Below are 72089 nucleotides of genomic sequence, written 5' to 3' on the forward strand. Positions count from 1 at the left end.
CGATGCTATTACAATGAGTCAAACTAAATTGATTTAAAGTAACTGGTTCATTTCTCTCAGTTCCTAATTGGTATTAACACATTCCATACTTATAAGCTAATACTTGTGATCCCTGTTAACTAAGCATAAATATCTCATAGATACTATTGAAGCTTTGCTGAGTTTGGAAATGCAGTACTATAGAAACCATGACTAAAAGAGCACTGAACTTCTATAAAATTTATAACTTACACAGAAGGAACTCCTCAAATGGTCAAAAAACAGAAAGGGCTACATTAACATTGTTTTTAGGGAAAACAAAGAGGGGTGGCCGCATCAGACCACATTCATGCTGCTGTATGAAAAGTACACGGAAAGAGGCAAAGTGGGAGGTGGTGTGAAAAGGAGTAGGAATCAAGCTGAGACTCTGGAGCCCACTGTTAAGAATAAAGCTCATTCAGTGAGTAAGCATGAAACTGAGAACAATCATGAGACTCAATAATATTTGCATGTTTAAATGGCATGATTAGACAGAAAAAAGGATCTAAGGCAAAAACCTTGTTCTGAAGAACATTATGGGAAAACACATTCACACACACACACACACACACACACACCCAACAACCCAACAACCCAGCAATATTGGTTCTGCTTAGTTCGCAACTCTCTTTAGGGTTTTCTTCAGAGCAAGTTTGACATCCTTATTCCTTAGACTATAGATGAGAGGGTTCAACATTGGGACTATATTCGTATAAAATACTGAGAAGAACTTCCCCTGGCCCACAGAACCATCAGAAAAGGTCTTGAGATGTGTAAACAACCCAGAACCATAGAAGAGGGCAAACAGTTATTATGTGGGAGCCACAAGTACTGAGGGCTTTGGACCAACCCTGAGCTGATGAGATGTGGAGGATACTGGAGAGGATCAAAGCATAAGAAACAAGAATAATGAAGCTACATATTATTACAACTGTGCTCACAATAATGGAATCCACCAGCTCACTGGCATCAGTGCTGCTGCAGGACAGCTGGAGGAGGGAGAAGATGTTACACATGTAATGGTTGATGATGCTGGAATCACAAAAGGATAATCTGACCATGTGCCCTGTGTGGGCCATGGCACCGGCAAACGCCATTACATATGAGCCAAACATCAGCAAAGAAGAGACCTGAGGGGACATGGTGACTGTGTACAAAAGGGGCTTACAGATGGACACATAGCGATCATAGGCCATGGCTGTCAACACATAGCATTCAGAATGGACAAAGAAACAGAAAAGAAAAACCCAGCAGAGTCATGCATCCTGAAAAGGAGATGATTTTCTCTGACACAAAGCTCATCAGCCGTTTAGGCGTAATGACCAAGGAGTGGCAGAGATCTATGAAGGATAGGTTGAAGACCAAAAAATACATGGGAGTGTGAAGATGAAAGTTCAGGCATATCTGATTAATTAAGCTCAAATTCCCTACCACAGTGACCATACAGTTCAATAAGAAGAGGAAGAAGAGGGGTATGTGGAGTTGACTTTGGTCTGTAAGTCCTACCAGGATGAACTGAGTCATTTTCCACAGACATTATCGGCAGGGGTGTGATCTGAGAGGAAAGGAGAAAACAATGTCACAGCAAGAAGAGACTGAAATCCTTTCTTTCTAGACTGAGGACTTGTTCCATGGGGGCTCAAGTGTGACTGTTGGGACAGCACTCTAGAAGAGCCAGAGTGACAACTCCGTATCTTTCAACTTTCTTCTCTCATCTCCTTTCCTTCCATGTTTTCAAATCTCAGCTGCAACTCCTCACCTCCCTTGGGCTGACACGATCCAGGATAAAGTCTTTCAGCAGGGGTCCAAAGTGATGTCCACATCTGAGAGATAAGGAAACCATATCTTGAAGAGATGAGTAGGCTGACCAAGGCCATACAGCAAGAGAGCAAAGGAGTCCAGAGTAGTACCTGGGACTCCTTCCTGTGGAATTTCCTGAAGCCTGGGACAGTGAGGTCACTGTGATCCCCACTCTGCCCACTGCTCAACCTATTCTCTTCCTCCTACCTTTCAGAAACTCAGCACCAGGCTTAGCAAAAGTACTGACAGTGTCCCCTACGATCCTGCATTCCTCCCACCCATTCCCTTTATCCAATCTTACCTCAAAATCACAATGGATTGTTTAAGAAGGGCAGGTGGCCTCCCACATCTCTCCACTGCTGTAGCGGTGGGAATGAAAACAGCAGAACAGAGAAGACTCGCCCCCCAACTTCCTTCGACCTGGAGACTTCACTACTACCAGGCCTTATGTGCTCTTTTCCCTTCACTGGCCGGAAGGAGACAGAGGTTTTGACAAAGGAGGAGGCAACATCCCTTCTGTCTGTAGATTCGCATATGTCTTCAGGGCAAGGCAAATGCATCAGCTTTATGTCTCCAAACCATCAGCGGGCTAATAGTGTGAATGCATCTTATTCTCTGTGGATCTCAGCAACTTGTTTGGAAGCTTGGAAAATGAGCCTCATTTAGGATCACAGTTTGATCAGGCTCCTTAGGGAAGAAATTACTGAGCCTGTGTTTACATCTTTTGTTAGTAAGTTGATATTGGTACATTTGGGACTCAATGTTCTCCAACTATCAGTTCACATTAAGAATGTATTGATGTGTAATAAATTATCATAAACTTAGTGGCTTAAAAGAACACCCACTTATTAGTCATAGTTCTGTAAATTAGAAGTCTGGTATGGAATGACATGGCTGGATTCTCTGCCCAGGCCGAAAGCAGGGTGTGGGCAGGGCTGCATTCCCTTCTGGAGGCTCTGGGGGAAGAATCTCTTTCCAATCTCATTCAGGTTGTTGGAAGAACTCAGTTCCTGTAGTTGTAGAACTGAGAGCTCCATTCCCTTGCTGGCTGTCAGCTGGGGGTCACTCTCAGCTTCTAGAGGTTGCCTGCATTCCTCATCATGTGGCCCTCTTGTCTTCAACCTGGCGGTAAATGCAGAATGCTTGCTGTGCTTTGAATCTCTCCGACTTCCCCTTCTGCCACTAGCTTGAGAAAAACTCTCTGGTTTTAATATGCTCATGTGATTACATTAGGCCTGCCCTGATAATCTCCCTAAGTTAAGGTCAACTGTACCATATAACATGCATAATCCCTAAAGTGATATATCGTTATATATATGGTTCCTTCCACATTCAAATAAGAGGGGATTATACAAGAGGAAAAGACATTGGGGGGCGGGTCATGTTTCAGAATTTTGCCTGCTACATCTATCTTCTCTGGAAATCTATTCTTCACACATTTTATATGGAATTACTTGTGAAAATGCTGTATTCCCTTGTTTAGCTTCTCTCTCAACACAGGTGCCAATTCCTCAGAGCCTTCTAGGGTCTGCTCCCCAAATTTGGTGTCCACAGCCTTTTCTCCCACGTGTCTACTTCTTGAATTTTACTCTCTAGTAGTACTTCTCACGCATTTTGATGATTTCTTGGCTTCACGTCATTTCATTTGCCTGAAATGCCTTCTCCCTTGTTCTCACTTGGATACCGCTTACTCATTCTCCGAGACTTGTTCTGTCATCATTTCTGATAGAACATCTATTCTGACCTCTTCTCCTGTCTCTACTCCCGGAACCTAAAGTGCCTTCTCTGTGTGCTGCTGAAGCATCTTCTGCATTTATCTTCTCCCATTTATATACAGTGAATTTACATGGGTACCTTCATTTAAACTGTAAACTCCTAGAGGGCAAGAAGTCAATCTTATTTATTTTTATTCATGCTGCTATTAACAGGTCTTTCTATTTTTTCTTTTTTTGTTTTGGTCTCTATATTTCTAAATAACATGTGGCTGTTTCTTGATTTTTCACTACTATGTCTTGTCAATTGACTTTAAGTCTGGGAAACTAAATCTAGCCAATTTTCACCTTCTACCACCACAAATGTACTTCCTAATGTCTTCATCTTCCCAGCACAGTTAATTTTGAAAGTTCCATTAATATTCAGTGTTTACATGATTATGAGGATATAAATGCTTTGCACATCTAAGGAGTAAAATACGCTGATTACTTTTCCTTCACAACCCTGTTTTCTCTAGAGTAAATAATGGTCTTGATGGATTTAAGCTGCAAGGTACTCTGAATACAAAAAGGAATAAGATGTAGATCCTGCCCCTTGGTTCTCTCATTCTAATTAGAGAAGCAACGAAAGAAAGTGAGAACTGCACAATTTATAGATATCTGGCTCTAGCTACAATACTAAACTCTTTCATTAACTTATCCTTTATAATCTTCAGAACTATCTGAGAAAAGTATTTCTGTTTTACATATGAAGAAACGAAAGCTGATGTTAAAAAAAATTTGCCAAAGACATAACAACTAATGGCAGAGCCAGGATTTAAACACAGATCTTTCATAATATAAAATTAATTTCTCTTACAATGCAGAAAAAAGGGAGTAATTACTATCATAGAAATTTGTACAAGGTACAGTAGTGACATGTATTAATTAAAAACCTTTTCATTATCATAAATAATTACTTTTCATTGTAAGTGAAATGATACTGAGACAAACAAAAAAGTTCACTTAACTGGCAAGTCCAGGGATGCATTTTGCTTCAGATTTGAATGGATCCAAGGAATCCAGAGGGTTGTGTCTCTTTCTTTCAATTACTTGAATATGCTTGGTTCTACCTGGCTTTTTTCTCAGACAGACGTTCTCCTTGTGTAGACCAGAAGACTCTACTCTGTTCCTCATGAATATGTATCTCCACCTTTATTACTCTGACTCACACAATGAAAAGATCACTCCTTTGCTTGATCTTATTTGAGCTGAAATTTCAAAATGGACCTTACTAAGAGTTGGGGTATAACTCAAGGGGAAAATGGCTTACCATGAGACCATATAGGACTAGCTTGTTCTGTGGGGCTCCACCGCCCTTTTCCATATACTCACATCACATGAAACTGAGTAGCTCTTATCTAGGTACCTACTTTTGTAACTTCCAGTGTCAACATGTGGCAGGCATCAACATTATCACCCTTCACCCAAGACTACCCAACAGGTATTTTGAGCTTTTATAGTCCAAAATGAGGAGAAGAAATAAAGAGAAAGGAAAAGACTCAATATATGCTGCTCAATGCCTGTACTTTTAATTTCAGTATTCCGTATTCAGTATTCTTTCAAACATGACTGATGCCAAGAAAATGATCTCACCCTCAATTGCTTAACTCTGGGTGAGATTTCAAGAGAATAACATTCTCAGGAAGGGACTGGAGAGAGACCAACCCAGTGAAGAATCTCACTCCTTGCTTGATTTTGCCTATTTATCTTCTTTTCCTTGCTGTAGTCCTTAAGATTTTATTTTTAAAACCATTACAACACAAATTTTATTCTGTATTTGACCTCTCTGCTATTAGTATCTATTATTTCTTTACTCTACACATAGTACTTTTATAATTTTAATTTTTTTTCTTCTCTCAAGGTACCAAGAGGTGACACTTCAAATTGCATATCCTTTCCCTTCCCTTCCTGTATATCTCACTCTCATCTCTCAAGACAGATTCTTCTTTTTCACATTTAGTGTGAACTTAACTCTTTCTGACCGTGGTTTTGGATTAAATTAGATCCATCACAATCACAACTCTTCTCTCTTACCTAAGCTTTTTCCACCTGCTCTTGCTCATTGCAAAAGCCTGAGGTCTCTAGAGCAGGAGTGAGAGAGATTGCTTCCTGGGATTTGGAGTTTTTCTTTCTTAATTTATAGTTATTTTGAAGTTTGGGCATTTTTTTGTCTTTGGATTATGCTGTGGATATTGTTTCTACGGATTTTTATTTGTTCATCTTATTCTTCTGTATTGCTTTTACCAGAAGTATTGGGAGGTGCATATATAGGCAGCTGTCATTTTTTATGGCTTCCTGAAAGTCTTCTCAAAAATAACACCTGGGGCATATATCCAGAGAAAACCATAATTCGAAAAAATACATGCACCCCAATGCTCACTGCAACACTATTTACAACAGCCAAGACATGGAAGCAACCTAAATGTCCACTGACAGCGGAATGGATAAAGAAGATGTGGTACATATATACAATGGAATTTTACTCAGCCATGAAAGGAAATGAAATTGAGTTATTTGTAGTGAGGTGGATGGACCTAGAGTCTGTCATACGGAGTGAAGTAAGTCAGAAAGAGAAAAACAAATACCATATGCTAACACATATATACGTAATCTAAGGGGAAAAAAAAGTCATGAAGAACCTTGGGGCAAGACAGGAATAAAGACACAAACCTACTTGAGAATGGACTTGAGGATATGGGGAGCGAGAAGGGTAAGCTGTGACAAAGTGAGAGAGTGGCATGGACATAAAAACACTACCAAACGTAAAATAGATAGCTAGTGGGAAGCAGCCGCATAGCACAGGGAGATCAGCTCGGTGCTTTGTGACCACCTAGAGGGGTGGGATAGGGAGGGTGGGAGGGAGGAAGACGCAAGAGGGAAGAGATATGGGAACATATGTATATGTATAACTGATTCACTTTGTTATAAAGCAGAAACTAACACACCATTGTAAAGCAATTATACTCCAATAAAGATGTTAAAAAAAGGACATTAGGTAAATACTAAGGAAATCTGTATAAAGTATGGATTTTAGTTATTGATAACATAACAATAATGGTTTATTAATTGTAACAAATGTACTGTAAGATGTTAACAATACGGGAAACAGAATGTGGGGTATACGGTAATTCTCTGTACCGTGTTCTCAAAACAGGTTCAGGCTGTACATTCAGGTGAATATGAATGAGGAGAAGAACAAAAACTTATCAGACTCTATGTTCCAGGCAGTGTTCTAACATTTTACATGTAGTAAGTCATTTAAGCCAAAAGACAATTATTCTCATCTCACAGATGAGGATACCAAGGGTGAAAGAGGTCACATAAATTGTCTAAAATTTCACAATTAGAAAGTGGAGAATCCATCTGGGTTTAAATTTCAGAAAGTCTGACGTGACGGCCCGTTCCCTTAAACGCTTTGCCGCAAGTCAAAACCTCACACTAGCAGAATCACTGACCTGCTCCGCTCTCCGGACACTGAGAGAATGACATATCCACAACGACACTACATGATGCGGGTGTTGCCAACTGCTCAGAATTGGCTGAGCATCCTTTGTCAGTGGTACCACAGCTGCCAGTCTTTCGGGCCTGCCCCACCCTTGCAGAACCTCTGTCTACCAAGCTGTCTATAAGATGCCTTACAGATGCGGATACCTGCCACATCTGCCTGTTCTCCAACCCTGGTTTTAGAACTTCAAACCAATGGTCTGAATTCCCAATCTTCTTTATATTAACTCTTTTCTATTTAAAAGAGATAGAGTCATTTTTTCTAGTTTTATTGAGGTATAATTGACACACAGCACTGAATTAGAGTCACTTTCTATTGTTTGTGCACATAAACCCTGATACAATATTTCTCCCCCACATGTATCAGCCAAAGTATGATCTAACTGGCAAAACACGTATCTGTCAAATGGGTTAAATTCTAAGTTAGAAATATGAATAAACTTTGCAGTACAAGATTTCAGGGTGCTTTAATTCTCAGTTAATCATTGAAATTTGTGTAATCTTTGTACCTCACTTCTCAAAAGAGAATATTCTAGCTACTTCTTTGGCAAACAATGTCACTATTGGTTTTCCCAATAAGTCCTGTTTCATGTAACATAAACTCATTTGCTACAACTTAGGATTTTTCCACCAAAAATTATTAGAGTAAGTTACAAACATAGTTTATATTTCCTGAAAAAAATATGGGTAAGTCAAATCAAAAGGACCTTCTTCAGTGGAACTTATGGTTGAGTGAAGTCAGCAAATCTTCTCCACAAGAACATCCATAAACTTGGCCAAAACTGACAAACACAATGATTTCAACACTCTGGAAATCAACCAACGCACACAACAATCTGAGAAATGTTGATGCTTCAGAAAGTGTTGAAGTTTATGTAAGAACAATGGGAGTCTGTGATATTTTACACAGGACTCCTCCCAAGGCCAAATTCTGACTGGCTCTTCGAACTGTGTATAAACACTGTACTCTAGTTGCTGAATTTGTTTCTCACAGGGCTATGTGTTTCCAACTCTGAAACCCTACTCCATGTATATTGGGGTTGACGGAATAATAAATCGTAGATAAAAGAAATTCTGTTATACTCAAATGCCTTTTCCCGGCTGATTTGCTTATGAAGAATAATAATGATCTGGGGAGCGAGCGGCACAGCAGCGAGAGCAGCCGGCTCCACCCGCGCGACCCCTCCCACAGCCGCCGCCGCCGCCGCCGCGGCTTTACCGCCGCCGCTCGACGCGACGCGCGGGGCATGGTTAGCTCCACCGCAGCCTCCCGAAGCCCAGGGGCAGCCCGGAGGCCCTGTGCCCTGTGCCCCAGCGCAGGCGCAGCCTCACTCTTACCTTCTCCGGAGAGTCTCTGACGACCCGGCGGGCGCAAGAGGCGGGTAGCGGCCCCTACGAGGTCCTGCGCGAAGGCTCCCTGGTTTCCGGCATCTGCTGGGTCCCGAAGTACGCGGCCGCTAGAGAACGGGCAGCCTGAGAGCCCCGGGCGGCCGGCTGGGCCTGGGTGACCGCACGGAGGTTGCCACGGGAGACGAGTGGGGCCTGCGGGCACGCGTGGCCTGGGCCACCGCCAAGGCCTCCTACGGCAGCAACCGCGAGATGGACGGCACGGAAGCCACCCTGGGGCAAATCTGCGGCTAGCACCAGAAGCGCCGTGCAGCCCACGCCCCGGCCCACTGCAGCCCTCAGTTAGGCCGCCCACCAGCTGCCCGTGGCCTGGCCCCTGACGGCCCCACAAAGACAAAACTTCGTCCGTCTTCTGCTCTGCAGCATGGGGACCCCTGGCCCGCCAAGCTGCACACCCGCCTCGGAGGAGCCGGCGGCTGTTGCGCCGTGTAAGGAGCATGCGCACGAAGAGCGCGCCCGCTGCCGCCTGGGGTCTGACGCAAAATGGAGGCGCAAGGCCCTAGGGGGCGGGCAGACCAGGGCCTGGCCCAGAAGGACACCAGGGGCTGCAAGCTGAGTAGGTTCCCGTCCATAACCCTGGGTATGTTCTAAAACAAGAAGTGCGTCTCCCGGCCAGCCGCTCAGGCCGGGGTTCCCGCGTCACTGCCGCCCGTCAGACGGGGCACCTGGCCCTCGTGCCGAAGCAGCCTGGAAGCCGCTGAACACGGCGGAGCGCGGCTCCCCTTGGGGCCCACCGGTGGATGCCCTGCCTCTCGCCCGTTGGCCTCTCCGGTCTTGGGGCTCTGGGCCTCACAGCCCCAGGCCTTGCTCCCCCAACTCCCATCTCTCTCACACCTCAGTGTCTGGGCTCTCAGCCTCCCCTTCTTACGCATCTGCCTCCACCGTCTCTTTGGGCTTCAGGCCCCCTTTGGGCCCTCATTCACTTCAGGGTCCCATCGCTTTGTGCCTCAGTCCCCCATTTGTAGGGGTCACCTTTTTGTATTTCAGTTCCCGATTCTCTTGAGGCCTCCTGTCTTGGGCCTTCCGTGTTCTTGGGGTTCCCCTCTGCTCACGACTTCCCGACTTTGCAGCTTCCTCACTCTGCTGCTGCTTTGCTGTCTCTGGCAGCCCCCATCCTCTCTGTCGTCCTCAGACCCTTTCTCTCCCACCTGCATCTCAGGCAGCTGGGGGCTCACTTCCTGTCCTGCTTGAATTCCGGTTTCTTCACTGCCTCCCTCCCTGCCTCCGGACACCTTTATTGATGGCCCATCCTTTTGCTGTGAGGAAGCGAGCTGGTTGCAGGCAGTTTGGAAGGGAGGGGTGGAGCCAGCTTCAAAAAATGCCTTTCTTGGCAAGTGCGATAGGACAAGCCCTTGAAGCAGACCTGGCCTCCTCCTCCAGCAAGGCTGTGGCCAGCATCTGGTGGAGTGAGAGCACTAGGCTTTGCGCACGATAAAACCTGGTCTGGATGGATGATGCCCCAGCCTCATGAAGAGTCCCTGGCATGCCCCACAGACACGTGTTCACAGGCACCATCCCCAGCTATGCCAGGAAAGGGGCTGAATGTGGAGCGCTTGTTCTTGAACAGGTGAAGGCAGAGTATGGTAGCTGCTGAGACCCAACCAACTGCTCTGGAGGGGTCCTGGCACCCCATGGGGTGGGAATGGTCCTTGCTCTACAGGTGTCCAGCAGAACCCATCTCTACCCTGTTTTGGGAGCCTTTCCTCTTTGTTACCAACCTGCAAAATCTGTCCTCTTAACTTTCTTGTATTTTTTCACCTCCAGAGAGTAACTTTGATTTGGAATGATACCTTTTGGTACCAAAAGCCAATTCCCCCCTCAACATGTAGGTGTTAGCACTATGAAATTAGTGTTTCTGCTATTTCATTACAAATAGGTTTTTTTGTTGTTGTTTTGTTTCTGTTTTTAAGTCTAAGAAATCCCAAGTGAGAAAGAGTTTAAGAAACAAGGCCACTGAGCAAAGGCAGCAGTTCTGACTCCCAGCATGGAGAAGAGAGGATGGTGGGGCTTGGGGGACACTGTCACTTTCACTCCCTTTTAGCTCTCTGTCCACCAAAGCCACTGCCCAGCAAGTGGTGACATCAGGGACTTTTGTTCAGGTGGAAAAGGTCACTGGGGAGCTGGATGAACTTGAGCATTTCTTGGCCTTAATATGCTTGCTCCTTAGTTTGTTTTCATGTGGCCTGGTGTGTCACTGTTCTGAGTAGACCATTCCAGGCCTGTTGCTAAGGGAAAACCCTAACAGGCATTCTGCCCATGGAGAGGCCAAAGACTGGGACCCCAGCCAAGACTCTAAGAGCCTCCTGTCTGTATCCTCCCACACCATGCTGCATAAGACGTCTCCTAAAGTGAGATTCTGCACATTTTGTTGTTGACAATAAAACACAATACATTACACAAACGCAGGCACATAATGATGATGTTGTGAATTTTCACAAAGAGTTAGTAGTGGGACATACCCTGTCTTTGACTGATTATAAAACCAACTCAAATTCTGGCCCAACTGTGCAGGCCTGGGAGAAACCACAAACTTGAGCATGCAGCACCACCCTAGGGAAAGCAAAAAGGAGGCTATCAGTAACTAAACTAGTTTTGCAGCGTTGAAAGAAGGCATACAAGCATAAGAACTCTGCTGTAAGTTGAAACAAGAAGTGTGGAGCACCACAGAAAAGATCTGAGAAAGCCTCAGAATTACTAGCAGGACTGACAGAAGGTAATTCTCTCCTGAAGCCTGTCAGAAAGACCAGAGGAGGTGACTGCTTCTCCAGATTTCAAGACAGTAGCAAAGTCTTCAAGGAATTTGAAAAAATCAGTGTAGCATGACATCACCAAAGGAGCACACTAATTTTCCAGAATAAGAGCCAAAAAAAATGGAGATCTGCAGTTTGCCTGATAAAGAATTCAAACTAACGGTTTTAAGGAAGCTCAGTGAGCTACGAGAAAACAAAGAAAGACAATTCAATGAAATCATGAAAAACAAAATGAGAAATAATAGACAGAATCCTAAAAAAGAACGAAATAGAAATCCTGGAGCTGAATAATACAATGAATGAAATTTTAAAATGTGATAAGAACAGCACAAGCAGATTAGATCAAGCAAAAGGACAATTCTATGAAGTAGAAGACAGGACATTTGAAATTACGCAGTCAGTAGAGAGCAAAGAAAAAAAAAATGAAAAAGCGAAGAGGGCTTCCCTAGTGGCGCAGTGGTTGAGAGTCCACCTGCGGATGCAGGGGACACGGGTTCGTGCCCCGATCCGGGAGGATCCCACATGCCGCGGAGCGGCTGGGCCCGTGAGCCATGGCCGCGGAGCCTGCGCGCCTGGAGCCTGTGCTCCGCAACGGGAGAGGCCACAGCAGTGAGAGGCCCATGTACTACAAAAAAAAAAAAAAAAAGAGCGAAGAAAGCCTATATGAACTGTGGGATACCATTAAGAGAAACATTGTAGACACTGTTGGAGTCCCAGAAGGAGAAGGATGGAGAAAGGGGCGGAAAGCGTGTTTAAAGGAATAATGGCTAAGAACTTCCCAAATCTGGGGAGATATCTGGACATCCAACTTCATAAAGTTAATAGGTCACCCCAATATTTCAACTCAAAATGATCTTCTCCAAGACACATTATAATTAAACTGTCTAAAATCAAAAATTTAAGATCATCCAGAGGAAAAATAATACTCAAATACAAGGGAACCCCCATTAAACTATCAGTAGATTTCTCAGGAGAAAGCTTGCAGCCCAGGAGAGAGTGAGATAATATTCTCAAAGTGTTGAAAGAAAAAACTGCCCTGCCAATCAAGAATACTTTACCCAGCAAAGGTGTCTTTAAGGGCTTCCCTGGTGGCGCAGTGGTTGAGAGTCCGCCTGCCGATGCAGGGGACACGGGTTCGTGCTCCGGTCCGGGAGGATCCCACATGCCGCGGAGCGGCTGGGCCCGTGAGCCATGGCCGTTGAGCCTGCGCGTCCGGAGCCTGTGCTCCGCAATGGGAGAGGCCACAACAGTGAGAGGCCCACATACCTCAAAAAAAAAAAAAAAAAAAAAAAAAAAAAAAAAGGTGTCTTTAAAAATGAAGGTGAGATAAAGTCTTTCCCAAACAAACAAAAGCTGAGAGAATTAATCAGCATTAGACCTGCTTTAAGAGATGCTGAACGGATTTCTTCAAGCCGAAACAAAAGAACACTAATTAGTAACATGAAACATAAAAAGTATACAGTACACTGGTAAGTATATAGTCACATTCAGATTATAATACTATAAGACGGTGGTGTGTTAACCAGTCAACTCTAGTAAAGGTTGTTAAAACTAAAGAACAAAACTATTAAAAATAACTATAACTTCAATAACTTGCTGATGGATGCACAATATTAAAAGAGGTAAATTGTGACATCAAAAACATAAAATGTGGGAGGGGAGTAAAAGGGTAGTGTTTTTGTGTGTTATCAAAGTTAAGTTGTTATCACCTTAAAATAGAGTTATATCTATAAGATATTTTTTGTAAGTCTCATGGTAATCACAAAGCAAAAGCCTACATTAATATAAAAAGATAAAGAGAAGGGAAATAGAAACATACCATTATAGAAAATCATTAAATCACAAAAGAAGACAGCAAGAGATGAAGAAAAGAACATGGGAATTACAAAACAGCTAGAGCACAATTAGTATGGAATTAGTAAGTCCTTACCCATCATTCATTATTTTAAGTGTAAATGATATAAATTCTCCAGTCAAAAAGAAAAGAGTGGCTGAATGGATTAAAACAAAACAAAACAAAAAACAAGACCCAATTATATGCTGTCCATAAGAGACCTACCTCAGCTTTAAGGACACACACAGACTGAAAGTGAGGAGCTAAAAAAAGGTGTCCCATGCAAGTGGAAACCGAAAAACAGCAGTGGTAAATATACTTATATCAGACAAGATAAACTTTAACAGCTGTAACAAGAGACAAAGACGGCAGTAATATCATGATGAAGAGGAAACATTACAACTGATATCACAATAATACAAAAGATCATAAGAGACTACTATGACCAATTATACACAAATAAATTGAATACTGTAGAACACATGGATAAATTCTTAGAAACAAACAATCTACCAAGACTGAATTATGTAGAAACAGAAAAAACAGATCAATAACGGGTAAGGAGATTGAATCAATAATCAGAAACCTCCCAACAAAGAAAAGCCCAGGACCAAAAACTAGATTGTTTCACTGGTGAATTCTACTAAACATTTAAACAAGAATAAATGCCAAAACTTCTTAAACTCTTCCAAAAATGGAAGAAAGAACAGCTTTCAAACTCATTTTACAACCAGAATTACCTTCACACCAATGTCAGGTAAAGACAGTATAAGAAAAGAAAACTACAGGCCAATGTCTCTGATGACTATAGATGCAAAAATTCTCAACAGAATTCTAGCAAACCAATTCAACAGCACATTAAAAGATCACACACCATGATCAAGCGAGATTTAAACATGGGATGCAAGGATGGTTCAACATACACTAATCAATAAATGTGCTACACCAGATTAATAGAATGAAAGATAAAAATCATATGATTATTTCACTAGATGCAGAGAAAGCATTTGACAAATTTCAACATCCTTTCATGATTAAAAAAAGGGGGTGGATTGCAAAGGGAGATGAATATACTTTTGGGGGTGAGGGGAATGCTCTAGCTCTTGACCATGGTGGTCTTTATATGACTGTATTATTTTTGAAAGTCACTGAACTATACTCTTAAAATGAGAGCATGTTACTGTATCCAGATTATGCCACAATAAAACTGATTAAAAAGATAATATTATAAGCAGAGCCAGTCTGAACTGTTATCTTATATCCCCTGCCCCTTAAACATTTTCCATAAATAAAACAGATTTAGTTTTGCATTAAACAAGAACCTAGTAGTTTTAAAATTACTACAGAAGTTTGAATAAGTGTGGGTTGTATAAAATGGAATGCAGTTCAGCAATAAAAGGAGCAGACTGTTGATACATGCAACAACTGGGATGGACTTAAGGGCATCATGCTTAGTGAAAAAAGCCAATTTCAGAAGTTATATATTGTATAGTTTCATCCGTTGTCTTCCGAATGACCCAACTATAGAGATGGAGAACAGGTTAGTGGTTGCTGCAAGACAGATGAAGGTGGGAGGGGATAGGTGTCACTATATAGAGGTAGTGTAAGGGAGTTCCTTTATGTTAGTGGAAGAGTTCTGTATCACGATGGTGGTAGTTACATGAACCTACACAAGTGATCACATTACATACATCCACACACACACACACATGACAGAAACACATACTGCATATAAAATTGCTCAAAGCTGAATAATGTCTGTAGTTTTGCTATTATACTACAGTTGTCAAAGATGTCACCATGGTAGGAAGCTGGGTAGATTTCAGGGGACTCTATCCATTATTTTTGAAATTTCCTGGGAATATATAATAATTTAAAATTTTTTTTAAACTTAGATTTTTTTCTCATAAGCATGATCATAAGCTAATACATACATAGGAATTTTAAACTCATATTTCCTTGTAATAGAAGCTTATTTACAGTGATTTTTCTTATAGATTTGATTTTAATCTATTAAAAGCATATTGAATCAGAACAACTCAAGGTAATTAAATTTCCATGGAATCATTTTTATAGTAAATAGTGTTTTATTAAACAATAATCTCTGAAATCAATTAAAAAGATCCTTTGGTTTATATCTATAAAATTTGCATAAACACTGATTATTTAAAGAGACTCAACTATTATAAAGGGCCACAATAAACTTTTCTGAAATGGTCATATATCTTTATGAACTTAAATTCTTGAAACTAATGTTACCTAGAATTATAATTAGTGAATTTTCAATGACATTAATTATTTGCATCTTTATAAGAGACAGCAGAGGATGCTTTCTCCTATGCTCTGGGGAATGTATAATCCCTGCTGGGAAATGAACATTTACTGTAACAATTAGGGTGTAAGCACAGACACATTTCTCCCCTGCAGAGCGTATCATGATGGGAAAGTCCTGGGGAGCCCCTATACCTGAATTTCTAATCAGGTCCAAAAGAATTATAAGCCTTAAGCAAATGCTGTGTGCTCTATGACACTGTGTCTCAGATGTGAAGCCTGTGGTTTCCCTTCATGATCTCTTAGTAAATTTATAACCATAAGTTTGATCTAAATCATAGACTGACTCTTTGAACATTCATACTGTGAGATCTATGCTATGACTCTTTTCCAGGGAAGGAGGAAGATTCTGTGACTACATCTGCTCAGCTTTGATATCTCCAAGGCCAGTTCTTCTTTCAGGACAGCGGAGGTAAAACACGTATAAAGCGTCAGCACTGACTTCCCTCAATGGATGGAGAGTGAGTTAACCAAGTTTCTATATTTGCTCACTCCCTCTGTTGCTGAAAAATGACAAGTATTTATATTGAATAACAAGAAACTCTAAAGTCTGGAGCTCTGAGTCTACTGCCTGTATTGTTCACAGCATACACTCTGTGTTGACTCCATCTTCATTCTGGGAGCAGGAGAACTGTAGCAGTTCCAAGTGACAAATCCAGACAGCAACATCAGAAGAGATTTGTGGTTTTTTCTAGAATTTTTTAATTGAAATGTATAAACAGAGGAAAGTTTATATATCATAATAAGTATACAGCTTGAAATATTTTCACAAACTTAATAACTAACTTAATCAGCACTCAAATTAATATTTCTCATTCATGCCATCCTACAAAACCTAGGAAAGCACATCCGCCTTCCTTTATTCATTCGCTGTCCAGCTAGGATAGCGCAGAGGAGGAGAATGTGTGGAAACACTGGAATATATGGTTAAGTATAAAACTTAGGTTACCAAGGTTCACCTCAATACCTGTTATCAATTATTAACTTCCTGGATTCTTATAGTAAAGTATCTGAAAATCTTAGAGACTATGAGAGACTTCTTGGTAGCAGAATATCTGTATGTTGTCTTCCCTGTAGGGATCCTTTCTTTCTTGATGGTCAAAACAGGGGACCTGAGGTACCTAGTGGGTAATGGAAACAAGAGTAGGAACTAGGAAGTGATGAATCAGATGAATAGGGGGGAGAAATGGGGATACATTCCCACCACTGAAGCCCATCAGCAAGTAGGCTTGTTCCTCAGCTACCCATCCCTCTATCTTCTAGTAAGATAGAGCAGTTGTTTGTCACATGCAGTTCATGCAATGAAAGACAGTGATTGAAATGTTGAAGGGTGTGTACCTTCAGACCTTATGAAGCAAAGGAGGACTTATGTGATTTCTGCCAGTCTGAGTCTCTTTCTCATAAAGCTCATATAAAAGAGAGTTTGTAAGAACAGAGCTGGGTTCCCTATTCATGGAGTTTTCTTCTATTCTCACAGATTTCCGAAGTTGAGAATGCTGGCTAGAAATGACTCCTTAGTGCCTGAATTTATTCTTGCTGGATTAACAGACCATCCAGAGCTCCAGCAGCCCCTCTCTTACCTGTTTCTAATGATCTACGTTGTCACCATGGTGGGCAACCTGGGCTCGATCATTCTTATTGGTCTAAATTCTCACCTCCACACCCCCATGTACTATTTAGTCTTCAACCATCCTTCATTGGTCTCTGTTGCTCCTCTGTTTTCACCCCCCAGATGCTGATGAACTTTGTATTCAGGAAGAATATCATCTCCTATGTTGGTTGCGTGACTCAGCTGTTTTTCTTTCTCTTTTTTGTCATCTCTGAGTGCTATATGTTGACCTCAATGGCCTATGATCGCTATGTGGCCATCTGTACTCCATTGCTATATAAGGTTACCATATCCCATAAGGTCTGTTTGGTGCTATCTTTGGCTGCATATGTGATGGGGTTTACTGGAGCCTCTGCCCACACAGGGTGCATGCTTAGACTAACCTTCTGCAATGTTAATATCAACCATTACTTGACATCCTCCCACTCCTCCAGGTCTCTTGCACCAGCACTTATGTCAGTGAGGTGGTAGTTCTCATTGTTGTGGGTATTAATATCACAGTACCCAGTTTCACCATCCTAGTTTCTTACATCTTCATCCTTACTAACATTCTTCATATCAAATCCGCTCAGGGAAGATCAAAAGCCTTCAGCACCTGTAGCTCCCACATCATTGCTCTTTCTCTCTTTTTTTGGTTCAACAGCATTCATGTACCTTAAATATTCTTCTCCTGGATCTATGGAGCAGGGAAAGGTTTCTTCTGTTTTTTATACTAATGTGGGACCCATGCTCAGTCCTCTCATTTAGTTTGAGGAACAAAGATGTCAGAGTTGCACTGAGGAAATCCCTGTTTAAAATCCAGAGGAGAAACATGTTCTAATTACAAACAACAATAATGTAAAGACATTCAATTTTTATTGTCTTTCAAGATGATATTTGTTCATAACTGTGTTTCTTCTACAGATTGCATTATATGTGGTATAATAGACTTGTCTCATCACTTTCCTTATAGCTTGTCTCACTTTTCCTACTTATCTCTTGGACCTTGTACCAGTTTCCTAAATAACTAGTAGCATCTTTATAAAAGGAAAATATGAACTGATTTTTTTCATACTATCTTTGTCTCCTGGGCTATTCCTAATCTGGACAAATATGGTGAGTTTCATAAATACATAAAGTTAGAATTAGAGTTTGCTGTTCTAGACACAGAAGTGCCCAAACATTGCAGAATAATTGTCTTTTAAAACAATATTGTTCCTGGTATAGGAAGAAGGATTCAAAGAAATGTCTTCATTGCAAATTGCATATATAGCTTAAAGTAGGATCAGGTCCTTCTTTTTTTTTTTTAATTTTTAATTTATTTATTTATTTATTTTTGCTGTGTTGGGTCTTCGCTTCTGCGTGAGGGCTTTCTCTAGTTGTGGCAAGCGGGGGCCACTCTTCATCGCAGTGCGCGGGCCTCTCACTATCGCGGCCTCTCTTGTTGCGGAGCACAGGCTCCAGGCGCGCAGGCTCAGTAGTTGTGGCTCACGGGCCTAGTTGCTCCGCGGCATGTGGGATCCTCGCAGACCAGGGCTTGAACCCGTGTCCCCTACATTAGCAGGCAGATTCTCAACCACTGCGCCACCAGGGAAGCCCCGGATCAGGTCCTTCTGATGTTATCATTTTGTTCTATTTTTCATACCACTTTTCCTTTTATTATTATTACTTTTCTTGTTCCCTTTGAAAATGGCCAAATCTGTTTTACATGCCACCTGCTTCTGAGAACCTCTATAAGGAAAATGCCTTTAAAATTGAAGAGAATACATATAACTCCACCATTTATTGCCAAACATGGCATTAAGGGAGGATGATTAGAAGAATAATACATATGTATCTCAGGATCCCAGTAAGCAGAATGGGTGGTTTATTATAAAATTTGTGTTTATTACTCTCTAAAATGACACCAGATATTTTGAAAAAAGCACATGGTTTTACTGTCAATTTTGTTTTTTATCACTTTAGGAAAATACTACACATGGTGTTAGGAGAAACATTTTAGCCATGTTTCACTTATCCAGTGAGTATCATGAAAAAAGTTGTGTATTAATATAGTAAACCATATTCCTAGAAACATTTTTTGAACTTACTTAAACCTCGTCTCACCAGTAAGACAATAAATATATTTACCTAGATGCTTCTCCCTATAATTTCCCTATTTCTCCAATGCTTTTCCCATTCATATATTTAGAGTATCAAATATAGTGGTAGGTCACAAATATTCTTGTTGAATTGGATTATCTTGTTTGAATAATAACAATAATAAATTTAATGTTGGAAATAATAATTAATAAAATATAGTAATAAATGACAATAACAAAAAATAAGTCAGAAAGAACTTTGGGGTATAATTTCTTTTGAGGAGTAAAGTGTGGCAACCGTAGAGAGGTGCTGCTAACTTCCTTTCAGTAGAGCCACCTGTGGGGAGCATCATTGACTGTCTATAGCCAATACTCCTTTGGATCCACCATAGTGTTCAGGCAGAGTCCATGCTTACTCTAAGATGGCCTCAGCCAACGGCTTAGCATGGTGGGTCATACCGGACCTGGCCAATTTCTGTGTAACGTGGATCTCTTCTGATAGGCAGTCTTTGTTTAGGGACTTCCTATCATCCTATTTGAGATTTTTTTGTACCGCACTGTGGTCTGAGGTTTTCCTACCCAATCCTTTCTTCTCTCTCTCCTTTCGTAGGTATCACACTTTCATCCTGGTCTGAAGGCTTTCTCACTGACTCCCACTCATTCCCATTTTATCCTTCACAGGCACTTACCACAATAAATGTCTTGGAAGTCTAATCATTTCTTAGCATCTGTTTCTTGGAGAACTCTAAAATGACATAGAGGACTTAACACTAACTGATTTTAAACCTTAGTTTTAGGATATGGTAATCAAGACAGATTGGTTTTGTTATAAATATAGATAAATCCATGGGACACAATAGAATATTCAGAAACAGATCCTCACTTATATAGTTGATTGATTTTTAACTGAGCAACTGTGTAAATCTGTAAGTAAAGAAAAATCATTCTAAGCAATTGATGCTGGAAATACTAACTACTCATGAGGAAAACAATGAACTTTGACCTCTACCTCACATCATACACAAAAATTAATTTTAAATAGATCAAAACTATACATATGAAACTTTAACATAAACCTTCTAGAAGAAAACATAGAAAAGTATGTTAGTGTAGGCACAGATTTCTTAAACATATTCTGGAAAGCACTAAATCTAAAAGAAAAAAAAGAGAAAATGAGTTTCATTTAAATTAGAACATCTGTTCATCAAAAAAATATTTATAGGCAAGACACAGACTGGAAGAATATTTACAAAACATATATTTGATAAAGGTATTGTATCCAGAATATATAACAACTTAATTAAAATGTATCTCAGTGCTAAAAAGATCATATCATGTATTGGCAAATGATTTGAAAGACACATCCCAAACGAACATATGTAAATAGACAATAAGCACATGGAAATGTGCCTAACTTGGTACACCCCCTTATGTATAGTGAATAGCTGGACAACAGTTCCTTAACAGCTGTAGTGTCCTCCCTCACTTTATTGCCCAGACTTTGCCCCTTGAGTGGCTCAAGCACTTGTCAGGCCTTCTTCTTGGTCTCCCTCCATGTTGGGCCTTGCACCCTCTTGGAACCTCTATTGCAGAGGTCCAAGCACCAGCTGTGGGGCATCTCCAAACCCTCCATTAATCCAAGCACCAATCCTATAGAGCCTCTCCTCTGAGATTCTAGAATCTGGTTATGCTTCTTATTCTTTCTGTTTGTTCTATCAGTTCTGGGTAGCTATTTTTTTTATAGGTTATTAGTCTTTATGTTTTCTCTGCTTCATCTTTTGCTCTTTCCTCCTTGCAATGTCTATATATACAATTATCTTTTTTTTTTTTTTTTTGCGGTACGTGGCCCTCTCACTGCTGTGGCCTCTCCTGTTGCGGAGGACAGGCTCCGGATGCGCAGGCTCAGTGGCCATGGTTCACGGGCCCAGCCGCTCCGCAGCATGTGGGCTCCTCCCAGACCAGGGCACAAACCCGTGTCCCCTGCATTGGCAGGCGGACTCTCAACCACTGCGCCACCAGGGAAGCCCTGAAACGGGGAACACATTTTATGTGATTTTGTTGGACTGACTTGCCCATCTCACAAGACACATCCTGTCTAATTAGCACATGCCAAACCCTGATGACAGTGATTTGTCAGAAATAGTCATTTGACTACAGTCTTTTCTGCCAAAATTATTTAAACAAACTTTTCTACTTGTAGTTACTGAATTAGTAAGATTAAATCTAGGGATTCTAGTACTCCTGTTTTCACTACATGGGGAGAGTTCATCTGAGGTTAAAATGCAGTAGAACCAAGCAGACAAAACGCGTGGAGAGACACACCTCGATGAATTGTTGGCCCTGTCCAGCCAAATAAAAGGCCATGTATATTCATGACTTACCAGTTTCACACACTTTTTGGGATTATGTTGGTTTATGTAGGCAAAATATAGTTGCAGGCATGACACATGCCTTGTAGTCTGAATGTGATATCCAATTTCCCAGCACACTCTGCTGGCAGTATGAGTCAGTAAAATGCCTGGCTCGGTCTGTGAATCAACAGACTTACTTTACAAGTTGACTTTATATTCTTTTGATCAACATGGCAAAAATGATCATTTAAAATTATTAAAATCACAACTCATATAAAACTAAAATGATTAAAAATTCAATTGTAGTGTTTTAAAAATAACTAATTATAGAATTTGAAGTAAAAATTATTTCAATATATCAAGCATTTTTAAAACACCTTTAGGATATTTGGAAGTATTATGTCCATAACTTGATGAATTTCTTGAAGAGATGGGTAGATATGGCTTTATTATCCTTCTGTATATGCTTCATAAATACAATTTTAATTGGGAAAAAAGTTTGGTTTCTTCATGCGGAATCCCCAGATGAATTCACATTAAAGGCATCGAGCCTAGAGTATATCCTAGACAGATGCTCTCGGAAGGGTAAGAATAGAATGTGTCTGACGTGATGGCATATACCATACTTTGGCCAGTGTCAAGAATGGTCAGCCAAGTGAGGCACTCACTGGTCTATTTCAACAGCCCAACCAAAAAGGCACTCCACCACCTGCTCACCAGCTACAGCAGCCACACGCAGAGGGGACAGTGCCTGTGGTGGACCAGAGTCCCACAGGGCTGCTGGGGGAGTCTGTTTCAGGTGCCCAGGAGCACAGTGCTTGGCCTGTGGTGGATGCCAGGCAAGGAGTCCTGATGTTCACAGCTCCAGGCAGATGCCCTAGTCTCTGGCTCCCCATTTCACATACTTCTGTCCATCTCCAGCCAATTTATCCTTTTCGTGGCATCTAAACTAGTTGAAGTGTGATTGCTCTAAGAATGCACAAGCCTTCTGCAAATTGGGTTTCTCTGTTATTTTGAAATATTTGAAATGAAAAAGCGAAATTAGTTCCAAATTTGTTGAACATTAAATTTGTCAGTAAAAAGAAAATAACTCATATTATTTAAATATGATTTCAACGGCAAAGTTTTAAATGGTGGTAAGAATGATCTAAACTCTACCACTTATGCATACAGAATTTCTCATTGATGATGATTATAAAAGAAATTGGAGATATAGTCATTAAAAATTCTTGCTCAAGAATTGCAAATAACAAAGCCTGTTAACAAAGAAATTATATTCCAGAAGCAAGCACCAATTTTCATTTAGAATTATGAGTATATTTTATTTGGGAATGTTATTTAATAAAAAATGATAAATCTCATTTAAGAGATATTTTTGATGTTTGAATAATTTACATTATTATAGTAGGTAGTGAATATAACAACTTTTCTGATTTTACCATCAAATATATCCTGAAAACTTCATAATACATACATTTGCAATTTAATAAATAATGCAAAATTTATGTAATCACAAACCAGTTCATAAAATAGAATATTGTAGAATATTTTATTCAGTATTTTTAGCTGTTTTGAGTGGGTGGTAGACCCAATAGCCTAGCCCAACAATACCAGAAATGACAGTTGTTAAATAGCTTATTTAGTCAACTTTGTTCTCAAATTAGATTAGGTGGTAAGGGGGCATTCACTGTATAGTGATACTTTAGGTGGATGTCTTCAGCTGTTATGTCTTCAAATATTTTTCTACCACTCCTCCTCTCTGCTGTCTGGGACTCCAATTACATACATATGAGGTTACTCCAATTACATAATATGATGTCTTAGGGCTCACTGATGCTCTGTTCATTCTTTTCTAGGCTTTTTTTTTGTTGTCTCTGGATATCATTTTGGTTACTTTCTATTGCTATTCTTTAAGTTCACTCATCGTTTCTTCTGATGTGGTGTTAACTCCATTCAACACATTTATTTTTACATAAATTTTTTATTTTAGAATTATTTTAGATTTATAGAATTGTTAATATAATACAGAGAGTTACTATATATTTCATATCTTGTTCCTCTTGCTATCTTACATTAGTGTGATACATATGTCACAGTTAGTGAACCAATATTGATAATTATTGTTAAAGTCCATACTTTATCCAGATTTTCTTAGTTTTTACCTAATGTCCCTTTTCTATCCTAGGATCCCATTCGGGATACCACATTGCGTTGATTAGTCATGTCTCATTGGGTTCCTCTTGGCTGTCACATTTTCTCAGACTTCCCATGTTTTGGATAACTTTGACAGTTTTGAAGAGTATTAGTCAGGTATTTTGTAGAATATCCCTCAATTGGGATTTCTAATGTTCTTCTCATGATTATTTTTGGATTATGTATTTTTTTGGATTTGGTGTATTTTTCATTTCACACGTTGTATTTTTCAGATCAAGGATGTCAACGTGGGCCTTGTCATGCCTTGACATTTTTTTTCTTAAATATATACAATATATTAATAACAGCTTTTTTTCTTGTCTGCTAATTTTAAAATATGTTATTTTCAGTATGTTTCTACAGATTGAAGTTTTTCCTCATTGTGGATTGAATTTTCCTGCTTTTTGCATGCCAGGTTTTAAGCTAGTTTTTAGTTGGATTTCCTGTTATTTTAAACATGAAATGTTGCCATATTTTTAAACTGAAATTACTCATTTGTAAATTTTTTATAAGAAAGAAAAAAGAGATTGAAGCTTGGCTGTCACTATTGGTGATAGAAACACAAACACACTGTAATAACTGGCAGGGCTCATGGAGCACAAGCTTAAATGGGAAGTGATTAATGTTCCAGTTGTATCTGATTATTTTTTTTCTCGGTTTTCTTTCTTTATGTCAACTTCATTGAATTTCCCCAGGTTGGAGACATGGATTCAATATAAATCAGAATATTTTTTATGGAAACACCCAAGCCCAATCCTGTGTAAGACTACTGACCCATCTGGTCCAGTATTAAGCCTCTAAGGTTGGTATGGAAAGGTGTGGATTGGCCTACCCATACTGATAGTAGATATTAGAGATGTGTTACAAAAACACAGACTAGTTTTCCATAGTAAGTCCTGAGAGATCTACTGAACAATATATTGTTTAAACTACTGAGCTGTATAAATTTTTACACAAATAAATTTTCCTTATAAAGTTTTATAAAAACATTTCAAATTATATTTTATGAGGCCTAGTTTACATATAGTAAAATATAAAAATATGAGGTCTACAGCTTGATGACTTTTTACCTAAGTATAAATTCATTTAATCACCACCCAGAAAAAGATACAGAACATTTCCATGACCCCAGAAGTTTCCCTTATGCCACTTTCTAGTCAACAGACAAATCCCATGCACCAGTTGAGGTAACCATTGCTCTCATTTCTATTACTTTAGAGTAATTTTGCCTGTTCTTTAAAATCTTATAAATAAAATCATAACTGTTTATACTCTTTTGAGTCTGCCATCTTCGTTCAACATAATGATTTTTGTATTTCAACCATATTGGTGCATGTATCAGAACATTGTTTTATGAGAAATATCACATTGAATGTATTTTCTACAATTTCCTTATCCTCTTATTGATGGAAATTTGGCTATTGAAATAAAACCTCAGTGAACATTCTTGTACAAGTATTTTTTTGACATATGCACTCATTTCTATGTATATGTGATAGCCGTGGAATGTCTGGATCAGATGCTACATATGGTGCAACTTTATTAGAAAATACCAATTTGTTTTCCAAAGTAGCTATATAATTTTACTCTTCTAACAGCAGTGTATGAAAGTTCCAGGTGTTCCACATCCACATGTTCACTTGGTATAGACAGTCATTAATTTTAGCCATTCTAGTGTGAATGCAGTGGTATCTCATTATAATTTTAATTTGCATTTTCCTTAGGACAAAGGATGTTGAGATACATTTTTTCAAATTTATTAATATTTGAGCCTGTATTGCTTCTTGGAATGATAACTTTAAACCGTTTTCAAATACATATTGGAAAAAAAGAAATACAATTGTCTGTGTTCTCAGATGACATGACTGTCTCTGTAGACAGTCCCTCAAAATTGACAGCAACAACTACAAAACAAACAAATGAACAAAAAAAACTCTTGGAACTAATAAGTAGCTAGAGGAGAGTCACAGGATACAAAGTTAACATACAAAGGTTAATAGCTTTCCTATATACCAGGCACTGGATGATTGGAATTTGTAATGAAAAACTCAATACTATTCATATTGTCACCCCACTCCTACCCTCCAAAATGAAGAAATACTTAATTATAAGTCTAACAAAATATATAAAGGATCTATATGTGGAAAACTACAAAACTCTAATAAAAGTAATAAAAAACCTAAATAAATGGAAAGATACTCCATGTTTGTGGATTAGAAGACTCAATTATGTTAAGATGCCAATTCTTCTTTACTTCATCTGTATCGTCAATGTGATCCCAATCAAAATCCCAGCAAGTTTTTGTGGATATCAACAAACTGATTCTAAAGTTTATATGGAAAGGGAAAAGACCCAAAATATCAAATACAATACTGAAGGAGAACAAAGTTGTAGGACAGATACTGTCCAACTTCAGGACTCACTATAAAACTACAGTAATCAAGTCAGTGTGGTAGTGATGAAAGAAAAGACAATGGATCATAAGAGAGAACCTGACGTTGACCTACAAAATATAGTCAACTGATCTTTGACAAAAGAGCAAAGGCAATCAATGGAATAATGGTAGTCTTCTTCACAAATGATGCTAGAAAAATCAGATGCACATTTGAAAAAACATGAATTTAGACACAGACTTTACACCTTTCAAAAACAAACAAACAGGGCTTCCCTGGTGGCACAGTGGTTGAGAATCTGCCTGCCAATGCAGGGGACATGGATTCGAGCCCTGGTCTGGGACGATCCCACATGCCATGAAGCAACTAGGCCCATGAGCCACAACTACTGAGCCTGCGCACCTGGAGCCTGTGCCCCGCAACAAGAGAGGCCGCGATAGTGAGAGGCCCACACACCGCAATGAAGAGTGGCCCCCGCTTGCCACAACTAGAGAAAGCCCTCGCACAGAAACAAAGACCCAACACAGCCAAAAATAAAAATTAATTAATTAATTAAAAAAAAGAAGAGTAGAGGCTTCTTCCTTCAACTCTACCATGTTGTTATCCATTGATACCTCATTTCTTTTTCTTGTGTGATTGCTGTGACTAGGACTTCCAATTCTGTGTTAAATAGAAGTTGCAAGACTGGCATCCTTGTATGATTCCTGAATTTAGAGGAAAGGCTTTCAGCTTTTCACCACTGAGTATGATGTTAGATGTGGATTCGTCATAAATGGCCTTTATTATGTTGAGATATGTTCCCTCAATACCCACTTTGCTAAGTGTTTTTTATCATGACTGGATGTTGAATTTTGTCAAATGTTTTTTTCTGTCTATTGAGATGATTGTGTGATTTTTATTCTTCCTTTTCTTAATGTGGTTTATCACATTGATTGATTTGTGAATGCTGAACCATCCTTGTGACTGTAGAATAAATCCAACTTGATCATGGTGTATGACCCTTTTTATATATTGTTGGATTTGGTTTGCTAATATTTTGTTGAGGATTTTTGCATCTATATTTGTCAGAGATATTGGCCTCTACCTTCCCTTTTTTGTAGTGTCTTTGCTTGATTTTGGTATCAGGGTAATGGTGGCCCTGTAGAATGAGTTTGGGAATGTTCTGTCCTCTTCATTTTTTGGAACAGTTTGAGAAAGATAGGTATTATGTCTTCTTCATATTTTTGGTAGAATTCCCCTGTAAAGCTGTTCAGTCTTGGGCTTTTTTTTTCTTTCTTTCTGGGAGACATTTAATTGCAAATTCAATTTCACTGCTAGTGATTCAGTTCAAATTGCCTGTTTCTTCTTGATTCTGTCTTGGAAGGTCGTATGTTTCTAGAAATTTGTCCATTACTTTTAGGTTGTCCAATTTGTTGGCATGTAACTGTTTGCAACATTCTCTTATGATATTTTGTATCTCTGCGGTATCAGTTGTTCTTTCTCTTCTTTCTTTTATTTTGTTTATTTGGGTTTTCTATATTTTCTTCCTGGTGAGCGTGGCTAGTGGTTTATCTTTTTTTTTTTTTAATCTTTTCAAAAAATAGCTCTTTGTTTCCTTGATCTTTTCTGTTATTTTTTCTATCTCTGTTTTATTTATTTCCTCTCTGAACTTTATTATTTCCTTCCTTCTCCTGGACTTTGGGCTTCTTCTTATTCTAATTCTTTTAGGTGGTAGATTAGGTTGTTTACTTGAGATTTTTCTTCTTTCTTGAGGAAGACTTGTATCACTATAAACTTCCCTCTTAGAACTGCTTTTGCTGCATCTCATAGATTTTGGATTGTATTGTTTCCATTTTCATTTGTTTCAAAGTATTTTCTGATTTACTCTTTGATTTCTTCATTGACCAATTGCTTTTTTAGTAGCATGTTGTTTAGTCTCCACATGTTTGTGTTTTTCCCATTTTTCTTTCTGTAATTGATTTTTAGTTTTATACCATGTGGTTGGAAAAATGCTTGATATAAATTCTGTCCTCTAAAATTTGTTGAGGCTTGTTTTGTGCCCTAGCATGTGATCTATCCTATAATACACAGAACACAACAAAGAATTATCCACTTCAAAATACCATTAGTGCTAAGTTGAGGAATCCTGCTATAATGAATATGGATTAATAGCAATGGAAACACTTCTCAGGCTCCTATTATATGTCAGGCATGTTCCTAATAAACTTTGGGTGACTTAACTAATTTAATCCACAAAACAGCCCTATGAGATAGCTCTTTTGCTAGCCTCATTTTATAGATATACATAGGGATAAGTATACAAAAATATGCAAGGATCATAGAGGTTATATGATTGTCTATAGCCTTAAAATTAAGAAGTTTAACAGCGAGATTTAAACTAAGTCTGACTTAAGGGGCCCGTTCTTTTAACCATTTTGCTACAATATGTCTTTACAGATGTGAAATCCGTAAGCATGGCCAGTGCTAAAGCTATGATACACTATTTCACTAATGCAATTCCAGAGGCTCTAGGAAAGTGCTAGTAAAGGCAAGTGATCATGCTCCAGATGTTCCATTTTTAGAACTGTGCATAGACACCAGGAGATGATGAAGAAAGTACAAAAGGGGCACCCATTTTTCTGCATTGGGGGTTAAGAATTCTCACTGTGAAATTATAAACTGAGTAGAACATTGTGTCTCCAAGGATCTATGATACAGGAGGGAAACACAAACTCAGTAATTTCTACCCTCAGTGGGCTCATTTAACTTGAAAGGAAATCATAGGGAGAGAATAATTTTCTGTGCTTCCAATCAATTTTCCCAGAACTATAGGGCATGGAATAGAATCTCATTTGAATCAACTGATTGTTTTGCAGCTCATATAAGGTTGCTTTCCTCCTTGCAAGTGAAGAGGACCTTCTGGGTAAATTCTCAAATAGAAATTATGGCTTGTTCCCCAGCATACCTCTTTTAGCAAGTCAAAGACTGAGGACCGTGCTGGTGGATATTGCCTCCTTCATTGTCAGACACTTTGACCCTCTCAGGACTGTTAAGGCAGAAGGAGCCTTAAGGTTCAATGGCAGTGACACACTCAGGAAAAAGAAGGTGAGGGTTGAATCAACCCCCTCTTTTCTTTCCAGACCCAAAACTACATAAATCAATGGTTGTGGGGAACACTCCCTGTTTAATTGCTCTTTTCAGCCCTGATCCTTAACGGACACAGGGGAGAAGGGAGAAGATGACATGCAGAGACACTGGGAGTCTACCACCATGTTTTCTGAACAGGGACAAACAACAGTAGTAAGGGTAGAAAGGAGAAAATGAGGAATCATCAGGAATAATCATAAGTCTTGCTTTTTGGATATCTTAGTGTATGTCTTTATAAAAGTGAGATTATAAACAAGCAGATCCAGCTCTCCCTTGGAAAACAAAGAGGAAAAGTCCATGGTTAATGTCAGTTTCTACCCCTGTTCCTGCAGATCACAATTGTGCAATGAATGGCTATGGAAAATGCCTACTCTGTGACTGAGTTTATCCTTATGGGATTCGCAGACCAACCTGAACTCCAACTGCTCTTGTTTTTCCTGTTTCTGGTGAACTACATGGTCACTGTGATAGGCAGTTTGCGCTTGATGAATCTAATTTGTCTACATTCACACCTTCACACCCCCATGTGTTTTTTCCTCTTTAATCTGTCCTTTATTGATCTCTGTTACTCATATGTCTTTACCCCAAAATGCTAATGAGATTTATTTCAGAGAAGAACATCATCTCCTTTACAGGATGCATGTCTCAGCTATTTTTCTTCTGCTTTTTTGTCAACTCTGAGTGCTGTGTGTAGATAGCCATGGCCTGTGATCACTATGTGTCCATCTGTAAGCCATTGCTGTACACAGTCACCATGTCCCCTCAGGTCTGTTCTCTGCTTATGTCTGGTTCATATGTGATGGGATTTGCTGGTGCTGTGGTCCACACAGGGTGTATGATCAGGCTGATCTTTTGTGATTCCAACATCATCAACCATTACCTGTGTGACATTTTCCACCTCCTCCAGCTCTCCTGCAGCAGCACCTATGCCAATGAGCTTGTGGTTTCTGTTGTTGTGGGTACAGTTGTCATGGTATCTAGCTTCATTATCTCTGTTTCTTATACCTTGATTCTTTTCAATATCCTTCACATACCATCATATAAAGGTTGCTCCAAAGCCTTCAGCACCGTGGCTCCCACATAATAACAGTTGGTCTATTCTATAGATTTGGGCTGCTCATTTATGTCAAGCCATCATTTGCTGGGTCTGCGAGTCAGGGGAAATTTTTCTCAGTGTTTTATGCAGATATAGTACCCATGTTGAACCCTCTCATTTATAGCCTCGGGAACAGGATATCAAAATTTCTCTGAAGAAAACCCTGAAGAGAATTACAAACTGAGCTGAACCATTTATACCTCTATTTTTGTGTCTTTTCCTTCTCGTCCTTCTCCACTTGTCTTCTTCCTACTATTCTTTTTCTTTTTCTTTCATTTGTTTTTCTAAATTCTTCTTGGCAGGATTTCTTCTCTAATTTCTTTTCTTTTCTTTTCTTGCCACATGATGTAACCCCATGGGCCTATTCTTGGACTAGAGGGTCATTCTCAGCCCTTAGTAACCCTATACCAGTTGGAGAAAATGGGCCAATAACCTTTCCCATCTAAGGATAACATTACTTAGTTCTTTTCTTGTGTCTTTCCCATCCAAGGTAAGCCATGGAGGGGTATGCTGTCTAACCAATTTTTTTCTTTCTTGGTTTCATTACACAGCACCCTTTCCTGTTTCAATGATTTATTACTTACAATTTCATAAAACAGAGAAGGAATGACAAAAATTGTGGGTATGGTAAACTTGTAAATATTTCCAGAATTTTTCAGAGTTCTTTTATTAATCACTCTTATTCTAGATTTTCAGTATGCATATATATAGCAATTGAATACTTTGTTGAACTAAGCTTCGTTATTCTTGAGAATGCTTGAGAATGTATCAGCTACACTATTCTGCTCACCTTTCACAATCTACACCAATAACAAATGCCTCTGTTTATGGTATTGGTCAACTGATATTTTGTCAGAAATGTAACTGAAATTGTTATCAACTTGTCTACATATCTCTGGATTGTGATTGTGATTAAAAATTAACCAATAGTATTTTTGGCTACAGAAGAGATTGTCACATGTAATGTCAGGATTCTTTCTTTAACTGCAAAACAGGGGTTCCCCTTTGCAAAGGAAGATTTATTTCCTGCTTTCAAAACACAAATAAAAATATATGGCAAAACCTTGTCCTACTGGGATTTACGCTTTCAACATGGTACTTTGACTCCTCCCTTTTGTCTCTCAGAAGGAAAATCTGTACTCCATAATATGCGCCATATTTTACAAATCCTATTAAAAGATAAGTCTCATCATCCTGTTTTATAGATAAGGAAATAGTTATGTGACTTGATCAAGATCGCACAGTTAATGATGCAGAGCCCAGTTTTTGAATCCACTGTTCATCTCACAAAGAAATGGAATGAAAGAAAGAATTGTAAAGGGACAGAGAGAGCTCCTAGAGCATGGTTTCTGAATGAGCTTGAAAGGGGGAGTTTTCCTCAGCCATGATAGCTGTGGCAGAGGGATGTTCTACAAGGCTCTGGTACCTAACTAGAAAAATGTACCTGCTTTTGTGCCAATACCATACTGTCCTGATTACTGTAGCTTTGTAGTATAGTCTAAAGTCAGGGAGCCTGATTCCCCCAGCTCCGTTTTTCTTTCTAAAGATTGCTTTGGCTATTCGGGGTCTTCTGTGTTTCCACACAAATTGTGAAATTTTTTGTTCTAGTTCTGTGAAAAATGCCAGTGGTAGTTGGGATAGGGGTTGCATTGAATCTGTAGATTGCTTTGGTCATATAGTCATTTTCACAATGTTCATTCTTCAAATCCAAGAACATGGTATATCTCTCCACCTATTTGTATCATCTTTCATTGCTTTCATCAGTGTCTTATAATTTTCTGCATACAGGTCTTTTGTCTCCTTAGGTAGATTTATTCCTAGATATTTTATTCTCTTTGTTGCAATAGTAAATGGGAGTGTCCTCTTGATTTCACTTCCAGATTTTTCATCATTAGTGTATAGGAATGCAAGAGATTTCTGTGCATTAATTTTGTATCCTGCTACTTTACCAAATTCATTGATTAGCTCTAGAAGTTTTTTGGTAGCATCTTTAGGATTCTCTATGTATAGTATCATGTCATCTGCAAACAGTGACACCTTTACTTCTTTTCCAATTTGAATTCCTTTTATTTCTGTTTCTTCCCTGATTGCTGTGGCTAAAACTTCCAAAACAATGTTGAATAATAGTGGTGAGAGTGGGCAACCTTGTCTTGTTCCTGATCTTAGTGGAAATGGTTTCAGTTTTTCACCATTGAGGACGATGTTGGCTGTGAGTTTCTCGTATATGGCCTTTATTATGTTGAGGAAAGTTCCCTCTATGCCTACTTTCTGGAGGGTTACCATAAATGGGTGTTGAATTTTCTCAAAGGCTTTCTCTGTATCTATTGAGATGATCATATGGTTTTTCTCCTTCAATTTGTTAATATGGTGTATCACACTGATTGATTTGCGTATATTGAAGAATCCTTGCATTTCTGGGATAAACCCCACTTAATCATGGTGTAGGATCCTTTTAATGTGCTGTTGGATTCTGTTTGCTAGTATTTTGTTGAGGATTTTTGAATCTATGTTCATCAGTGATATGGGCCTGTAGTTTTTTCTTTGTGAATACTTTGTCTGGTTTTGGTATCAGGGTGATGGTGGCCTCGTAGAATGAGTTTGGGAGTGTTCCTCCCTCTGCTATATTTTGGAAGAGTTTGAGAAGGATAGATGTTAGCTCTTCTCTAAATGTTTGATAGAATTCACATGTGAAGCCATCTAGTCCTGGGCTTCTGTTTGTTGGAAGATATATAATCACAGTTTCAATTTCCTTGCTTGTGATTGGTCTGTTCATATTTTCTATTTCTTCCTGGTTCAGTCTTGGAAGGTTGTGCATTTCTAAGAATTTGTCCATTTCTTCCAGGTTGTCCATTTTATTGGTGTATAGTTGCTTGTAGTAATCTCTCATGATCCTTTGTATTCCTGCACTGTCAGTTGTTACTTCTCCTTTTTCATTCCTAATTCTACTGATTTGAGTTTTCTCCCTCTTTTTCTTGATCAGTCTGGCTAATGGTTTATCAATTTTGTTTATCTTCTCAAAGAACCAGCTTTTAGTTTTATTGATCTTTGCTATCATTTCCTTCATTTCTTTTTCATTTATTTCTGATCTGATCTTTATGACTTCTTCCCTCCAGCTAACTTTGGGGGTTTTTTTGTTCTTCTTTCTCTAATTGCTTTAGGTGTAAGGTTAAGTGTGTATTTGAGATGTTTCTTGTTTCTTAAGGTAGAATTGTATTGCTATAAACTTCCCTCTTAGAACTGCTTTTGCTGCATCCCATAAGTTTAGGGACATCGTGTTTTCATTGTCATTTGTTTCTAGGTATTTTTTGATTTCCTCAGTGATCTCTTGGTTATTAAGTAGTGTATTGTTTAGCTTCCATGTGTTTGTACTTTTTACAGATATTTTTCCTGTAATTGATATCTAGTCTCATAGCATTGTGGTCAGAAAAGATACTTGAAACTATTTCAATATTCTTAAATTTACCAAGGCTTGATTTGTGACCCAAGATATGATCTATCGTGGAGAATGTTCCATGAGCACTTGAGAAGAATGTGTATTCTGTTGTTTTTGGATGGAATGTCCTATAAATATCAATTAAGTCCATCTTGTTTAATGTATTATTTAAAGCTTGGTTTCCTTTTTTCATTTTCGATGATCTGACCATTGGTGAAAGTGGGGTGTTAAAAGTCCCCTACTATGATTTTGTTACTGTCAATTTCCCCTTTTGTGGCTGTTAATATTTGCCTTATGTATTGAAGTGGTCCTATGTTGGGTGCATATATATTTACAATTGTTATATCTTTTTTTTGGATCGTTATATCTTCTATTTTCACTCTGCATGACAGTCTCTAGATCCATCCACATCTCAACAAATCAGCCAATTTCATTCCTTTTTATGGCTGAGTAATATTCCATTGTATATATGTACCACATCATCTTTATCCATTCATCTGTCAATGGGCATTTAGGTTGCTTCCATGACCTGGCTATAGTTAACAGTGCTGCAATGAACATTGGTGTGTATGTGTCTTTTTGAATTATGGTTTTCTCTGGGTATATGCCCAGAAGTGGGATTGCTGGATCATATGATAATTCTATTTGTAGTTTTTTAAGGAACCTCCATATTGTTCTCCATACTGGCTCTATCAATTTACATTCCCACCAACAGTGCAAGGGGGTTCCCTTTTCTCCACACCCTCTCCAGCATTTATTATTGGTGGATTTTCTGATGATGCCCATTCTAACTGGAGTGAGGTGATACCTCATTGTAGTTTTGATTTGCATTTCTCTAATAATTAGTGATGTTAGAAGCTTTTCATGTGCTCCATGGCCATCTGTATGCCTTCTTTGGAGAAATGTCTATTTAGGTCTTCTGTCCATTTTTGGATTGGGCTGTTTGTTTCTTTAATATTGAGCTGCATGAGTTGTTTATATATTTTGGAGATTAATCCTTTGTCTGTTGCTTCATTTGCAAATATTTTCTCCCATTCTGAGCATTGTCTTTTGGTCTTGTTTATGGTTTCCTTTGCTGTGCAAAGGCTTTTAAGTTTCATTAGGTCCCATTTGTTTATTTTTCTTTTTATTTCCATTACTCTAGGTGGTGGATCAAAAAGGATCTTCCTCTAATTTATGTCAAAGAGTATTCTTCCTATGTTTTCCTCTAAGAGTTTTATAGTGTCCAGTCTTACATTTAAGTCTCTAATCCATTTTGAGTTTATTTTTGTGTATGGTGTTAGGGAGTGTTCTAATTTCATTCTTTTACATGTAGCTGTCCAGTTTCCCCAGCACTTTCTTTTCTACATTGTATATACTTGCCTCCTTTATCAAAGGTAAGGTGACCATATGTGCGTAGGTTTACCTCTGGGCTTTCTATCTTGTTCCATTGATCTATGTTTCTGTTTTTGTGCCAGTTCCATATTGTCTTGATTACTGTAGCTTTATATTACAGTCTGAAGTTAGAGAGTCTGATTCCTCCAGCTCCGTTTTTTCCCCACAAGACTGCTTTGGCTATTCAGGGTCTTTTGTGTCTCCATACAAATTTTAAGATGTTTTGTTCTAGTTCCATAAAAAATGCCATTGGTAATTTGATACAGATTGCATTGAATGTGTAGATTGCTTTGGGTAGTATAGTCATTTTCACAATATTGATTCTTCCAATCCAAGAACATGGTATATCTCTCCATCTGTTGGTATCATCTATAATTTCTTTCATCAGTGTCTTATAGTTTTCTGCATACAGATCTTTTGTCTCCCTAGGTAGGTTTATTCCTAGGAATTTTATTCTTTTCATTGCAGTGGTAAATGGGAGTGTTTCCTTAATTTCTCTTTCAGATTTTTCATCATTAGTGTATAGGAATGCAAGAGATTTCTGTGCATTAATTTTGGATCCTGCAACTTTACCAAATTCATTGATTAGCTCTGGTAGTTTTCTGGTGGCAGCTTTAGCATTCTCTATGTATAGTATCATGTCATTTGCAAACAGTGACAGCTTTTACTTCTTCTTTTCCCATTTGTATTCCTTTTTTTTTTTTTTTTTTTTTGCAGTACGGGGGCCTCTCACCTCTGTGGCTTCTCCCGTTGTGGAGCACAGGCTCCGGAAGCGCAGACCCAGTGGCCATGGCTCACGGGCCCAGCTGCTCTGCAGCATATGGGATCCTCCCATACCAGGGCACGAACACGTGTCCCCTGCATCGGCAGGCGGACTCTCAACCACTGCGCCACTAGGGAAGCCCCTGTATTCCTTTTATTTCTTTTTCTTCTCTGATTGCCGTGGCTAGGACTTCCAAAACTATGTTGAATAATAGTGGTGAGAGTGGACATACTTGTCTTGTCCTGATCTTAGAGGAAATGCTTTCAGTTTTTAACCATTGAGAATGATGTTTGCTGTGGGTTTGTCATATATGGCCTTTATTATATTGAGGTAGTTTCCCTCTATGCCCACTCTGGAGAGTTTTTATCATAAATGGGTTTTGAATTTTGTCAAAAGCTTTTTCTGCATCTATTGAGATGATCATATGGTTTTTATTCTTCAATTTGTTAATATGGTGTATCACATTGACTGATTTATGTATATTGAAGAATCCTTGCATCCCTGGGATAAATCCCACTTGGTTATGGTGTATGATCCTTTTAATGTGTTGTTGGATTCTGTTGGGTAGTATTTTGTTGAGGATTTTTGCGTCTATATTCATCAGTGATATTGGTCTGTAATTTTTTTTTTGTAGTATCTTTGTCTGGTTTTGGTATCAGGTTGATGGTGGCCACATAGAATGTGTTTGGGAGTGTTCCTTCCTCTGCAATTTTTTGGAAGAGTTTGAGAAGGATGGGTGTTAGCTCTTCTCTAAATGTTTGATAGAATTCACCTGTGAAGCCATTTGGCCTGGACTTTTGTTTGTTGGAAGATTTTTAATCACAGTTTCAATTTCATTGCTTGTGATTGGTCTGTTCATATTTTCTGTTTCTTCCTGGTTCAGTATTGGATGGTTATACCTTTCAAAGAATTTGTCCATTTCTTCCAGGTTGTCCATTTTATTGGCATAGAGTTGCTTGTAGTAGTCTCTTAGAATGCTTTGTATTTCTGCGGTGTCTCTTGTAACTTCTCCTTTTTCATTTCTAATTTTATTGATTTGAGTCCTCTCCCTCTTTTTCCTGATGAGTCTGGCTAATGGTTTATCAATTTTGTTTATCTTCTAAAAGAACCAGCTTTTTTTTTTTTTTTTCCTTTTCTGCTGTACACGGGCCTCTCACTGCCGTGGCCTCTCCTGCCGCGGAGCACAGGCTCCGGACGTGCAGGCCCAGTGGCCATGGCTCACGGGCCCAGCCGCTGCACGGCACGTGGGATCCTCCCGGACCGGGGCACGAACCAGCGTCCCCCGCATCGGCAGGCAGACTCCCAACCACTGCGCCACCAGGGAAGCCCAAGAACCAGCTTTTAGTTTTGTTGATCTTTGCTATTGTTTTCTTTGTTTCTATTTCATTTATTTCTGCTCTGATCTTTATGATTTCTTTCCTTCTGCTAAATTTGGGTTTTGTTTGTTCTTCTTTCTCTAGTTCCTTTTGGTGTAAGGTTAGATTGTTTAAGATTTTTCTTGTTTCTTGTGGTAGGCTTGTATAGCTATAAACTTCCCGCTTAGAACTACTTTTGCTGAATCCCATAGGTTTTGGATCATCGTGTTTTCATTGTCATTTGTCTCTAGGTATTTTTTTTTATTTCCTCTTTGATTTCTTCAGTGATCTCTTGATTACTTAGTAACGTATTGTTTAGCCTCCATGTGTTTGTGGTTTTTTTTACATTGTTTTCCCTGTACTTGATTTCTAATCTCATAGTGTTGTGGTCAGAAAAGATGCTAGATATTTCAATTTTCTTAAATTTACTGAGGCTTGATTTGTGACCCAAGACGTGATCTATCCTTGAGAATGTTCCGCGTGCACTTGAGAAGAAAGTGTAATCTGCTGTTTTTGGATGGAATGTCCTATAAATATCAATGAAATCTATCTGGTCTATTGTGTCATTTAAAGCTTGTTTTTCTTTATTAATTTTCATTTTGGATGATCTGTCCATTGGTGTAAGTGAGGTGTTAATGTCCCCTATTATTATTGTGTTACTGTCGATTTCCTTTTAGATCTGTTAGCAATTGCCTTATGTATTGAGGTGCTCCTATGTTGGGTGCATATATATTTATAATTGTTATATCTTCTTCTTGGATTGATCCCCTGATCCTTATGTAGTGTCCTTCCTTGTCTCTTGTAACATTCTTTATTTTAAAGTCTATTTTATCTGATATGAGTATTGCTGTGCCAGGTTTCTTTTGATTTCCATTTGCATAGAATATCTTTTTCCATCTCCTCACTTTCCATCTGAATGTGTCCCTAGGTCTGAAGTGGGTCTCTTGTAGACATTATATATGGGTATGTTTTTGTATCCATTCAGCAAGCCTCTGTCTCTTGGTGGAGCATTTAATCCATTCACGTTTAGGGTTATTATCGATATGTATGTTCCTTTTACCATTTTCTTAATTGTTTTCCATTTGTTTTTGGAGGTCCTTTTCTTCTCTTGTGTTTCCCACTTAGAGAAGATCCTTTAACCATTTGTTGTAGAGCTGGTTTGGTGGTGCTGAATTCTCTTAGCTGTTGCTTGTCTGTAAAGCTTTTGATTTCTCCATCGAATCTGAATGAGGTCCTTGCTGGGTAGAGTAATCTTGATTGTAGGTTCTTCCCTTTCATCATTTTAAGTATATCATGCCACTCCCTTCTGGCTTACAGACCTTCTGCTGAAAAATCAGCTGTTAACCTTATGGGGGTTCCCTTGTATGTTATTTGTCATGTTTCCCTTGCTGCTTTTAATATTTTTACTTTGTATTTAATTTTTGAGAGTTTGATTAATATGTGTCATGGTGTGTTTCTCCTTGGATTTATCCTGTATGGGACTCTCTGGTCTTCCTGGACTTGATTAACTATTTCCTTTCTCATATTAGGGACGTTTTTGACTATAATCTCTTCAAATATTTTCTCAGTCCCTTTCTTTTTCTCTTCTTTTTCTGGGACCCCTATAATTCGAATGTTGGTGCATTTAATGTTGTCCCAGATATCTCTGAGACTGTCCTCAATTCTTTTCATTCTTTTTTCTTTATTGTGCTCTTCAGTAGTTATTTCCACTACTTTATCTTCCAGGTCACTTATCCGTTCTTCTGCCTCAGTTATTCTGCTATTGATCCCTTCTAGAGAATTTTTAATTTCATTTATTGTTTTGTTCACCACTGTTTGTTTGCTCTTTAGTTCTTCTAGGTCCTTGTTACACGTTTCTTGTATATTCTCCATTCTATTTACAAGGTTTTGGATCATCTTTACTATCATTATTCTGAATTCTTTTTCAGTTAGAATGCCTATTTCCTCTTCATTTCTTAGGTCTGGTGGGTGTTTGCCTTTGTTATTCATCTGCTGTGTGTTTCTCTGTCTTCTCATTTTGCTTACCTTACTGTGTTTGGGGTCTCCTTTTCGCAGGCTGCAGGTTTGTAGTTCCCGTTGTTTTTGCTCTCTGCTCCCAGTGGCTAAGGTTGGTTCAGTGGGTTGTGTAGGCTTCCTGGTGGAGGGGACTAGTGCCTGTATTCTGGTGGATGAGGCTGGATCTTGTCTTTCTGGTGGGCAGGTCCACGTCTGGTGGTGTGTTTTGGGGTGTCTGTGACTTTATTATGATTTTAGGCGGCCTGTCTGCTAATGGATGGGGTTGTGTTCCTGTCTTGCTAGTTGTTTGGCATAGGGTGTCCAGCACTGTAGCTTGCTGGTCGTCGAGTGCAGCTGGGTCTTGGTGTTGAGATGGAGATCTCTGGGAGATTCTTGCCATTTGATATTATGTGGAGTTGGGAGGTCTCTTGTGGACCAGTGTCCTGAACTTGGCTCTCCCACCTCAGAGGCACATCCCTGATGCCTGGCTGGAGCACCAACAGCCTGCCATCCACATGGCTCAGATTAAAAGGGAGAAAAAAAAGAAAGAAAGAAGAAGATACAATAAAGTAAAATAAAATTAAGTTATTAAAATAAAAAAGAATTATTAAGAAAAATTTTAATTAAAAAAACAAGAAAGAGAGCAATCAAAGCAAAAAACAAATCCACCAATGATAACAAGTGCTAAAAACGGTACTAAAAATAAATAAATAAAAGACAGAGAGAACCCTAGGACAAATGGTAAAAGCAAAACTACACAGACAAAATCACACACAGAATCATACATATACACACTCACAAAAAGAGAAAAGGGGGAAAATATATATATATACATTTATATATATATTAAATGTAATAAATTTATTATATATTTAATATTATATATATTAAATATATTAAATATATTATATATATATATATATATATATATATATATATATATATATATATGTATATATATTGCTCCCAAAGTCCGCCTCCTCAATTGGGGAAGATACATTTTCTATTCAGGTATTCCACAGATGCAGTGTCCATCAAGTTGTTTGTGGAGATTTAATCCACTGCTCCTGAGGTTGCTGGGAGAAATTTCCATTTCTCTTCTTTGTTCGCACAGCTCCCGGGTCTCAGCTTTGGATTTGGCCCTGCCTCTGCGTGTAGGTCGCCTGAGGGCATCTGTTCTTTGCTCAGACAGGACAAAGGAGCAGCTGACTTGGGGACTCTGGCTCACTCAGGCAGGGGGGAGGGAGGGGTACGGAATGCGGGGCGAGCCTGCAGCAGCAGAGGCCAGCGTGACGTTGCACCAGCATGAGGCATGCCGTGTGTTCTTCCCAGAAAGTTGTCCCTGGATCACGGGACCCTGGCAGTGGTGGGCTGAACAGGCTCTCAGGAGGGGAGGTGTGGATAGTGACGTGTGCTTGCACACAGGCTTCTTGGTGTCTGTAGCAGCAGCCTTAGCATCTCATGCCCGTCTCTGGGGCTCCTTTAAGCAGCACTCTTAATCCCCTCTCCTCGCGCACCAGGAAACAAAAAGGCAAGAAAAAGTCTCTTGCCTCTTCGGCACCTCCAGACTTTTTCCCAGACTCCCTCCCAGCTAGCTGTGGTGCGCTAGCCCCTTCAGGCTGTGTTCACGCAGCCAACCCCAGTCCTCTCCCTGGGATCCGACCTCCGAAGTCCAAGCCTCAGCTCCCAGCCCCCACCCGTCCCGGCAGTCGAGCAGACCATCCTCTCAGGCTGGTGAGTGCTGGTCGGCACTGATCCTCTGTGCGGGAATCTCTCCGCTTTGACCTCTGCACCCCTGTTGCTGCGCTCTCTTCCGTGGCTCTGAAGCTTCCCCGCTCCGCCAACCCCTGTCTACGCCCGCGAAGGGCCTTCCTAGTGTGTGGAAACCTTTCCTCTTTCACAGCTCCCTCCCACTGGTGCAGGTACAGTCCCTATTCTTTTGTCTCTGCTTTTTCTTTTTTCTTTTGTCCTAGCCAGGTATGTGGGGAGTTTCTTGTCTTTTGGGAGGTCTGAGGTCTTCTGCCAGCGTTCAGTAAGTGTTCTGTAGTTGTTCCACATGTAGATGTATTTCTGATGTATTTGTGGGGAGGAAGGTGATCTCCACATCTTACTCTTCCACCATCTTGAAGCTCTTCCTATCACTCACTTCTTTTAGAACAAGTTCCCACAGGTCAACAGCCCGCAGACACATGGCTGACAGGAGCGTCCTACATCACAACCCACCTTTCTGCCTCAAGCCAGACCATCTCTCTCATTTCATTCGTTTAATATTATCTTTCTCAAAGGAAAAGTCTTTAATTTTGATAACATTCAGCTTATTTTAAATTTTATGGACCATTTCTTTTCTCTCATATTTTAGGAGAGTGAAAAATAATTACCCAATTTTTCTTCCACATTAATTAATTATATAATATCTTTGCAGTTTTAACAATAAGATATATGTATATCTCAAGGATCTTAATTTGATTTTTAAAAATGTTCTTAAAGCCTTCTTGGGATATTCCAGACAACTTTTTTCCTTTTAATTTAATTCAAATATTGTATAAGACAAAAGTCCCCATCAGAGGGAGCTGTTTACTAAGATTCTCACTGAAGCTATTTCCAATTGACAATAATTCCCTTCACTGATAGAGACCTACTTAGACCACATAACACTGTGGCCTAATTAATTCATATGGAAAATTAATATAGATTAATTTTTCACACTGTTCTAGTACTGATATGGAAGAAAATTATTATTTTAGGACAGTTAAACTATAAGAAGGCTGTCTCCTAATGACCCAGTGTTCCTTTTCTCCTTTAACAAGAGTTATGTTCTAGACTGTTTAGAGAACTTATGAACTAGCAAATCTCAGACGGAACACTTTTGCTTAAGTGAGTAATTGATAGGACAGTTAATAACCAAAATAAGGTAAAGTCCAGATTCCTGCACTTCTTTTTAAATAATAAATGTACTGTCCCATTGCGGGATTTGCTGGGAGATATTTCTGAGTGCTATTGTCCAGAAATGCAACTGTTCATTGCCTTTGCACCCAGCTTCAGTATGTCTGGCTTCATGCATGAACTGAGTGAAAGGCCCTCTTAACAAATTTCAGAATTTCTTACAAATTCTCTACATAAATTGTTTTGACAGAGAAATTAAAATCTTTACAGACAAGCAAAAGTTAAGAGAATTCAGCACCACCAAACCAGCTTTACAACAAATGCTAAAGAAACTCCTCTAGGCAGGATACACAAGAGAAGGAAAAGGCCTAAAATAACAAACCCAAAACAATTAAGAAAATGGTAATGGGAACATACATACTGATAATTACCTTAAATGTAAATGGATTAAATGCTCCAACCAAAAGACATAGACTGGCTGAATGGATACAAAAGAAAGACCCATGTATATACTGTCTACAGAGACCCACTTCAGACCTAGGGACACATACAGACTGAAAGTGAGGAGATGGAAAAAGATATTCCATGCAAATGGAAATCAAAAGAAAGCTGGAGTACCAATTCTCATATCAGACAATATAGACTTTAAAATGAAGTCTATTATAAGAGACAAAGAAGGGCACTACATAATGGTCAAGGGATCAATCCAAGAAGATATAACAGTTGTAAATATTTATGCACCCAACATAGGAGCACCTCAATACATAAGGCAAATGCGAACAGCCATAAAAGGGGAAATTGACAGTAACATAGTAATACTAGGAGATTTTAACACCCCACTTTCACCAATGGACAGATCATCCAAAATGAAAATTAATAAGGAAACACAAGCTTTAAATGACAAATTAAGAAAGGTGGACTTAATTGATAATTATAGGACACTCCATCCAAAAACAACAGAATACACTTTCTTCTCAAGTGCTTATGGAACATTCTCCAGGATACATCATATCACAGGTCACAAATCAAGCCTTGGGAAATTTAAGAAAACTGAAATCATATCAAATATCTTTTCCGACCATAACAGTATGAGACTAGATATCAATTACAGGAAAAAACCTAAAAAATACAAACACATGGAGGCTAAACAATGCACTAATAAATAACCAAGAGATCACTGAAGAAATCAAAGAGGAAATCAAAAAATACCTAGAAACAAATGACAATGAAAACATGATGACCCAAAACCTATGGGATGCAGCAAAAGAAGTTCTAAGAGGGAAGTTTACAGCAATACAACCCTACCTCAAGAAACAAGAAAAATCTCAAATAAACAACCTAACCTTACTCCTAAAGCAACTAAGAAAGAAGAACAAAAAAACCCCCAAAGTTAGCAGAAGGAAAGAAAGCATTGAGATCAGATCAGAAATAAATGAAAAAGAAATGAAGGAAACGATAGCAGAGATCAATAAATCAAAAAGCTGGTTCTTTGAGAACACAGACAAAATTGATAAACCATTAGCCAGACTCATCAGGAAAAAGAGGGAGAGGACTCAAATCAATAAAATTAGAAATGAAAAAGGAGAAATTACAAGAGACACTGCAGAAATACAAAGCATCCTAAGAGACTACTACAAGCAACTCTATGCCAATAAAATGGACAACCTGGAAGAAATGGACAAATTCTTTGAAATGCATAACCTTCCAAGACTGAACCAAGAAGAAACAGAAAATATGAACAGACCAATCACAAGCAATGAAATTGAAACTGTGACTAAAGATCTTCAAACAAACAAAAGCCCAGGACCAGATGGCTTCACAGGTGAATTCTATCAAATATTTAGAGAAGTGCTAAAACCTATCCTTCTCAAACTCTTCCAAAATATAGCAGAGGGAGGAACATTCCCTAAGTCATTATACGAGGCAACCATCACCCAAACCAGACAAAGATGTCACAGAAAAAGAAAACTACAGGCCAATATCACTGATGAACATAGAAGTAAAAATCCTCAACAAAATACTTGCATATAGAATCCAACAGCACATTAAAAGGATCATACACCATGACTAAGTGGGGTTTATCCCAGGGATGCAAGGATTCTTCAATATATGCAAATCAATCAATGTGATACACCATATTAACAAATTGAAGGAGAAAAACCATATGATCATCTCAATAGATGCAGAGAAAACTTTCAACAAAATTCAATACCCATTTATGATAAAATCCCTCCAGAAAGTAGGCAGAGAGGGAACTTTCCTCAACATAATAAGGGACATATACGACAAACCCACAGCCAACATCGTCCTCAATGATGAAAAACTGAAACCATTTCCACTAAGATCAGGAACAAGACAAGGTGGCACACTCTCACCACTATTATTCAACATAGTTTTGGAAGTTTTAGCCACAGCAATCAGAGAAGAAAAAGAAATAAAAGGAATCCAAATGGGAAAAGAAAAAGTAAAGCTGTCACTGTTTGCAGATGACATGATACTATACATAGAGAATCCTAAAGATGCTACTCGAAAACTACTAGAGCAAATCAATGAATTTGGTAAAGTAGCAGGATACAAAATTAATGCACAGAAATCTCTGGCATTCCTATACACTAATGATGAAAAATCTGAAAGTGAAATTAAGAAAACACTCCCATTTACCATTGCAACAAAAAGAATAAAATACCTAGGAATAAACCTACCTAAGGAGACAAAACACCTGTATGCAGAAAATTATAAGACACTGATGAAAGAAACTGAAGATGATACAAATAGATGGAGAGATATACCATGTTCTTGGATTGGAAGAATCAACATTGTGAAAATGACTATACGATCCAAAGCAATCTACAGATTCAATGCAATCCCTATCCAACTACCACTGGTATTTTTCACAGAACTAGAGCAAAAAATTTCACAATTTGTATGGAAACAAAAAAGACCCTGAATAGCCAAAGCAATCTTGAGAAAGAAAAACGGAGCTGGAGGAATCAGGCTCCCTGACTTCAAAGTATACTACAAAGCTACAGTAATGAAGACAGTATGGTACTAGCACAAAAACAGAAAGATAGATTAATGGAACAGGATACAAAGTCCAGAGATAAACCCACGCACCTATGGTCACCTTATCTTTGATAAAGGAGGCAAGAATATACAATGGATAAAAGACAGCCTGTTCAATAAGTGGTGCTGGGAAAACGGGACAGCTACATGTAAAAGAATGAAATTAGAACACTCCCTAACACCATACACAAATATAAACTCAAAATGGATTAAAGACCGAAATGTGAGGACAGACACTATCAAACTCTTAGAGGAAAACATAGGCAGAACACTCTATGACATAAATCACAGCAAGATCCTTTTTGAGAAAAAGAGACATGGAAATAAAAACAAAAATGAACAAATGGGACCTAATGAAACTTAAAAGCTTTTGCACAGCAAAGGAAACCATAAACAAGATGAAAAGACAACCCTCAGAATGGGAGAAATTATTTGCAAGTGAAGTAACTGACAAATATTAATCTCCAAAATTTACAGGCAGCTCATGAAGCTCAATATCAGTAAAATAAACAACCCAATCCAAAAATGGGCAGAAGACCTAAGTAGACATTTCTCCAAAGAAGATATATAGATTGCCAACAAACACATGAAAGGATGTTTAACAACATTAATCATTAGAGAAATGCACATCAAAACTGCAGTGAGATATCATTACACACCAGTCAGAATGGCCATCATCAAAAAATCTACAAACAATAAATGCTGGATAGGGTGTGGAGAAAAGGGAACCCTCTTGCACTATTGGTGGGAATGTAAATTGATACAGCCACTATGGAGAACAGTATGGAGGTTCCTAAAAATCTAAAAATAAAACTACTATACGACCCAGCAATCCCACTACTGGGCATATACCCTGAGAAAACCATATTGCAAAAAGAGTCATGTAACAAAATGTTCATTGCAGCTCTACTTACAATAGCCAGGACATGGAAGCAGCCTAAGTGTCCATCAACAGATGAATGGATAAAGAAGATGTGGTACATATATACAATGGAATATTACTCAGCCATAAAAAGAAATGAAATTCAGTTATTTGTAGTGAGGTGGATGGACCTAGAGTCTGTCATACAGAGTGGAGTAAGTCAGAAAGAGAAAAACAAATACTGTATGTCAACACATATACATGGAATCTAAAAAAAAGGGGGGGAGTCATGAAGAACCTAGGGGCAAGATGGGAATAAAGACACAGACCTACTAGAGAATGGACTTGAGGATACGGGGAGGGGGAAGGGTAAGCTAGGACAAAGTGAGAGAGTGGCATGAACATATATACACTACCAAACGTAAAATAGATAGCTAGTGGGGAGCAGCCGAATAGCACAGGGAGATCAGCGCGGTGCTTTGTGACCACCTAGAGGGGTGGGATTAGGAGGGTGGGAGGGAGGGAGACGCAAGAGGGAAGAGATATGGGGACATATGTATATGTATAACTGATTCACTTTGTTATAAAGCAGAAACTAACACACCATTGTAAAGCAATTATACTCCAATAAAGATGTTAAACAAACAAAGGATCGAGGACCTTCAAGGTGGTGGAGGAATAAGACGTGGAGATCACCTTCCTCCCCACAAATACATCAAAAATACATCTACATGTGGAACAACTCCTACAGAACACCTACTGAACGCTGGCAGAAGACCTCAGACTTCCCAAAAGGCAAGAAACTCCTCCACGTACCTGCGTAGGTTAAAAGAAAAAAGAAAACACAGAGAGAAAAGAATAGGAATGGGACCTGCACCGGTGGGAGGGAGCTGTGAAGGAGGAAACGTTTCCACATACTAGGAAGCCCCTTCAGTGGCAGAGACAGGTGGTGTGTTGGGGGGGAAGCTTCAGAGCCATGGAGGAGAGCGTAGCAACAAGGTTGCAAAGGGCAAATCTGAGAGATTCCTGCACAGAGGATCAGCGCCGACCAGGCTTCACCAGCCTGAGAGGCTTGTCTGCTCACCCGCCAGGGCAGGTGGGGGCTGGGAGCTGAGGCTTGGGCTTCGGAGGTCAGATCCCAGAGAGAGGACTGGGGTTGGCTTTGTGAACACAGCCTAAAAGGTGCTAGTGTGCCACAGATAAATGGGAGGGAGTTCAGGGGAAAGTCTGAACTTGCCTAAAAGTCAAGAGACCTTTGTTTCAGGGTGTGCGATGAGAGGAGATTCAGAGCACCGCCTAAACGAGCTCTAGAGATGGACATGAGCCATGGCTATCAGCACGGACACCAGAAACGAGCATAAAACACTAACCCTGCTGCTGCAGCCACCAGGAATCCAGTGTGCAAGCACAGGTCACTATCCACACCTCCCCTCCCGAGAGCCTGTGCAGCCCGCCACTGCCAGGGTCCCGTGATCCAGGGACCTACCCCCGCATTCCGTACCCGTCCCATCCCCTGGCCTGAGTGAGCCAGAGCCCCCTAATCAGCCGCTCCTTTAACCCCCTCCTGTTTGGGTGAAGAACAGACGCCAGAGGGCGACCTACATGCAGAGGTGGGGCCAAATCCAAAGCTGAACACAAGATTGTGCGAACAAAGAAGAGAAAGAGAAATTTCTCCATGCAGCACCCAGAGCAGCGGATTAAATATCCACAGTCAACTTGATGTACCCGCCATCTGTGGAATACCTGAATAGACAACGAATCATCCCAAAATTTAGGCCATGGAGTTTGGGAGCAGCTTTAGACCTGGGGTTTGCTGTATGCGACTGATCAGTTTCTGATTTTTATGTTTATCTTAGTTTACTTTTTAGCATTTGTTATCATAAGAGGATTTGTTTATTAGTTAGGTTGCTCTCTTCTTTCCTTTTTTTATTACTTTTTTATTTTAATAATATTTTTTATTTTAATAACTTTATTTTATTTTATTTATTTTTTCTTTCTATCTCTTTTTTTTCCCCTTTTCTTCTGAGCCATGGGGCTCACAATGTCTTGATGCTGTGGCCGGCTGTCAGGCCTGAGCCCCAGAGGTGGGAGAGCCGAGTTCAGGACGTTGTACCACCAGAGACCTCCCGGGCTCCATGGAATATCAATCGGCGTGAGCTCTCCCAGAGATCTCCGTCTCAATGCTAAGAGCCCAGCTCCACTCAATGACCAGCAAACTCCAGTGCTGGACACCCCATGCCAAACAACTAGCAAGACTGGAACACAACCCCATCCATTAGCAGAGAGACTGCCTAAAATCATACTAAGTTCACAGACACCCTAAAGCACACCACCGGACATGGTCCTGCCCACCAGAAAGACAAGATCCAGCCCCACTGACCAGAACACAGGCACCAGTCCCCTCCACCAGGGAGCCTAACAAGCCACTGAACCAACGACACCCACTGCGGGCAGACAAGAAAAACAACGGGAACTACGAGCCTGCAGCCTGTGAAAAGGAGACCCCAAACACAGCAAGTTAAGCAAAATGAGAAGACAGAGAAATACGCAGCAGATGAAGGCACAAGGTAAAAAGCCGTCACACTAAACAAGTGAAGAGGAAAGAGGCAATGTACCTGAAAAAGAGTTTAGAGTAATGATAGTAAAGATATCCAAAATCTGGGAAATAGAATGCTGAAAATACAAGAAACGTTTAACAAGGACCTAGAAAAATTAAGAGCAAACAAACAATGATGACAACACACTAAATGAAATTAAAAATTCCCTAGAAGGAATCCATAGCAGAATAACTGAGGCAGAAGAACGGATAAGTGACCTGGAAGATAAAACAGTAGAAAGAGCTACCGCAGAGCAGAATAAAGAAAAAAGAATGAAAAGAATTGAAGACAGTCTCAGACACCTCTGGGACAACATTAAATGTACTAAAAATCCCAGAAGAAGAGAAACAGAAAGGGACTGAGAAAATATTTGAAGAGATTATAGTAGAAAACTTCCCTAACATGGGAAAGGAAATAGTCACTCAACTCCAGGAAGTGCAGAGAGTCCCGTACAGGATAAATCCAAGGAGAAACATGCCAAGACACATATTAATCAAATTATTAAAAATTAAATACAAAGAAAAAATGTTAAAAGCAGGAAGGGTAAAGAAACAAATAACATACAAGGGAATCCCCATAAGGTTAACAACTGATTTTTCAGCAGAAACACTGCAAGCCAGAAGGGAGTGGCAGGACATATTTAAAGTGATGAAAGGGAAAAACTTACAACCAAGATTACTCTACCCAGCAAGGATCTCATCCAGATTTGATGGAGAAATTAAAACCTTTACAGACAAGCAAAAGCTAAGAGAATTCAGCACCACCAAACCAGCTTTACAACAAATGCTAAAGAAACTTCTCTAGGCATGACACATAAGAAAAGGAAAAGACCTACAATAACAAACCTAAAACAGTTAAGAAAATGGTAATAGGAACAAACATATCGATAATTACCTTAAATGTAAACACATTAAATGCTCCAACCAAAAGACATAGACTGGGTGAATGGATACAAAAGCAAGACCCATGTACATGCTGTCTACAAGAGACCCACTTCAGACCTAAGGACACATACAGACTGAAAGTGAGGAGATGGAAGATATTCCATGCAAATGGAAATCAAAAGAAAGCTGGAGTAGCAATTCTCATATCAGACAAAATAGACATTAAAATAGTGTCTATGACAAGAGACAAAGAAGGACACTACATAATGGTCAAGGGATCAATCCAAGAAGAAGATGTAACAGTTGTAAATATTTATGCACCCAACATAGGAGCACCTCAATACATAAGGCAAGTGCTAACAGCCATGAAAGGGGAAATTGACAGTAACACTACAATAGTAGGGAACTTTAACACCAAGCTTTCACCAATGTACAGATCAACCAAAATGAAAATGAATAAGGAAACACAAGCTTTAAATAACAAGATGGACTTAATTGGTATTTATAGGACATTCCATCCCCAAACAACAGAATACACTTTCTTTTCAAGTGCTCATGGAACATTCTCCAGGATAGATCATATCTTGGGTCACAGATGAAGCCTTGGGAATTTTAAGATAATTAATATTGTATCAAGTATCTTTTCCAACCACAATGCTATGAGACTAGATATCAATTACAGGGAAAAAATTGTAAAAAATACAAACACATGGAGGCTAAACAATACACTACTAAATAACCAAGAGCTTAATAAAGGAATCAAAGAGGAAATCAAAAAATACCTAGAAACAAATGACAATGAAAACACGACTACCCGAAACTTATGGGATGCAACAAAAGCAGTTCTAAGAGGGAAGTTTATAGCAATACAACCCTACCTCAAGAAACAAGAAAAATCTCAAATAAAAAACCTAACCTTACACCTAAAGCAATTAGAGAAAGAAGAACAAAAAAACCCCAACGTGAGCAGAAGGAAAGAAATCATAAAGAGCAGATCAGAAATAAATGAAAAGAAATGAAGAAAACAATAGCAAAGATCAATAAAACTAAAAGCTAGTTCTTTGAGAAGATAAACAAAATTGATAAACCATTAGCCAGACTCATCAAGAAAAAAAGGGAAAAGACTCCAATCAACAGAAATAGAAATGAAAACAGAGAAGTAACAACTGACACTGCAGAAATACAATGGATCATGAGAGATTACTACAAGCAACTATATGCCAATAAAACGGACAACCTGGAAGAAATGGACAAATTCTTAGAAAAGAACAACCTTATGAGACTGAACCAGGAAGGAATAGAAAATATAAACAGACCAATCACAAGCACTGAAATTGAGACTGTGATTAAAACTCTTCCAACAAACAAAAGCCCAGGACCAGATGGCTTCACAGCCGAATTTTATCAAACATTTAGAGAAGGGCTAACACCTATCCTTCTCAAACTCTTCCAAAATATAGCAGAGGGAGGAACACTCCCAAACTCATTCTATTAGGCCACCATCACTCTAATACCAAAACCAGACAAAGATGTCACAAGAAAAGGAAACTACAGGCCAATATCACTGATGGACACAGATGCAAAAATCCTCAACAAAATACTAGCAAACAGAATCCAACAGCACATTAAAAGGATCTACACCATGATCAAGTAGGTTTATCCCAGGAATGCAAGGATTCTTCAATATACACAAATCAATCAATATGATACACCACATTAACAAACTGAAGGGTAAAAACTATATGATCATCTCAATAAATGCAGAAAAAGCTTTTGACAAAATTCAACACCCGTTTGTGATAAACACTCTCCAGAAAGTAGGCAGAGAGGGAACTTACCTCAACATAGTAAAGGCCATATATGACATACCCACAGCCAACATCATTCTCAGTGGTGAAACACTGAAACCATTTCCACTAAGATTAGGAAAAGAGAAGGTTGCCCTCTCTCACCACTACATGGATTTGGAAGTTTTAGCCATGGCAATCAGAGAAGAAAGAGAAATAAAAGAATACAAATTGGAGAAGAAGAAGTAAAACTGTCACTGTTTGCAGATGACATGATACTATATATAGGGGATCCTAAAGATGCTACCCGAAAACTACTAGAGCTAATCAATGAACTTGGTAAAGTAGCAGGATCCAAAGTTAATGCACAGAAATCTCTTGCATTCCTATACACTAATGATGAAAAATCTGAAAGAGAAATTAAGGAAACACTCCCATTTACAATTGCACCAAAAAGAATAAAATACCTAGGAATAAACCTACCTAAGGAGACAAAACACCTGTATACAGAAAACTATAAGACACTGATGAAAGAAATTAAAGATGATACCAACAGATGGAGAGATATACCATGTTCTTGGATTGGAAGAATCAACATTATGAAAATGACTATATGACCCAAAGCAATCTACAGATTCAATGCAATCCCTATCAAACTACCAATGACATTTTTCACAGAACTAGAGCAAAAAATTTCACAATTTGTATGGAAACACAAAAGACCTTGAATAGCCAAAGCAATCTTGAGAAAGAAAAACAGAGCTGGAGGAATCAGGCTCCCTGACTTCAGACTATACTAGAAAGCTACAGTAATCAAGACAGTGTGGTACTGGCACAAAAACAGAAATATAGATTAATGGAACAGGATAGAAAGCCCAGAGATAAACCCACGGACGTATGGTCACCCTATCTTTGATAAAGGAGGCAAGAGTATACAATGGTTAAAAGACAGCCTCTTCAGTAAGTGGCGCTGGGAAAACTGGACAGCTACATGTAAAAGAATGAAATTAGAACACTCCTTAACACCATACACAAAAATAAACTCAAAATGTTTTAAAGACCTCAATACAAGGCCAGACAGTATAAAAATCTTAGAGGAAAACAGAGGCAGAACACTCTATGACATAAATCACAGCAAGATCCTTTTTGAGCAACCTCCTAGAGAAATGGAAATAAAAACAGAAATAAACAAATGGGATCTAATGAAACTTAAAACTTTTGCACAGCAAAGGAAACTATAAACAAGAGGAAATGACAACTCTCAGAATGGGAGAAAATATTTGCAAATGAAGCAACTGACAAAGGATTAATCTACAAAATTTACAAGCAGCCCTTGCAGCTCAATATCAAAAAAACAAAAAACCCAATCCAAAAATGGGAAGAAGACCTAAATAGACATTTCGCCAAAGAAGATATACTAATGGCCAACAAACACATGAAAGGATGCTCAACATCACTAATCATTAGAGAAATTCAAATCAAAACTACAGTGAGGTATCACCTCAAACCAGTCAGAATGGATCATCAAAAAATCTACAAACAATAAATAATGGAGAGGATATGGAGAAAAGGGAACCCTCTTGCACTGTTGGGGGAATGTAAGTTGATACAGCCACTATGGAGAACAGTATGGAGGTTCTTTAAAAAACTAATAATAGAACTACCATATGACCCAGCAATTCCACTATTAGGCATATACCCTGAGAAAACCATAATTCAAAAAGAGTCATGTACCACAATGTTCATTGCAGCACCATTTACAACAGCCAAGACATGGAAGCAACCTAAGTGTCCCTGACAGATGAATGGATAAACAAGCTGTGGTACATATATACAATGGAATATTACTCAGCCATAAAAAGAAATGAAACTGAGTTATTTGTAGTGAGGTGGATGGACCTAGAGTCTGTCATACAGAGTGGAGTAAGTCAGAAAGAAAATCAACTACCGTATGCTAACACATATATATGGAATCTAAAAATTAAAAAATGATTCTGAAGAACTTAGGGGCAGGACAGTAATAAAGATGCAGATGTAGAGAATGGACTTGAGGACAAGGGGAGGGGGAAGGGTAATCTGGGATGAAGTGAGAGTGTGGCATGGACATATACACACTACCAAATGTAAAATAGCTAGTGGGAAGCAGCCGCATAGCACAGGGAGATTAGCTCGGTGCTTTGTGACCACCTAGAGGCGTGGGATAAGGAGGGTGGAGGGAGACACAAGGCAGGGGGACATGGGGATATATGTATACATATAGCTGGTTCACTTTGTTATACAGCAGATAGTAACTCAACATTGTAAAGCAATTATACTCCATAAAGATGTTTAAAAAAAAGTCACAAGATACGTCAAATGGAAAGGTAAAGAACATTCTGAAGACATCAAGCAAACATGAGAACCCAACTCAGATATGATAGGAATATTGGAATTATCAGAGAGGAAATTTTAAATAATTAAGAATATTTACTCAGGCACAGTGCTTTTTGTTTTTTTTCCGCTTTGTTTTTTTTAAAAAATCTGTTTAATAAAGGTCTGAAACAGAGTATTTATTGAGGTCTCTTTATACTAAGGTCTTTGACTATGAACACTTAGGAAACTCTGATTGACTTTGAAATCCATATTATGCGTTGTGGCATTCTTCTAATTGTCTTTCACTAACAGGAGTCATAGAAACAATGATCAGTGAAGGTGAGTCAGGATAGTTCTTTCAGATGTCAACTGACAGCTTGATGGTTTCCAGGCATTCTTTTTCTTGAACAATATAAATGGATATCTAGAGAATAATGCTGATCCATGATTTTATGTTAACTCTTAGGTGGGCTTAAGAGTTTCACATAGGAGGTATTAAAAGCTGTATTCTTCACAAATAACAGATCAACATGAAAGGGTAGATGTTTGCAATAGAAAGTGTACAGCCCACAAGAGCCTTCCAAAGCCTGGTGGACCAGCTTAGGCAGGAGCATAGCCAAGCCAATCACCCCGTTGTTCAAAACTTTGCAGAATGATCCCAAGAAGAAGGAAAAAATCCAGAGTCTCAGTCTGGCTCTGTCTTCTTTATTTATTATATTCTTTATTGTATATTGCTATGGACATAGAAGAATGAACTTGTTACCTCCAAAGTTCTTTCTGTTTATTTCAAGCTTTAGGAAAATTGGAATCTGCAGAAGAAGGGATTATTATACATTTAAGGACTATAACACATGGTCTAGGTGACTAACAAAGAGTATCAATGTCTTTTTTGGAAAACTTGAAAAGGTTAATGATTTCATTTTCATTTCTGCCTAGAGACAACAGGCTGACTGATGGCTTCTTCTTGGTTTTGTGCTTCTAGGATTTTTTTTCACCTTCCATCATCCCTGCTCTGTGGTCTTTACCACAGCAGTCTCAACTCCGTTATTTCCTGGGACTGAAAATGAACTCTTCCTGGAATCCATGATTCATCTGCAAGGCCTGTGCTTCAAAGAGCTCACTGCCGAGTTTTGCCTTGGCTTCTGAGGAGACTAGGAACTGTGAGATTTATTATAAAGTTGTATAGTCTACTTGAATTCTTAGAGGATGCTAAAACAGTTAATCATTGAGGAAAATTAAATCTGGAATGTATTAGTCATAAACTCACAGGCTTTAATCCTCTCAGGTATGAGTTCAAATCAGGAAAGGAGTATTTAATTTAGAGCCTAAATTATTCTCAGTTCCTATCATTATGCAACAATGATGTCTTTGACTCCTTTTCTGTTCTTGAAGGATGATTTACATACAGTTCCATTGTAGCCATCTAATTTCTACACCTAGAACAAACCTTAGAATATCCATTCATAGTGATATAGATGCACTCTTTCTTGCTCCTGGACCCACTCACTTCCTTGTTATGGGTAGAAAGGAGACTTTTTCATTCTCTGTTATTCTCTGTTTTAGTTGGGTGTTTGCCCAGCTGGAGTAGCCAAGAGTTTGCATTTCATGTTAACATCAGGCCACAGGCTGACGACCTCTACCATCCTGTACATACTGAGTCTTTATGTTCAGGAATAGGTCTGTCTGTGACAGGAAGGAATAAATTATTCCTGACTTGACATAAATACTACATACTCCCAGGCTCTGAGTTAGTTCTGCTTCTTCAAAGGCTGTATGTGGTGATGGGCTGCTCAGTCACTTGTTTCCCCTCATTTGTATAGAACTTTGCCATTTATAGAAACACATTCTCATGTATTATCTAATTTTAGTGAATCCCTGTGAAGACTTGGTATGAATTGTGAGTCCAGTTTTAAAGATGAAAAAGATAAAATTCAGTAAATATTAGCAATCTTTTTTCCACAGTTGAGCTTAGAGTTACATTTTGTGAAAGGTTTTTTAAAAATTATTACAATTTCTTTAACAAATATTCAGGTTGCCTTTCGCTTCATGGGTAAATTTTGGTAATTCATAAAGTTGGTCTTTTTCCATACAAGTTGTCACAAGTCTAGGCTTGCCTTCTGTGGGTTATGTTTCTAATGTCAGTTCAGTTCTGGAAGCATCTGCTGTGCTATTTGGGTCTGTTCTGCATGTGGGCCGCCTCATGAAGTCTGGAACCTGGGCAGTATAGCCCACAGTTCAGCTGCTTATGGTCAGATCCCTGCTTGTACAGCCTAAGGATGAGCCCAGAGATTTCACATACAAACTTTGCTGGATTGCCTTCTTTTAGTTATCTACCCTCTTAGAAAACTACACTTTTAGGTCCACCTACTCATTTTCCAGTTAGAAAGTTGGGAATTTAGTTTACCTACTTTGCTGTACTTTTCAGTGATGGTGTCTGCCCTCCGGGACAAGCAGAAGAAAGACAGGGAAAAATGCAATAGAATCACTCCTACCTATTCGAAATTACAATTCCCCTTCCTCAGAGTTTTATGCACTTGCCTGTCTGCCACTGCCCTGTCACTGCCACCATTGCTGCTGCCTCAACATCTCCTGAGGACAGGGGAGTAGGAGAGAATGAAAACACACACACACACACACACACACACACACACACACACACACACCAGAAAAGTCCAGGGACTTCCCACCCTCTCTGACCCCTGAGGCCCCCTTTCTCACTCCTCAGATCAGAAGGTGCATCTCTAAGAGCTCTTTCTGTCTGCAAATGGTGTGATTTGGGGTTTTAATCTGCCTTTGACTCCAGACTGAAGGACACTGAGAGGAAAAGAACAAAACAGGAAATTCACTGCTTTGGGTCCCAGTTTCTCTCCCCAAACTCCCTGCTACTATTTACTTTTCAGAGTCCTCAGTTACCAACTCCATGCATTCATTTTGAGAAATCAGATAGACTGTGCTTGCCCATCTGAACCAGAATAAGAATCTTTTAACAGTGATTTTGATGAGCAGAAGTATTTAACTTTCTAATTCTATTTTGTTTTTTCCAATAAATTCATCAATTTAGCAAAATTTAAACATTTAAAAAATTTCTTTGGGATTGACATGTACACACTGCTATATTTAAAATGGATAACCAAGAAGGACCTACTGTATAGCACAGGGAACTCAGCTCCATATTATGTTAACAACCTAAATGGGAAAAGAATTTGAAAAAGAATAGATACATGCATATGTAAAACTGAATCACTGCTGTACACGTGAAACTAACATAGTATTGTTAATCAACTATACTCCAATATAAAATCAGTTAAAAATTAAAAAATTAAAAAATTTCTTTAAATGCACAACTTTTAAAAACTGACACAAAATGAAATAGCAAATCCCATTAGTCCACTGGTCATTAAATGCATTGAATTTAAAATATTTTTTTAAATCTGCAGCAAAGGAAGGTCAAGGCACATAAAGTTTCACAAAACTTTTAAGAAATAATGTAAATTTAAACACCATTTTACAAAATAGAGCAGGAGAGCATACCAAATTATTTTATGAAATAAAAGTATAACCCTGATTCCAAAACCTGACAAAGAAATTACAAGAAACAAAAATTAGGAAGCTTAAGTCCTTAAGTCCATTCTACATTAGCAAGTAGAATGCCATAATATACAAAAAGGATAATACAACGTGACAAAGTGGGATTTATCCACGAATGTTAGTTTGATTTAACACTCGAAAATGATTCAAGAGGTTAAGAGAATAAGGAGAAAAAAAATGTCATCTCTATAGATTCAGGAATATAACATAATACTTAATAGTGAAATATTGAAGAATGTTCCCCTAAGATTGGGAAGGCTGTTGTTTTCCTTGGTAATTTTATTCAAAATTGCACCAGAGGTCCTAGTCAGTTCAATGAGGCAATAAAAAGGGGAAGAGGGCATAAAGTTGGAGAGAAATAAACATATATTTATTTGCTAATGACATGATTTACTGATTAGAAAGTCCTAAGGTATCCGCAAAGCAACTATGACACCTAATACATACATTTAGAAAAGGCACAGGACATAATGTCATTATACAAGGATCAAATCTGTGTCTATACAACAGCATAAAACAATTAGAAAATGTAAAAACAAATTATATTTATAATAGCATCAAAACACATCAAGTACTTCAAAATAAATTTAAGAAAATAAATGCAAGATCTCAATGATAAAAACTATTTTAAAACATTGGGAACAATTAAAGGAGACATAAATAAGTACAGGGATATTCCATGCCTGTGAATTTGAAGGTTCAGTAAGTTAGGATGCTTAATACTGCAAATTCACCTATATCTTCTAAGCCAAATAATTATCCTAGCAAACATTTCTTTTTTAAAAAAATAGAATTTGATGAGCTGATTTTGAAATATGGTATTATAAAGGACCTAGAGCAGACTAAACAATGTTGAAAAAGAATGTTGAAAAACAGACTGCTCAACTCAGGTTCTCTACAAAGCTACCATAATCAGTGTAATGTGAAATTGATATGATAAGCAACTAGATCAAAGAAATAGAAGATAAAACCCAAAACATAAGAGACTTCCTTAATGACCTGGTAGCTAAATGTAGTGTTTTGCCCTTTTTAATCTTACATTATTGTGTAATCCTTTTCTCATGTTGCTACAGAATTTTAATAGTTGATAATTTTGAGAGCCATATAATATTATACTAAGTTACTATGCTAGAATTCACCTAACATTTTATCTGTGACTAGACATTTAAGCTGTTTCCTTTTCTTGTTGCTATTTGAAGTGAACTAGCACTATATAGTATATTCCTTTGGAAATTATCATTTTGGTATGATGATTTCTCAAGATTCTACTTACTGGACAAAAGTACAGTGACCCTAGGACAGAGGTTAGTGGTGCCAACCCCCAAACAGTTGAAAATCCAGGTATGATTTTACAGTCAGTCTTCAATGTTCATCGTGCCACATCATCTGATTCAATCAGACTCGGGGCATGTGTTTATTGAAGAAAAACCACATATAAGTGGACGTGGGCAGTTCAAACCTGTGTTTTTCAAGAGTCAACTGCATATGAACATATTAATCTTGATTTGTATTATAAAATTGTTTTTCTAAAGGATACACCAATATGTTTTATCCCATGAATGAATCTTGCTGTTTTATTTATTCCTCTGTGCTATTGCTAATCCTGCTGTCTTTCTCTCTTCACCATTTGATTTGTGGAGCTAATTCTTATTCTCTGCTTAACATTTAATTTAACGTTTCCTCACTGGAAGATTTTCCTGATATATCCCCCATTTTGAAATGAATATCCCTCTTCAATGCTCTCTTCAAATCCTGCATATTTGTGTATCATTGCAATAACCTTCTTCAGGGCAGTATCAACGTCTTATCGGACTTGTAAGCCTAGCTCCTGTCACTATGCAAAATATAGAATTGATACTCAAAAAACACTTGTTTAATGAATACATGAATCTATAAAGATTACCTGTAGATGAATCAATAAAGGTTATTTACCAGAAACCACAGAGTTCTGTAGCTTGTTAATATGTAGTTTAATTCTTTAATATTATTTTTTTAATCGAATAGATGTAAACGGTATCATAGTGTCACACTGCTATATTAAAAAAAATTAAGTCAGGTTAACCATCTGTGTTTATTAGTTTTTTTCCTCTTGTGTGAACTATATTTCATTGTATGTTTGAAATTATCATATTTGTATGCTGTTTCTTTTTCTACTCAGTTTTACCCTATGTGTAATTTATTTAACCAGGTTAAAATTTTGAAATATACTTAATTATGTCAACATGTGTACTTTTTAATAATGTGTGGGCAATTCACCTACCTTTGATTGCTGAATTCCTTCTGTGAACCCAGCATACATGAAATATAACATACATAGAAATCAGAAATATAGCCCTGGCTCCCAAGGAGCTTAGAGAACACAGTGTAATGTAACCTTGTAACATTAACATATTTATAATCTAAAAGAGCACAAAGGAAACATAATCTATGTCTTCTTGTGGGAATCAGGTCAGACTTTTTGCAGAGGAATTTTGACAGATGAAATAGGACTGAATTGCATTTCAGAGACTTGGAACAGCATCTCCAAAGGCATCAAATTTTGGTATCATTTTTTTGGAGAAATGACAAATAGCTTGGTAATTCTAAACTGACAGGGAAAATAGATGGACACTGAGGCTGGACATTTAGATACAGCCAGATTATACAAATTATTATATATATACTTAAAAGTTTATTTTATTCTAAAGTTAATGGGTAGACACAAAAGACTTTAAAGCATGGGAGTAATATCATCAGATGTACTTTGGACTTCAGAATTCCCTGAGCAGACAAAACTATTTAATCCATGTAAGCAAAACTAATTCTAGCTTATTTCATGAACATAAGCAGGACTTAATTTAGGCTATTTCTTATATATGCCTCTGATAACCATAAGAGAAGCTTAAGTCATCTTCCTAAAAATGGTGTGAAATAATCACTATTAACCTATCCCCTCCCATCTGGAAACTCCCATTGTAATAACCAATCATTGTGAAGATTACATAGCTTCCTGATTTTCACTTTATTAGCTATTCTGTAACTTCATGCCCCTGAGTTTCACATCAGTCTTTACATCTGAAAGTTCCCAATTTGTGAACAGTTCTTATATACAACAATAAACTCTTACTAAATATTATGTATTGATTTGGTGGGTTTAATTTTGCTCTTTCTGGATTTTTGACAACATAAACAGGAAAAACTGATTTTTAAAAAATATTTTATTCAGCAGTCATCATTTAAAGAAAACATTTTATCACATTACAGCAATAATCACAAGTATTCATTGTAATTTTAAAAAGTCATATCAGGGCTTCCCTGGTGGCGCAGTGGTTGAGAGTCCACCTGCCGATGCAGGGGACACGGGTTCGTGCCCCGGTCTGGGAAGATCCCACATACTGCGGAGCGGCTAGGCCAGTGAGCCATGGACGCTGAGCCTGCGCGTCCGGAGCCTGTGCTCTGCAACGGGAGAGGCCACAACAGTGAGAGGCCCGCGTACCGCAAAAAAAGAAAAAGAAAAAAAAGTCATATCAGAAGGAATGCTCACAATCCAATTAATTGGATATAATTATTTTTAACACCATTGTTCGATATTTCAATTGTTTCCCATTTTTTCCCAATCTTATAAATAATATGGTAGCAAACATCTCTGAATATAAACATTTATTCAGTTTGTCATCTCTTCAAAATTATCAAGTAACTCATAGAACAAATTTTCTCCTCTATCCCTGCCCCTCCAAACAAACACACTGATGATTTCTAAAGCCAGGGAGAACGTTTAATTCTGTGCTAGGATTGGAGATGCTCCTCATCCAGCAGAGGGCGAGAGAGCACAGTTTGCAGAATACAAATGCTTGGCGGTGTCCACCCTGGAGCAATTTAAGTCTAGACTTACTGACTTAACAGACTACATCACAGATACAAGATACCGCCAGGGTTCCTGTTTAACTGTAAACCTAATATATGTTGAAAAAGAGAAGGCGACTATAGCTGCCATCTCGTGCAGGGATAAATTATGGGGAACAGACCAGGATATCCAGGGATGATTTAAAGAGCTAGAAGACAGCCTACACGCCTCATTCTTTTGAATCACAAGCTCCAAATGCAGAGAGTACAAAAGTGAGTTCCTAATCTTCCGTCTTTCTGGGTTTGCAACGGATACTGCACCCCCCGATTTACTTTGTTTGGTAAAATAGGTCACAAGTGGGATCATTGTGACCTTGGACACCTTCTTTTTGCATTTTGCATTCCATTGATGTGATAAAGCAGACTATTTAAATATAGTCTGGAGGCACACAGACCAAAGGAGCCAGCCCTTTGCTCACATTACAGTAACTCAAGACTCAAAAGAGGGAGAGATTATATTCTATTACTGATAATTGTTCAAAGGGAAGTTCCAAATTCTCCAGCTCTTGGGGTTGCTAAGAAGCAAAACATAAGAAATTCTTATGACCAGGACATACAAATTAGTATGTGTCTCAGATCCATTATAAATTTAAAATGTACTATTTAACATATACTGTATGTTTGTTACTTCTCTTTTACCTAAGTACACAATCATAAATTTGGGAAAATTTATAAAGGATTATCATTCTCTAAAATGAGGCATTCAGTTTAGCTGTATTGAATAGAAGCACATTCCGGTGGTGGCTATTGGGTCCGTAACTGTCATAACCACTATGGGTCAGTTACCAATAAATGCCTTTAGTTTTCATGGTATTCTAAATATAACTGCTTATCTATGAGTGTACTTTAAACCCTTCCTGCAGAACCTCAGTTATTCTGCTATAAATTCCATTTGGGTCTTATTTGTTTTATGTAAACTTATTGATTTTAGTAGGGCTTGATGCCAGTATATCAGGTATTCAGCTTAGTTTCAAAAGCCTTTTTCATCTTATTTCCCTTCATTCATACTTTTTCCTCAGCTTGTTAGTAGTTGTTAGAGTAGGGTTCGAGTCCCGACCGCGTGGGTTTGAGTCCACACCTGAGGTGCACGGTTTCAGTATTAGTTTCCTATTGCTGCTGTGACAAATTACCACAAATGTTGTGGCTTAAAACAATGTCAATTTATCGTTTACAGTTCCGGAGGCTGGAAGTCCACAATGAGTGTCACTGTGCTAAAGTCAAGGAGTTGGCAGGACTGAGTTCCTTCTCAGCTATCATTTCTCTGGTTCTCTTCGGCCTCCCTCTTCCACTTAAAAAATCTTTGTAATTACATTGGGCTCACCCATATCATCTAGGATAATCTCATGTCCAAGTCAGCTGATTAGTAACCTTAATTCATCTGCATTCTTAATTCCCCTTTGTCAGACACTTAACACGTTCATGGGTTTTGGGGATTTGGACCTGGGAATTTCTGGGGAGCGTTATTCTATGACACCAATTGGCAGATTTCTCCACTGCTGAGTTATCATATCCCATCCTTAGTCAACTTTTCCTGGACAGTCAATTCTTCCTACAAAGTGGAGTCCACTGCTTGCTGCTCTAAAGCCAATACTCAAGGCAACGTTGGTGGACTTTGCTTTAGTTTGGAGGCCAGCAATGGGGGGGTGGGGGTGGGGTTGACTCATGTCCAAAGGTGGACTCCCCGCACTGACAGTGGGCAAGAGCTTTTCAAGGGGAGTTTCAGGGGTGTATAGGCGGAAGGAGGGGCTACATGCAGAAAAAGCACTGTCAGCTCTGACAGTCATCTTGAAATTAGTCATGCAGTGATCTGAGCAGCATCATCTTGATTGTTTTAAGTACTGTTAGTCTTCAGTTCCAGGGTCGGTTTGTTTCCATTTCTTTGAGGCCAGTTCTCGGAATTGTGGCAGCTTATGTCATGGCTACAGCCTGGTCACCATGCAGTTAACTTCTTCCACCTGGTGGAGGTTTCAGTATCTGCAAAATAGCTCAAAGGGTGTGGCTCAGAATATTATCTATAGCTCTTGAAGGGAAACTAAAGGTCCTTGACTTTGTTTAATGACTAAACTACTATTATTTGGTCTTGTTTGACTATTTACCTTTGCTTCTGCATTCTCACTTCTCTGATTAAATTTATTCTTTGACTAAACTTTTTCTACAGACAAAAGGCAGGCAGAGGACATGGTGGGGGACCATAGAGTCCTGCTCTATTTCAGTATTTTGTCTTCAATTTTTCATTTTGTCTTAAAATATTACAAAGAAATATGTATTAGTGAAAAAGGAAAAGTGCAGTCTCATTGGTATCATTCCTCTAGGGCCTTGAGTAAAGTTGAAAACCACCAAGGGGCTCTTGGGGTTTTTTGTAGGATGTTCCCTCCCCAATAACAGAGCCTTTGGATTGTTTCTGAGATTCCAGAAGGTGAATTCACCAGGCTCAATGCAAACGATAATGTGGCTGAGAAGGCTTGTGAGATGCTAGAATAAAGGGTCATGGTCCAGATCAGGTGAGGAATCAACACCAGGAAAATAACATCCATCTCTTCCATGGTCCAGGAAACTTCCTAACAAAGGGGATGGAGATCACAGGTGACAGGAGGGCAAGAGGTGGATGTCTGACTGGGGACAGAGCTTTTTCTTCAGCTCTTGCTCTTTTTTGTATCCTTGGTCTTTTCTCCACATTGCAAGTTTCCTCAGATGATACAATCAAAGATTCCAGCACCTTTATTTATAGCTCCTGCCCTCCTTTTATTCTGGAAAAAGACATAGAGAAAGATGTAGAACTTCTTATTGCTGTGTGGCCCTCCTTGCTTTTCTGTCACTCTACTGGATCCTAATTGGTGTGCCCCTTCGTATCCCACTATGGGGCCAGAGCCATCATGTGATAAACACACCGACTTTTTTTTTTTTATTGAAAAATGCCTTTACTTTATTTTGTCCTCACATTTGATTGTTAGGTTTTCTGAGAATCGAATTCTGGGTTGAAAATCTTTTCCCCATGGAACTTTGATGTCATTGTTTCATTGTCTATAGTGTCCAGAATTCCTTATGAGAAGACAGTGAAGAAGAATTACTGTCAGTCTTTCTTCCTGTAAAGATACATTTTTGAAGTTCTAAAGGATATTCTTCATACTCAGAGTTCTAAAATTTTACCCATGTGTGTCTCTTAAGCATAAACTTTTTTTATTCATTGTTTTAGACTCTCAATGGGCTTTTAGGCTGAAGGCTTAGGTCTGTCTTTAGCTCATAAATTTCCTTCTTTTATTATTTTGTCATCTTCTACATTCCCCTACATTGTCTTTGGAACTTCTGCTAGTCATGTGTTTGATCACTTTTCTTTGTCTCCTTATTTCCGTTGTCCATTTTCTGTCATTTGTTACTATATTGTGGAGATTTCCTACACTTTTTTTCCGTATTAGTGACTTGGTCTTCAACCATGCCTGTTTTTTTTGTTTGTTTGTTTAGACTGGCCATTTTGGTTTTCATTTTGGCAATTTTTTAAAGAAATGTTATGATGTTTTTTAAATTAATTTATTTATTTTTGGCTGCATTGGGTCTTTGTTGCTGTGCGCTGGCTTTCTCTAGTTGTGGCAAGCGGGGGCTACTCTTCATTGTGGTGCGCTGGCTTCAGTGGCTTCTCTTGTTGCGGAACACGGGCTCTAGGCAGGCAGGCTTCAGTAGTTGAACACACCACTGACTCTTTTGGTTACCATTTCCTCCATAAACGTGGGAAACATGTCCTTATCTAGGTACTTTATCTTCTTGGGTTGGCATGAATAAAAGTAAGTGTTCCTATTTAGGGCCTTATCTATTCTTAAGGAAAGATTCTTAAGTATTTGGGAATCACTTTCTTAATAATTAAGAGCAAAAAGCCTCAGCTCCATAACCTGGCCCTATTATAGTCTAGCTGTGTGATCTTGAGCAAGGAATTTCTTTTCTTTTAAGCCTTAGACATTCATTAATAAAATTGGGATAATAATATAACTGTCACAAGATTGCTTTGAGGATTAAATGAGATCATTTTGTATAGCATTTAGCGTAATATTGGATACAAAGTAAGGAGTCTATAAATAATATTCATACTACTGAACCAAAGACAGAAAGGTGAGGCACAAATGGGTGAAGAGGCTATTTAAAACAATGAAGTACAGACAGTCCCCAACTTGCAATAGTTCAACTAATGATTTTTTGACTTTCTGATGATGCAAAACCCACAGGCATTTAGTAGAAACCCTGCTTCTAATTTTGAATTTTGATCTTTTCCCAGGCTCACGATGTGTGGTGGGATACTCTCTCGTGATGCTGGGCAGCAGCTGTGAGCTCGCAGGCAGCCACGTGATGCCGAGGGTAAACAACAAACGTAGAAAGTGCATGCTATTATCAGTAGCACAAATCATACATTGGATATGAGAGGCATTAGAGCAGAGCTGGGCTTGGAAGTGTCTTATTTTCCAGGACTTTGGCAACAAAATATCACAAACTTGGGTGGCTTAAACAACAGAAATTAATTTTCTCACAGTTCTGGAATCTAGAAGCCTAAGATCAAGGAGACAGAGGGTTGGTTTCCACTGAGAGGACAAGGGATCTGCCAGCCTCTCTCCTTGGCTTGCTGCTGGCCACCCTCTTGCTGCCTCCTCACATGGTCATTCCCCCGGGAGTGCATCCCTGGTGTCTCTTTGTGTCTATTGATTTCCTTTCTTATAAGAACACCAGTCACATTGGATTGGGGTCCACCCTAACAGCCTCATTTTAATTTAATTACCTCTATAAAGGTCCTATCTCCAAAAACGGCCATTCTGCGATATGGGGTCTGGAGGGGGTGGTTAAGCCTTCAACACATGAATTTGGGGGAAAAACACAATTCAGCCCATAACAGAGAGTAAGACAAACACAGGGATGAATGATAGCCAAGGTACCCACCACATGTGTGGTTTTGAACAAGTCTCCCATGCTCTCAAGTCTCATTTTTCTAACTGTAAAAGAGGGATAATAATGATAAGCATTTACCTCCTAGGGTCATTAGGAGAATAAAATTAGGTAAGAATGGCAAGAACCTAGAACAGTGCTCAGCACATGATATATGCTCTATAAATCTCAGCTAATCACAACAAAAATTTACATTTTCTTGGTAACTCAAACATTTCCTGGTGGTAGCTTCAGTTTATCCATCTACAGTTATAATTTAATGTCTATCAGCTTGCTTCTTTACTATAAGTCCTATTCAATCTAATATAACGTTTAAGCTTGTATTTTTGCTTCTTTTAAATGGCTTTGACAAAGTCTCAAATTTTGGTAGCAGTTTTAAGCAGCAGCAGCATTTCTGATATTTCCTAAGAATTTTTATCTTGTCTACTTTTTTTGGCAAATTGGAAAAATGGTCTTTTTTAGCTTTTATTCTAAGTCTTTGTTTACATCTCTTTACAATTTGTTAGTTGTAAATAAAACATAAATAGAAAGTAAGTCAAAAAGAGAAACAAATACCGTATGCTAACGCACATATATGGAATCTAAAAAACAGTACTGATGAACCTAGTGGCAGGGCAGGAATAAAGATGCAGACATAGAGAACGGACTTGAGGACACAGTGGGGGAAGAGGAAGCTGGGACAAAGTGAGAGAGTAACATTGACATATATACACTACCAAATGTAATAAAATAGCTACCTAGTGGGAAGCAGCTGTATAGCACAGGGAGATCAGCTCAGTGCTTTGTGACCACCCGGAGGGGTGGGATAGGGAGGGTGGGAGGGAGACGCAAGAGGGAGGGGATATGAGGATATATGTATACATATAGTTGATTCACTTTACTGTACAGCAGACACTAATACAACATCATAAAGCAATTATAATCCAATAAAGATGTGAAAAAAAACATAAATAGATGTTGGGTTGAGATAAAATGTATAATTCCAATATTCTAACATCTATCATATATTTGTGGGATCATATATTCAAGGGTTCAGCATTTTAGTGACTAAGTGAAGGAAAAGTAATTGTGAGAACTATCACAGGAAACAGCCTCATCCAATTTTGCCTCAATTCAAAATATTACATAATTATAAATTAATGTATAAAATAGTCTAAATTAAACTAAAACATTTTACTATACTTAACACTGGCTAACATTTACCATGTACTCATTACATGCTCAGCCCTGTACTAAGCCCTTTACAGATAATATCTATTTTTCACAGTGACCTGTGAGTTGGGTACTTGTATCCTTCTCATAGTGCATTTGAAGAGTATGTGCTCAGAGAGCTTGCCTAACACCACACGAATGACCAGTGGGAATTTAAACTCTGTCTGGCTATGAAGCCCAGCACACTTTTTTTTTTTTTTTTTTTTTCGGTACGCAGGCCTCTCACTGTTGTGGCCTCACCCGTTGCGGAGCACAGGCTCCGGACGCGCAGGCTCAGCGGCCACGGCTCACGGGCCCAGCCGCTCCGTGGCATGTGGGATCTTCCCGGACCGGGGCACGAACCCATGTCCCCTGCATTGGCAGGCGGACTCTCAACCACTGTGCCACCAGGGAAGCCCCCAGCACACTCTTAAACAGTGGTCTTTGCCCCTAATATTCTTGAAGAATTATATCCAAAGGAAAACCTTGTGAACTAAACACTGCCTTTCTTTAGCTTTTTAAAAAAATTATTACTTAAAATGTATTTCTTAAGAAACAGAGAAGAGAGGAAGATAACATTTGCCAAATCCCTATTATGTTCAAGACACAGTGTGAATTGCTTTAAAGAAACATCCAAGTCAATCTTTACAATTCAATGATGTAGGTTTAAATATCTCCATTTTGCTAATTAAAACATAGCCATTTAAATTAGCTAAGTAACTTATTGCAAGTCATAAAATGCTTACATGTTAAGATCAAATTAAAACTATCTCTGATTCTATCACTTCTCTTGGCTTAACGATTACTACAGTTTATTCCTCTCAAAGAAGAACATGAATCTGTTCTTAACAAATGCTTAATAACATCTGACAAACGTATAGACTGGGGTTCTGGCCATCAACAAAATGTCACTGAGAAGTCACACTTTCATTTATTGTTAACAAATGAAGGGCTGGACAGTTCTGAACTGTAAATATTGTCTCCTTTTCTTCACTTCCCTGCATCTAGTTAACTGTTACTCTTGAGGTTCACTCTACCAATCTTATTTTCACATGATTAATTGATGCTGTATGCTATGACGTAAAATTGGAACACAAAGAAATAAGAATTTAACTATGTCTGAGACGGGGATATTCCACAAAGAAAATGAATATTTAACTGGGGTTTTGAAGGATGTATAGAAGTTTTTCCAGCAGAAGAATCAGGAAGGGCATCCCAAGTGGCGAGAGTAAAATTTTTAAAGGCACAAAATTGTGAATGAATCTATTTTAAACGCTTTTTGGAAACCTCCAACATCTGTACAGGATTAATCATTATATATTTTACATATTTCTGTTAAATATTTATTACCTTTTATTTTCATCAAGTGTATATTTACCTCCCATGCTCAGGTATGAGCTTCTAAAGAATAGGACTTCTAGATCTTTGTTAACTACAGTGCTCAATATAGTAAATGCTCAATAAATATGTGTTTCTTGAAAGAACAAGTCAATGGATGAATGAAAAATGAAAGGGGTGTCTCTGGGCAATGGTGAGGACATTTTAGCTAAATAGTAGGCCGTGCCTGAGAGAGATGTGTGTGCTACTGGGTAAACACATGGCTTTGAGGGGACTACAGAGGTAGGCTGGGTCTGAGTGTTAGTTCCATAATACTATACAAAGTTATTAAGTTATTTTAATGCAACGTATAAGCAATAAGTTATTGAAGATCCTAAAGAAGCAGAGCAGTATTACATGGTTTGCATTTTGGAAAGATAATAGTTTAAGAAGTGAATGAATTATGACCATAGCATTTCTTAGGACCTCTGTTCACATCCTTCCAGCCCACTCCAGAGGTCACCTTCAGACGTCTTCATGTCCTGAGGACTCCCCACATCCTCTGCCTGGCAGTAGTCTCTGGCCAAGGACTTTTTTTGGTTTACATATATGAGGCAGGCCACGAACCAATGTGGGGCAGGAGTCAGTACAAAAATACCCCAGCTTCCTTTTCACCCTAGTGGGACAACTTGGAGGTGTTTACAGACCATTTTTAAAGAAAATCTCCAGTGTGATTGAGCCCCAGTTCCCCACAGCAGTAAACTATTCATTGACACTTGCTTAACTGACTATCCTTTCCTGACTCACTTTCGCATTCCCTTATGTTTCTTGGGATCATCTTTCAAATAAATTGGGTTATACCCAAAGCCTCTTCTCATTGTCTGCTATTGGGCAAATCCAAACTGAATAAAGTTTTCTATTTTTCTTTTTCCTAATAGAAGGAATTCTTGCAGGGAGGCTGGTAATAGTATCTTTGCGTCATATCTATACCTATTGACGGGTATGAAGAACCCATCAAAACATTATGGATGTTTAAAAGAAAAGGGTTCTTACATTTTGGAAATTCATATTATTTATAAATGAAAACAACAGCAGAAAAATACATGTTGATCTACTCACACAATGGGATACTACACTTTGGCTAATGAATTACTTCACACACACGTGATGACATAAATGTCGAAAAAGTAAAAATTTCAGTGAAAAAAAGCAAATTTCAGTAGAATTAAATTAATATAAAGATCAAAAACTTGCAATATGGACACATGAGGTAAAACTTTAAAACAAGGGAAAAATGAACCCAAAATTTAGGAGAGTGATGACTTCTAGAGGGAGTGAAAGGCACAGAATCAGCCCAAGGTTCACTGGGAACATCCAAGGTACAGACATCACTCTACTCCTTAAACTAGGTAGTGGGACCCAGGTGTTCACTGTATCAGAGTTTTGTATATTTTACATATTTTCCATTAATATTATTTTTAAATTGATTACTATTTCAAAAGTAAACTTTTGAAAAAGACTTCCAACAGGACAATGAAGGATGTCTTATTGATGTCATTGTAGAATATTATTGCCACAAGCATTAAAATATTATTTTTAAACAATGGAATATAAAATAAAGGGATGATTAAATAATCGACTACATTGTTTTTCACTAATTTAGCATCCCAGTAATCACAGGCATTATTACTCCTCCTACCCTAAGTGAACTAGCAGAGCATAAACAATGCTATTCTCTTAGCTTGAATAATTATTTTTGTAAAAGTAAAACCAGTATTCTTGACCAAAAAAATTGTAACTTAAGTGATAAGTGTCAGGATGAACCTAGAAGCCTTTAAAGGAACTAGAATCTACCTGGAGTCAGGTCTTGGATGCCACTTTCTAGACAATGTTTGAATCCAGTGACTCAGAAAATGCTGCTGCTTGTAGCCACTCTTCTCAAAACATCCTCTGAACCTTTGCTTTAATATTCTTGTTCTTCTCTGGCCTCCCTGGTCTTGGACTTTGATTCTTTCTTTGCTCTGCCCCTGTGGATTAAATATTCTGCTAGATGGTTTACTTGATTTGGGGTTTTTCCCACTGAGATTTTTTTCTTAAGTTCTTCTTACAGTGTCCCTTTAATTGTAGAACACAGAAAAGTCCTATTCCACTATCTAAGCCAGCCTGGGCCTCCACCTCCCAGGCCGGGCCTGACATTTTGGGCTCCTTCTCAGGTGAAAAGAGAGTTCAGACACTACCTGGAGACATGAGAGCTGCCAGCAATTCTCTGGGACAAGCAGAAAGGTCAATCTGTTTAAGGAGATGATAAGAGTCCTTCTGTGTGAGTCATTCCTTCAACCCAGGAACAAAGAGCTGAGCTGAAGGAAGAACCCTGAAAACAGGTCAAATGAATTTTATTTTTCATGCAAGAATATTCACTCATAGACAGCAAATACTTAAGAGATACCAACCCAAGGAATTATCTCTCATCACTGTGTGCGTGCGCGTGCGTGCACGCACACACACACACACACACACACACACACACACACAGCAGTGTGTTGTTTCTCCCTATGAAGCATTTCTCAGCTATTCTTCATTTCATTCATTCATTCAAAGAAACAAACAAACAACAAAAGTCAACCTTCAACACCTCTTCTTTGAGGTCCCTCCCCAGTCCCAGAAAAATATACTCCACATTTTCTGCTTTATTTCATACCTTGACCTCAGTATTTATCCTGGGATGGTCTAGTTAGTTGTATATCTGTTTTCTCCAGAAGACTATGACATCATTCAGGTAAGATCATGTGTGTCTTCTTCATCTTTGCCTTCCCTGCTTCTAGTACCGAGTTATCCATCAAATGACATCTGAATGAGTGAAAATGAAAGGGAACTGGATCCCATCTTTTATTATTACAAATTGTTCTAGGCTGACCATCTGAGCAGCTACAACCAGGAAACTGAGGAATGGGAAAAGATCTTGAAATGGACTCGGAGAGACTTGAGGAGGGTTTGGGATACACTAAATTTGGAATCATTTGAAATGTACTTGCACCTTTCCCTTTAGGTTCTTGTTTACTGAGAAACAAGGGAGAAACAGCACTGAGGGGGGTTTTAGGAGCTTAAGAGAAGTGACCAGGCAAGAGTTTGTCTCCACTCCAGGAGCAAGTGCTAGCTCACCCCAGTGCCTGGAGACACACAGTGGTGCTGGTCTGGTCTGCAAGGTTCCGTGGCTGTTCTCTGATTCCGAGAAGTACAGAGACAGGGGAAAAATGGTCTCTGCCTCTGCCCCCTTCTCTTCCATCATCCTTTTTCCAGTGTCCTTCTGTCTCTACATCACTGTTAGAATAAACTTCATAGCAACTATATTCCCCAAGTGTGTTGGTATGGTCGATGAATTCAGTCGTGAAAACAATAGTTCACTGTATTGAAATAGCACTTTTTTCAGCCTTAGCATATTTCAGCCAAAAAATAAAGAAATGTAGGCATGGGGACCAAACTCAAATCCTTTCAGCAAACAGAAAAGCCAAAGGTACAAAACAATGACAGTGTGGACGTATCATTGCCTCCTGGTTATACTGAGCAATAAAAGCCAAGTCCAGATTTTCTGACACAGCATCGCAGCACAGTCACCACAC

The 72089-nt window shown here is 38.7% G+C and overlaps 3 pseudogenes across 3 annotated transcripts; 2 read left to right on the forward strand and 1 right to left on the reverse strand.

The window, feature by feature from the left end:
- Window positions 1-631: 631 nt before the first annotated feature.
- On the reverse strand, window positions 632-1320 carry LOC307055653 (olfactory receptor 8C8-like; annotated as a pseudogene). The gene has a single exon. The product of its transcript is annotated as an olfactory receptor 8C8-like (transcript).
- A 15571-nt stretch (window positions 1321-16891) lies between these two features.
- LOC307055874 (olfactory receptor 8B3-like) lies at window positions 16892-17827 on the forward strand (annotated as a pseudogene). Its single transcript has one exon. The product of its transcript is annotated as an olfactory receptor 8B3-like (transcript).
- An 11653-nt stretch (window positions 17828-29480) lies between these two features.
- LOC307055876 (olfactory receptor 8C8-like) lies at window positions 29481-30410 on the forward strand (annotated as a pseudogene). Its single transcript has one exon. The product of its transcript is annotated as an olfactory receptor 8C8-like (transcript).
- The last annotated feature ends 41679 nt before the right edge of the window (window positions 30411-72089 follow it).

This window comes from Hyperoodon ampullatus (assembly GCF_949752795.1).
Source record: "Hyperoodon ampullatus genome assembly, chromosome: 7".
Taxonomy (NCBI): domain Eukaryota; kingdom Metazoa; phylum Chordata; class Mammalia; order Artiodactyla; family Ziphiidae; genus Hyperoodon; species Hyperoodon ampullatus.